Source organism: Aplidium turbinatum, chromosome 9 (assembly GCF_918807975.1).
Source record: "Aplidium turbinatum chromosome 9, kaAplTurb1.1, whole genome shotgun sequence".
NCBI lineage: Eukaryota > Metazoa > Chordata > Ascidiacea > Aplousobranchia > Polyclinidae > Aplidium > Aplidium turbinatum.
The window spans coordinates 4,495,163-4,567,251 of NC_137480.1; the positions used below are offsets into that span (position 1 = coordinate 4,495,163).

The window sequence follows — 72,089 nt, forward strand, 5'->3', positions numbered from 1 at the left end:
AAATAGGGGTACCTTATATTCGGGGGGCATGTACATGGGGGTTAGGGGGATCGTATGTCGAATTTTCATAAATATTCTCGATTTTGATACTGCTCCACAAATTTTTAGCAGCGTACGGTATGAATCGACAATTAACACACCCCCCTATTTTAAGAAGGATTAGGTTTTTTATGATAGTAACCTACTCAGACAGCCAAACCTGTCATTTTTACATTGATTCAACGTCTGAAGACGTCTACAAACGTTGAATCAATGTAAAAATGACAAATTTTGCTGTCTGGGTAGGCTACAATGTTTTTAAAATATTTAATACATCTTTGGTTGCATTTCTGTCGTTTATCCAACGTTTGATAAAACAACGTCATTTGATTCCCTGGACAACACAGTGACGTGGTTTTAGTTACATCACTTGTTGCTGACTCATTATAGCATTTTCCACACCGCATGTGCCACATAGTTTTATTTTGTGTTTTTTACCTGATTTATAAACTACAACAATGTGTTGTCTTTCTATTGAAGATATTTCAAAGCTTTTTTGCTTTAAATTAATCGACAATTTCGATAGGTCTATCGACATTCACAAGAATTTGAGTTTATTTAATTACGGTAATAATAACTTAAAAATAACATTTATACAGCGTCACATTCATATTGTAAACCAGGCTATGCTCCTGGGCGCTGTAGGCTACATGACGACGGTGATGAAATTATTCTTTCAGCCATAATGTTCAGTGAAATATAATGTCTTCAAGTGAGTTTTGATAACAACAACAACTGGGAAAGTAGGCCACCGCAGTTGCCATATTGCGTCTTATATAAAGGTTTTCCTAAGAACAATTTATTGATATTGAGAACGTAAAGCTCTGGCAGGTTTATAGTTTGAAGGAAAACACTATACCCACAGCATGTTTCTCAAAGTCAAAGTTTATAAATTTTACAGTTTTAAGTAGGGAAGGTGAATTGTGTAAGGTACAATTCAAGTAGGCTACATGTCCTAACTTGCTTTTGCCTTATTCAGAAAATTAGCATCATTGGTGTTATTTCAGTCCAGGGACTTATAACTTCTGAAAATTAATTAAAAAAACATTTCAGTACGAGACATATTAACATATTTATGCTTTTTGCTAAAAGCTGTTTGCAAAATGAATTTATGTAATTCGGTATCGTAGCATACTAGGCCTACTTAGCACTAGGCATAGGCTACTAACGACATCATACATTAGGCTATTCCCCTGGAACTTTGTTAAGTTCAATTTCAGTTTGTTTTTTTTAAGTATTTTCGCGTCCGCCTAGAAATTCAGCCAACTTCACAATAATTTAACGACTGGCAAAGCACTAAGCACATCTAAACCATGTAGAGGTAGGCTAAAAATAATGAAGTGAAATAGTTTCACCTACAAAATCCTCAACCAGGCCTAACGTAGCCTACCATTACTTCTCAACTCAACGTACTAGTAGCTAGAGGACTAAAAAGGTAAAGGTGGTCCCATACCATACTTGATTCAAGTGTTGGGGATAAGAAGATAAGGTTCTCATTGTACTAAGCTTTCAGCACTATGGAGAGTAGGGTGGCCAGTTCCTTTCTCTCAGCCGCCTTTACTTCAGCAACTCCGCCCACCCAATTTACTACACCCTGGGTAGAGGTGAGCGGTGTTTTCAACAACCAGCTTAGCCGGGAGTCAAACCAGGTTTGCATAATTGGAAAGCCAACGCCTTATGCGTAGCGCCATCCCACCGCCAGATGACTAGAGGTGTGCAAAAAGTAACAGTTCGTTAAAAATTAGCAAATATTTCCCTAATGGCTATTAACTGGTAGGCTAAGCCATTTGCAAAGTAGCCTAACAGTTAAAAATAACCTTATCTTTAAGCTGTGTCATATTTCGTTTTCGTAAAAAATAAACGCACCAGAAATTTAATTTGCATTACGACCTGTTTGTGACAAACTTCTTTATTTGAACTGGTTGCCAGAAAATTTAACTTTATTAGCAGGTGAAAATATAATTTTCTACAAATATAATTGTAAAACATTTTTAAATATACGTAGTACATTTTAAATTTTGAGGTCCCCAAAATCTTGAGGCCCTAAGGTTCAGCCTTTCCAGTCTAGTCATTTTAAGTCCGGCACTGAGGCTACCTTAAAATTAGATTTTATGTAGGCTAAGCAGTAAGCATGTCTTTAGGAGCGTATAACCAACAAGAAATTTTTTATAAGAGGGCAAAAAGTATCATAACCCTTGTTAGTGAGCCTGGTGATGTGTTGCCAAGGGCGACACATTAATATGGTAGTCTGGGGGTCCTCTCATAAAATTTGAAAAAAGTAACTTAAAATTACGCATTCTCAGATTAGAGCAATCAAGTACTTCCAGTATAAATCAATAGTAAGACTCTGTTAAATGATACAGTAGCATAAGGTGAAAAGTTTATTTAAGTTCCATAAAACCAAAACAACTGTAAAAAAAAATCGAGTGGGCCTATAATGGTTGGTTTAATAGTAAGCTTCAGTTTGTCATATCGTTCACAACAAATACAACACTGTCACAAATTTTCTATCTCTTACCAGGAAAGAGACTTGGAAAAGATTAATAACGTAGTTTAATGGAATATCACCGAAAAGTAGTCAATTAAATGGTTGAATAGTTCTACTAGTGAGATGATAAATGAAAATTCTTGAAGGATTTTAACGAACAGCTCAACACTTCCAGCAAATATTCAAAGTAACAATGGACAGCAATAGGTTCCAACGCTTGTAACTCTTAATCGACTTTAACGTGATTCACTCACAGCTTCTCATATGATTCTAATTTCGATTACAATTTATAATAGCACCAACTCTCATCTACTCGTATTCAATAACTTCAACTCTCAATCAACAGTAATCTCTGCATCTAATACCAACTACAACTCAACAACTACAATCTACAATAACAATAATTTTTACTCAAATTACACTACTATTTATAACAGGTTTGTTGGTCTAGCTAGTAACTTCGAGAAGGTACGATAATGTTACATCATAAGAACTCATAGTTCTGGTCAAGTTTTACTACACGTACTTTATGACACTACATGACGTACTTTTACTACACGTACTTTATGACACGATCTTTATGACGTCAAAACAACCAACACCTAGCAATTGTGAGAAGCAAGCTGGAGAAGCTTCCAGACCTGCACGTACGGAGAAGCTTCCAGAAATACGTCACATAATAAAGATATCGCAATCAAAGGTCACCACGGTAGGTACTTTAACATAGGACAGTTTTCTGTGCGAACCAGCTACCACCATTGCGCCGCGGCGCATTGGTTAAGAAAGATAGGACAATTTTCCTTATAAACTCAATTGATTACAGTCATTAAGATCCTACTTGCACTCAGTTCAGTTTCAGAAGAAAAAAGAACATTAGCAGAGGGTGGGAATCGAACCCACGTAATCGAAATGACTATTCCCTTGCCCTAACCTCAACCCATTAGGCTACGCTGCTTGTGACGATACAATTCGATTTAATTTTCTTTTTATCAAAAATCTTTCTAGTAGATTGGTCAGAATATCACGTGCTGAGTCGCATGACTGAAATCAGCTGATTAGCAAGGAAAACTGCCCTATGTGGTAGCCACTTTACCAAGTCGAAATTCTGCCACTAAACTTGACTAGAATGAAACCGCCAACCAATCATAAGCTACGGTTTAAGTGACGTAAAAAAATGGCGAAAAGAAGATGATAGAAAGCAAATTAAGTGATGGATTTTTTGTCAGCTGGTTGGCTTAGGGCTTAGGGTTAGGGCTAGAAGTAGTCATTTCATTGACGCGGGTTCGATTCCCACCACTGTTATTGCTCTTTTTCTTCTGTAATTACCATATAAAGTTCAAAACAAGCATTAACTCTCTGGATGAGTGCTAGAAGGGTCACAATTGGACGGTAGCCTCGTATAACATGTTCTGATTGGTTGGCGGTTGCACTGTAGTCATTCGCAATGGCAGAATTTCGACTTGTTAAAGTGGCTACCGTCCTATGTCAAAGTGTCACCACAGGACAGTAACCGAGAAAACACATCGCATAAGAATTTCACAATTAAAACAGTACGCTTGGTCAAGACATAATGTAGCCTGTAAGACTTCGCATATTGATTGTGACAAACACTAGGCACTGATATATCTAATTTTTTAGTTGGCAACTCTGATTTTCGGGCCACTTATAAAATGTGCCTACAGGCCAGCAGACTCTTAATCCGGTACCTGCCTAACATGGCATAGACTTTCAGCAGGCTAGCACTTCAAAAATCTATCTGAAGTGTTTTTACTTTTGCTTCACATAATGTATTTTCAAGGTAGATGCATTTCACGTTATAACAGTGATTCCCTAATCTTTTCTATTCGCTTCCCATTCGGATGTAATGTTTCATACAATGTTTCGGACGTTTCAAGACCTCGTGTGATCAGAAAATTTCAAAAATACACAAAAGGCGAGAAAGTTTAACGAACATCAGCACAGGGCTCCATGACAAAAAAATTGTTTGTCATCAGACTAAATTTAATTTCGCTGTTTAGCTATCGCATCACTAGAAAACTCATGATTAGGCTGCACTATACTACAGCTACCATCAGAGGAGTAGCCTACGCAAAATTTTCTCAAGGGGAAGCAATTCGAAATTTTTTTCGAATCGAAACGAAAAAACACTCCTTTGCCAATAATAACCAGTAAATCATGTTGTGTAAGATTAATTTAGCATAGGCCTATTCAGCTTGCCTTAACGATAATTTTTTTAGTTTGAAGCAACTAGTCTACTCAACTGGATTGAAAACAAAAAAAATGTGATGTAGCCTATAACACTTTTGACGTCGCTTATAATGTTTTACGTGGACAACTTAGTGAGCTTACTTAACCCAATGAGCCACCCGTAGGTTATTGACTTTAGCCTACAGTCGGCAGCAGTGGCCGAGTGGTTAACGCGTTGGGCTCGCAGTCGAGAGCCTGCATGTTTGACTCCAGCCACCCGCACTTGCTGTTGTTCCTCTGGGCAAGAAACTTTACGATAATTGCCTCTACCCAGTGGGTAGTACCAAATTTAAGTCATAAGTAGAGTAGACCAGGGCTTACCAAACTTTTTTGCTCGCGACCCCTTTTAATCTCCCAAAACTTTTCGCGACCCTTCACGGTTAAAATGATAAATAGTGCGAAATATAGCCTAGATTTGTGATATTGATGAAGAGGTTTTCAAATGAAAACTTAAAACAAGCTAACGGTACTCAAAGACTGTTAGGACTTTACAGTTTACACGCAGCTTACTGGAAACAAAATAAAAAATCAAACACATTTAATGGTGGTATGGCTCAATTGGCTAATGCTGGTCCCAAGGCGGTTTCAATGTTGCTTAGGTTTGATGGTATCTGCTCATCAACGTTAAAAACTCTAACTCGCACAAATTGTCGTCGTAAGCTCCAGCTTGTGTCCGAGCATTGGTTTTATTTCCAGTCGGGTGTGGCTTTGGAGGCCTACTCTACAGTGGAAAAGACGTGTCACATTGTATGATCTTTGTAATTGCGCCATTGGTGAGACGATCCTCTCAACGAGTACCCAGCATTTGCCTCAGTTTCCTCTGCTGGAAATTTTCAAGAAAAAGTCAAAACAAAGGACAGGGGTGCGGTTAGGCCTGCTGCTGAATCAGGTCATGGTAGCCTACATATTCCGCTCCAACGTTAAGCCAAAAAATGTGAAGGTTTTTTTGCATAAAATTTATAAATTTCTACAAAATTTAAACTTTAAATCAGAAGATAGATTAGTAATTTCTTTTTGAGAGACGTGCTCGGTAGGTTAGCTAGGCTACTTTGTTTTTGCGTTGCAAATACGTTTTGGAGTCAATATAATTTGGTATTGTCCGATTCTGGAAAAAAATACTTCCAAATGAATCAATGAATCAAATGAAAAAAAACATTTCAAATGAATCATTTTCAACTTCTTGTTTCCAGACGTATAATGTGTTGATGAACGCTTTAATTTTAGATTTCAATGTAAAACAAATGTAAAAACATAGATGTTTTCTCCATATAGGGACAAATTAAGTTCGTTCAGTTAAGAAAATCTGATAAATAGCTTAATTTTACGAACCAGATGTCATTGCGAAAATGGTGGGCAAAGTCTGCAATTTTTTTCGTTGGAAAAATCACGACTTTAATTTTCAACACTAATAACCTTTTTAGCTTCAACTTTTGAAAGCCATCTTACTTCACATTGCAATAAAAGGGTTTTGAATTTCGATTCCGTTTTACCACACCAATTTGCGAAAATACGCGTACTGGGTGCGTTACTCTCAACGTGTTTGGTTACAATTAATAACTTGCACAGAAGTGTTAATATGCAGTACTTTGAGTAAAATTGGCACACTCTTTGCGACCCCTGAATTTCGTTACGCGACCCCTTGCCGCGACCCAGGGGCGCCGGAAGCGGGGGGCAGGGGGGGCGAATGCCCCCCCTGCCCTCAAATTTTCTGCAGATGGAGGGGCAGGGGGGGCAATGGTGCCCTTTTAAAGTCATGTAAGCTACTGCACATTTTGCAATATAACAATTTCTGCTATTCGCTTTTAGCCTAATTATAATCTTTCATTTTTGCCTCAAAATAATATTTACGGCACAAAATTTTGCAACACAGTAGGGGAGACCCAGGAGAGTTGAGCCGATTTTTCAACTTTGGTAAATCTCTATCGAAATTTTTAGGTTACACAAATAATTTGTTTGGTAAACTGAAGGGTAACCATTCACCTTCATTCACAAAAAAGGAAATTAATCTAACATCATTGCATATATGTGTATTTTGTCGATGAAATAAAAAAGTCAGTTGGCTCAACTCTCCCGCCGATCGAGGAGAGTTGATCATAGTCTCAAGGTGAGTTGAGCCATTGCTTACCAAAACCATCTAAACACAAAAGATATAATACAAAATAAATTATCCAATATTATTCAGTACACAGTGTTACAATGTCACTTGTTAGATTTATTTTTTTCACTATTTAATTCAAAATGGTGGTGTTGCGGTAACATTATCCGCCATCAATGACGGGCCCCGATAGTTTTTTGGTCTCAAAAGTAGTTTACCCCATTTCAAATTGCAACCCAAGCGCTTTTTCAGCCGTTTGCGGTCACTCCAAGCGATAGGCTAGTGTAGAAGAGGAAGTGCCTCTTTGGAACTTGTTTGACAGCAAAATAATTGAATCAATAATGATAATCAATACTGTTATCATTAATATCCAATTATCATGACGTCACACACGTTTCAAAAGGGAAATTTTGAGTTCACAATTGCCCTCTGGCCCCCTGCTGTGAGCAAGTCTTTTGATCATTCACGATATTCTGGTCAATTGCAAGCTTTTAATAAATCTAATAACAAAAAACTGATTTTGATAATAAGTAAACCAATAGTATTGAGGAGAGTTGAGCCATTGCCTATTTAAACTATGTAAAAGCCATGGCTCAACTCTCCTAGACACCAATGGCTCAACTCTCCTTATGTCACCTTGTTCGGTAAAACTTGCGAGTTTTATTAAAACAGCGCTGCAAAGTTGATAATACTTATCATGATAAAAAGGCATCACATTGACAATATATTACACATCTTACAATGAAACTATCTGCCACTACTTTGTGGCTATAAGCTGAAAGACTTGTAACTCAGCAATCCACTTTTAGATTTGATTTTCACATTGTACTACTTCTACAAGCTATACTAGATATAACTACAAAATTGATTGAGTCAAAATGGCAGTAATGTTGCATATGTCACGCAGAGGAACCCAAATATTAGATTTCAATACTAGAAATTGCATTTTTTGGGGGTGGATCAACCCTCCTTGCGGCTCAACTCTCCTGGGTCTCTCCTAAAGGCCTCTCCTAAAGGCCTTAAAACTCGTTTTTTTTCGACAGCCATCGTGGCCTAACGGGAGCTCCTTCTCGGCGGCCAAATCTGCGTGCCTGGAGGCCAAAATACAAAATAAAAATAACGATAGCACAAGTAAATAGAATTAAACTTGCAACAATGCTAAAATGATCACTTAGGTTGTTGAAGTCTGGGCCTGGGCGACGTCCTACAATAGAATCGCTGCACCACGCAATAACTGCTTTATCGGGATTGTAATCCAGTACTATTCAAACGACACTCGCACGAGTGTCTCCAATGTGGCTGATTTTATAAAAGTTTGCTACTCCCCTAGAATTCTTTTTAGCAACGAAAAACAACGTTCGACATGTGTTGACGATGACGGCAAGGTAATAAAATAAGTATTTCAATGATTAAAACATTACATGTAGGCTTTAATTGCCCTTTATCAGAACTGACGATGCACTAGCAAGTGCGAAATATTTTTTCTGTTAAATCTACTGACATCTGATCCTGTTACCTTAGCAATTGAGGTTTTAGCTATTTCAATGATGTACATTACTAGAAGACATTACTAAAAGAAGCATAATTTTTGCAAAATATGATCAAAAAATGTCTTCCCATTGATGTCAACTAACTTTGTTCTCCTTTTTAACAACGATTCAATGTCCGACAACATCGAATCGACATAAAAACGACAATATTGCCAGCCGATGTAAATTAGCAATTCGGATTAAGACTTTGTTAAAATAAACGTCGGGAATTACAAACAAGACTTACAGCGCTGGCGATCGCAGATGGATATTCCATCAATAACAAATATTCCCCACACAATGCAACAGTGGCGATTATGACGCGCTGATCTAACTTTGCGTCACTCTTTGATACTGCATGTTTTCGACAGTTAATCCACGATCATTGTATTGCGAAATTAAATAATTGGCTAGGAGAAACCGGCGGCCAAACTTGGCCGATTGAGGAGGTAGCACCTGCGGTTCATTCAAGCACTACTTAGCGGCCATGGCCGCAGGCTGCTTTAAGGCTTGACAGTAGGTTACATCATTATAAAATAGCATGATGCCCTTCTTTGTATACCGGACACTTGTAGGCTATCATTATTCAATACATAGTGAGCTGATAGATTAGCATTATCGCTATGTCTTATCTTAAAACTTGAAAAAAAATTGGCCTTTTAGTAAACAAAAGTGCCCTTTTTTCGTAATCTTGCCCCCCCAGTCAAAAATCGTTCCGGCGCCCCTGCCGCGACCTCCAGTTTGGGAAGCCCTGGAGTAAACAACCGGAAACAGACATTGCAGTCGGCTGCAGCGTGGGTCAGGTGTAGCCTACGTCGGAAGGCGCTCAAGCCGGCTTTCCCGCAATGCAAGATAAAGATAACACAAAACAAAGCCTACCTCTAGAGACGTACGCAGGTTGTTGTTGCTGGGAGAGTAGATTTAGTGTTCGATTTAACCTGACATTTTTTTTCATCAAGAGTGCTGAACAAGGTTTAAAGTCATACTAAAGGAAAAACCTGACTTGGCGATTTTCCACGTTCTTTGTGTTTAACATGCTACCATAAAACGATATTGAAAAAAATTTGGCCCCATTGCGGTCTGATCACCATTTCGCGCGTGCTTTTGTCTGAGCTTTCAAAACGGGAATGGGCTTCAGCAGCGAAGCGTGCGATTATACAGTCTACGTCACCGGCGACTAGCAATCAGTTGATCGGGCAAAAGTTTTTACTGTGTGAGTTTCAAATGGCAGATCTTGTTCTTCAAACAGTAAATCAGCCTCTTTTACATAGATTTAACGTATTCAGGCCTTCAATCAATGTAAAAAAAACAAGTTTTTGAAGGCAAATTCCACAAAGGCATGTAAAACGATTTCAGCTAGGCAATTCAGAAGGCGTATTAGTAATCAGCATTTTTTACATGGATTCAACGTGTCCAGGCCTTGAATCAATGTGAAAATTCTTGGAACACAACACCTCTGAACTTTCCAATCAACGCGAGAAAAGGCTTTTGATATCGCTACAGCTACTGCTAGTCGCTGGTGACGTATTCTCAAGCAGTTTTTCCACTTCTTGGTCATTTTGCAAAAAATAAAAAATAAATGAAACACTGAACTTTGCGCCTTGCCAGCGCCATTGAAAACAATTTTTTTCCATTAATTTTTTATGAAATGTATTTTTGAGTGTTCAGTTTACCCATTTTAATGCTTAATTCCCGTTTGAAATTTTCATTTAGTAGGCCGGAAGCCGAGGCTGTTTGTTGGTGAAATATAAACTCTCACAGTCTTTGCGTATGTCACTGTACTTTTGGATTGAATTATTAGATATGTAAATATAAAAGCATGATGGTAGGGCTAAACGGATAAGCAAAAACTGTAATAGTGCGATTAACAGGTGGTCACAACGGTAAACCATAATCTCTTCATGGGAAATTTGTAACATAAATTTTCCGGATCCGTTCGTCTGCATGCAATGACCGAAAGAAACACTCTTCTGAAAACGTCTATTCAAGAATTGTATTTCTGTAAAAATAGCCTCAATGCTGTCGAAGAATGGGGGAAACACCGTGCCCACTAAAACTTGTCACTACAATACAAATTACTGAGATAAAGACGGAAATTTCGTGTAGTTGGTATAAGCACAAACAAAACCGTTTTAATATGCGACCAACTTTTCAAGCAACAATTTTAAGAATGAGAGAATAAATTGCAATATTCCAAACGCACGTAACCATCTTCTGTGACGTAATAATGTTAAGCATTATGAAGCTATTCAAGCACCTGTTCAATTTGGCTTACACCATATCTCGTAATTCAAGATTTAACGATGATGTAATGTTTCAACAGGTGTGACAAAGGTGATGCAATCTTTGCTTATTTCTAGCAAGTCCATGACGTAAGACCTCAGGTTCAGTAGACAACGGTTTTATGTGACGTTTGATTTGTACAGAGATTGTCCGTAACATAGCGGCCCCTAGTTATGACAGTCTAACATGACATAACTAAAAAAGAATTTAAGGACAATCGTGAGCCAATGAATAAAAACACACGATACACAAATTGTTTGAATCCCTCACGTTTAAGTTAATACGCAACTACAAAGGGCATGCAAAGAATGAACAACAATAAGAATAATATGCGACAATACATGAAACTGGTACCATAGGTACACGCTATATACAATGGTTGCGATAATAACCGACTGTTCTGGGCTCAGACAAAGGTCGACCACCGCAGACAGAACTAGGCTCAAACCCTAACATTGAAGCAGTGGCGCCGGCAGAGGGGGGAGAAAATGGGGCAGCTGCCTCTCAATGTTTTGGGCATCATCTTTTTTATTTTTTTATATTACAGTATTACATATTGTTATTATTTTTTTAATATTTGGATCCCAACCTGAAGTCAACTTTAGATGCAAGGGGAGGGGGGGGGTAAAAGTTTTCTGTTTTATTTTAACTTTGCTCTTCTTATTGCTGCTGTTATTCTTATGATTTTGTGTTTCTATTCACGTACTTCGCCTGCTGCCTGTCACGTAACAATTTGTTACCGGCTGTTCAGCAGATTTGCTCTTACTTGGTTCTTGTGTGGTGGCAGTGCATACAGCAGTGGGTCATTCAATGTTTCAAGGATATAATGTAGATTAACTCAACGAAGTCTACTAAAGTAATATAGTAAGTAACCAGTGGTTTGATGACTATCTCACCACATTTTACTTTCCCTGTCGAGTTTTCAACAGCATGGTATGTTATAGTCCTGTTAATATTAGTTAAAGTTTATGCTATAAAAACTGCAATTATGCTCCACCGGTGTTAAATGATTTTTTATTCTTAATGTTTCTTTATCCTATCCACGAAGATTTCATGCGCAATATAATGACGATAAAGTTTAAAACACAAAATGAGCGAACAATTATATTATATGCCTATTAAGATGCAAAAAATGCAATATGACGAAATAATGCAACTAAAGTCAACATGTTCCTACGTTTATTAGACGTTAAAATACGTTTCACTTGTAGTAAAATTCTTTTCTCATTCTTTTATTTCTGAGGATATTGCGTTGCTTATTGCCTTTAAATTCAAAGACTTGCGTCCCCGCGAGCAAGGTTGTGCATTTTTTACATCGATTCAACGCCCTACAACGTTGAATCGATGTAAAATCAGCAGATTTAGCTGGCTGGGGTTAGCGTTTTAATTGATTATTTTTAGTTTCAGTGAAGCTTGATTTTACGTCTAATAAACGTAGAAACATGATGACTTTAACTGTATTGTTCCGTCATACTGCATTTTTGGCAGAATAATTGTTTTTCTTTTATATGTCCGAACCATTATGTCTTTAAACTCCAATAAATTAATCAAAAGATCTGAAAATAAGATTTTGTTTAAGTTTGATTTTTTTCACGTGGATACTTCGGCCATTGTGTCCGAAGTATCCCCGACCACGTGACTACAGGTAAATAAAAAAAATATGGCTACCTGATTAACTGCTGATCAAAATCATCACTTGCTTATCTGAGTATAGCTTTCTAACTACAACCTCAATCAATAAAAAGTTTGTTTTGGTTAACTGCAACGGAATTATGACCTTACACGTACAACTTAAAAATCTTGATATCACTGATAAAATTACTTTTTCGGCCTCAACTTTCTAAGAAAACCAGACATACTTGCAAACTTTATCATGATTTGTAATGGAGCCACAAAGCTTTGGTAAACGTGATTTAACAATACTCTACTGTGACCAGGGCCGCTGAGAGAGCTTTTCACTAGGGCTATGAAAAGTCATGTCGGGCCCCCCTCTCACTTCGGGCCCCTTTGTCTTTGGGAAAACGCGTGATGTTTGCTTAGGCTATTGCACACCATACAACATTTTACTGCAGAATTGGATATCTGTGCACAATAATAGGATCAGGCTGCAATAAAACTATTATTTAGTGTTTTGTGTTGTGCAATGTGCATATCATGTGATCTGTCCTCGCCAATTTGTATAGGCTATCCTGCATTGAATTCGTGTGTCAGTTGTTGATAGTGCTGTTGAGAGGTGTCGCTTGTACAGCTTTAATGTAAATTCTTCAAATTCATTCATTTATTTCTCTTACATGCGGGCTCGGATTTAGGGAAGGGCAAAGGGTGCAGGTGCCTCGGGCCCCCCAACTTTTAAAGGGTCTCCCTACGTGGAAAAAGTGTGATTTTTTGTTTTTTTTTCTTTCAGCTTTTGAAGTTTCTGCAAAATGCTGTGCAGTGCTGGATTAATGCTACTGTAGACGTAGAGGTGGTTTTTCGCGCCATAGGCACGAAAAAATTTTTTGCACGTGGGCCCCCAGATCTAAAACTGCCCCGGGCCCCCATCATGTAGCTTACATGTAGCCTATAATTATTCCTGATGAGGACACTATGTGTTGTCGAAAAACGTTGGATTTAGTAGTTTTTTTGTGTGTGTTCAATTAATAAAAAATGTTAAATCCGCTAATGTTAGCCTACTGAGTGTTATATGTATCTGGTACAAAAAGTCAAGCTCTCTACCAAGGCTCAAACAAATATCTTGTTAATGCATAATCAAATTTATCATCTGACCAACAACCTTTCTGCATTAACTTTTGCATTCACCACATGTCTAGCAGAGGTGAACGAAGTCACTTGTTTTTTTGACTCCGGTTCCGCTCCGATTCCGAAAGTATTGACTCCTGCACCAACTCCGAAATTCATTTTGAAGTGAAATAAGCGTGAAACTACCTTTCAAATAATTTAAAAAAAAAAAACTCCAAAACTTTTTTCTCAACCCTGCTTTTGCTACCCAATGCCCCCCTCTCCCGAACAGGAGAGTAGGCTATAAAGCAACTTTTATGGTTTAATTTTGGGTGCTTTTAATAGAACATTTTTGCACGTAAAGCATTAAATCACCACTTGGGGCCCCTGATTTGCGCGCAATGCACTCAAATATTTTTCCGGGCACTTTTGCTAAATTACGGGCCCCCCAGGACTAAAGAATAGTAACTTTTATGCTTGAATTTAGTTGTTTAGAATGGCTTTAACCAACATTTTCGCGCATAAAGTATAAAATCACAATTTCGGGCCCCCCAACAATCACAGGCCTGGGCCCTCAAGGGTACGCCGTACCCTCCGTACCCCCCTCTCATAGGCCCTGACTGTGACGTCAAATACCTTATCCGAGGTATCCCCGCGTCCAAACTATTCCCGGTCTCCACTACTTTCATTTGGCATGCTAGCGAGGGTAAGGGGTGGCATAGTAAATATATTTTCTATTGAATTTAGCTGGTGACGATTACAAGTGTTATAATAGCAAGGTGGCATAGTATCAAAGTTTGACTGTAATCGGTTTGGTTGCAAGTTTCGGTCTTTTCTAGCTGACGTCAACTTCTTCTTCGAATATCTCCGTGTGATGAAGCCTATCTTCCAGGCTTTAGACATTCTCCAGGGCGAGTCCAAGGCGTATTACGGAGTCTTGCTTCTAACCATTACAATTTGCAAGTACAGTGATCTTGTGACTTGTGAGGAGTTGAAAGTGAAAGTCTTTGAAGGAGGGGAAAAAACGATTCAGCAAGTGCTTCAACGATATGAAATGCGTTGTGGCATCATGTCTTCATCCCTCCTTCAAGACGTCGTGGCTACAATTTCTGCACTACGTTTCCACGGATGATGCTCACGCACTGCGAGAAAAAGTCAAGGCAGATGTAATTCGACTGTTGCGGCAGACATCAAGCCAGGTTGATACTGAAAAGAGTGACACCAGTCACAACTCCGAGGATGAATTTTTTGGTGTGTTGGCGCCATCCCGTGAAACGTCGGTGCAGAAGGAAGCAGCAATTGTGGATGCCTTTTTTTCGGACAGGAGCACGTAGGCTACTTGAGCTTTTCGAATACCGAGTTAAAACATCTGTTCATTAAATACAACACCCCCATGCCTTCCAGTGCTGCGGTGGAGAGACTTTTCTCTGTTGGAAAATATGTGCTTAAGCGAAAGCCGGCAGGACTTAATGACTCTCATTTTGAAATGCTCGTGCTTTTGAAAGATGCGTAACAATAAATTTCCTTTAGAATGTGTTTCTATACAGACGTTAAAATGACAGAGTAAACGAATAATAACATTCGTTTTCAAGGTCATTTTTGCGTCACTATAGTCTATAGTATAGAGACTTGAAGATTGTTTCCTAGTGTCATTTTAGACAAAAGTAGCAAAAGAAGTAGCGGTAGCGCGCTACTTTGGTCCGAGTAGCGGGTAGCGCGCTACTTTTGTAAATTGGTAGCAGGTAGCGATAGCGCGCGCTATTTTGGCCCAAGTAGTGGTAGCGGGTAGCGCGCTACTTTAAAAGTAGCGGGTGTCCACCTCTGCTCGTAGAATAACTATTGCCTTCGCGGTGAAGCTCAACAATGGTGCTAAAAAGTTTATGTGCATTATTAGATGAGTACAATTAGGGTTGAAAGTAACGACTAGTTGTCACTATTCGATAGCGATATTCGTTGCTTTCTGAATAGCCTATCGAATGCTTATACTCATTCCTTTTAAAAATAAATAACTTATCGAACGCGCGCTATCCACTGCTTTTTATGCAAGCAACGAAATCATTATTCGTTTTTCACTAATCGATATTTATGGGATGGAGAACTGCTGAATCATTTTTTGTTGTTCACTTACTTCGTCGTCAAATGACTTTACGAGATTTAGTTTTCGGATTACTATCCGACTTAGTCCCCTTCCGGTTTTCGAACTATAAAGGATTAAGTGTTGCCAACCTTGTGGTTTTCCCGCAAGTTTGGGCTTTTTTTTTTCGAGTTGCTTGTTTTTTGGCCACTCAATTTTTAGTAATTGCTTGCTTTTCATAAGTGTCTATAGGATAGCGGAAAGTCATTGCTTTTTTAGGCACTATCGAATAGTAAAATAGTCCTTGCTTTTTGACTAACGACTTCCAACCCTGAGTACAATGCTTCATTGGAACATATAGCCTTATCTTGTTATTTCTAGTTAGTGACTAAGGCTAGTTTTAAAATTGTAACATTCACACTAACATGAAAACGAGTCTACCTATAACACAAAAAACAAAAAGTCAATGAACTGTAATTAAGTTTAGCTTATTTATCTTATTAGGGTATTTCTGAGTTTCGGATAATAATGTGTTGTTTGCTACACAATTACTTAACTTAATTAACTTACTTATTATGAGTTTCGATCAATGGATCGCAACATTTTTTTAGTGCAAAGAAATGTTTCGTTGCCGAAAAAGGTTGAAAAACACTTGCTTTTCTTGGTAGCCTTTCTGGTTTAATTAGAGAAACGTGAAATCGTGAGCAGGCTGCTGAATAGTGGCAAACCAACGAGAGTAGGCTAACGGTTGTCTATCTTTGTGTTATATAACAACATAAACAGCAAACCCATGTTCAGTTTCAAACTCAGTAAATCAAAAAAAACGCAAAATAAAAGTAAACAAGCTTTCGAGACTGCTGCTTCAGGCTCTAGTCTATAACATCATCTAGGCTACGTCATAAAATGGCGACCGAATCATCACAATCTGCTTAGCTTAGTGACGTCAAACAGTTTCGAGTCGATGAGGAAAACAAACAAGTGCGAAACAAGGAAGAAATGGGACTTATTTCATTCTATTTCAGACAACACAAATTGCATTAGAAATTTTCCATTGTTTTCAAGCGTAGCCTAAGTCTGGTGTTTGCCTTTTCGATGTCGCTTAAACGCTCTCAACAAAAGCCTCGACCACGCAAAATAGACCAAAAGATGGAGTAATCAGTCACTTATATATTTTACATTGCGTTATTACACTGCAAATTGCACGTATCACAACACACAGCACCGGCACATAACTTGGAGCAGCGAAGCACTTCGAGATAACTGGTCTCAATTCTGCCATATCGTTAAGTGTCGTGCAACAAGACACAACGGCGTGCGCTCGAGCGGTGTCAAACCAACGTCCATTCGAGTGTCGTGCTCTCACCATTTGGCCACGCAATCGACAAGGTTTCAACTTCCAAGGTCTTTAAATTAAAGCTGCAAGCACTGCACATTTGCAGTAAAAGATGGTCGCAGTTGTTCTCAACCTTTTTGTCTTGACGACCCTTTTTATTGCCGTCAAAGCGGTCGCGGACCCAAAAAAAATTATCTGAAATTTTAGCATCTTGCGTCTCCGAACGGAAAACAAATATTTCCTCAGTTCCGAAACGACGCACTTAAAAGAATTTGCTAAAACTCGTGACGCACTTTTGAGGATTGATAACATTGACGAAGTTATGTTATAAACTTATAAGCTATATGTTAGCAGACAGGATCAAAAATCAGTAATCTATAGGCTATTCTGACATAGCTTAATGTTTTTATGTAATTTTTTTTTTAAATTAATAGACTGTAATTAGTAATTAATTAATTCTTTAGGTTTACAATGAATTTCTCTCTTTTTTCATTGGTACCGCGCCAAAATTATCCTCCCAACGGCCCTGAGTGCACGAATAGAAAGAAGTGCACAGGGGTTCACCAAAACAGCTACATGTGCTTGCGCATGACAGGACTTTTTAAGCAATTAAGCATCTACTTCGTCTGCCGTTAATTAGTCTATATGAGCTGAAATCATCCAATGTTTCATCAGAAAAAATCCATACAAAAGCCAGTGTGCTGATAAAGCAGGTCAATAGTAACATTAATCATAACTTATAAAGGTGCAAATAGGCTATTGCATCATCAATTTTGCAGGGTGCACGAAAGAAAACAAAGTTGATGCGTTCACGTAACATTGAACCAATGTTGAAAAAGCTTGCAAGCAGTGAAAAATCTGTTTGTTCCACCATGGGTCTGTGGTGATCTAGGCCATCACAAGGATTTGATTTTAACCGTGTGGAATAGATCAAGTACCGGTAGCCTACCCTACATCAATGTTCAAAAAATTAAAAAAAAATGCTGAGGCTAGTGCCCGATTTGCCTTACATGGAACTTTTAATGACTAACCTAACTTGTTGATACACGTTGAACTCATTCAACATATAGCAACCAAACTGGTGTAGGCTCATCGGCACAATTTATTTTAAAAAAAAACACAATTTTGATATACAGTATGGATCACTGCACACGAATGACAAAAACGTTCACACAACACAACGACCACAAAGTGAGAAAGATTTTCAAATTTCAATGTAACAATGATTCATGGCTTACTGTACCTGATAGTGCAGAAAAGATTTGTAATAAGCATACATAGAGAAACAGTCATAACTAGAAATCGATTCACAATCGAATTTTACAAATGAACACGATTGACAAAAATACACATTAATATTAGGCTTCAATAAAATGGTTGAAACGCTTGGTCAATCCAGGGGTCAATCTAATCTAAAAACAAAAGAGCCCAAAATGTAGATAGGCTACTGAGCTCATGCACAGAAAACATTTCGAAAAACTAGACAGTTTCATTTTTAGTGCTACTCAATAAAATTTCATCTTCAATTGAAATTTGACTGATAGTCTAGTTTTCCGAACGTTTTCTGAACAAGAGTTTACTAATATTTGCATTCCAGGCTCCTTATTTTTTATTATTTGAACAAACTTATCAACTGTAAAATTTAGTCTTACGTTATCATAATGGCAACAAGTAGAAAGAGTCAATTCAATGATATCGGGGGTGCCCAAAGTGCGGCCAGCGGGATCAATATCTGCGGTCTTAGCCTAGCTTCATAATCTACATAAGTTAATATCAAAGGATAAAGAAAACTTAGTTGTTATGGACAGATTTCCTATAACTTTTTTTGGATTTTTGTAGTTGAAGCGACATGAATTCCAAAACTTATAGGCTAGCGTAGTCCAATACACTGCAAAGGCATTTTTTAGCGTGCAAGACCAACAAATCAAACCAACTTTCAGAAAATAAATATCATTTCTACAGTAGCTAAAAATTTCGTTTTTCTTTTGATTTGTGCAAATTTCAAATTTTTGGCTACTTTTGAGCTTGTTTCCACTTGTAAATGCATTGGGCTACTTTTTAGTTGCAATTGGGCTGGAAATCAGAGATATCTAAAGAAGGGGATACGAAGGCTTTTATTACGTCTGACAATAGAAGGGCTTTTGTTTATCGTAAATAATCTGTGTTTATCGTAAAATGGCAATTGGCACCGATAGTAGTTCAATAAATTTTGTTATGATAACTTGCATTGCCCTATTAGCATCAGGCCTGGATATTCACAGCATGCTCATGGTTGTTTGTTAATGCAACTACCCATATACTTGCTTTACATCTAGCCTACTGCGAAGGCTTTGTTCAAAAAAACAGCTTACTGATAACTTTTCAACTGTCTTTGTAAGCAAGTATTCTTTAAATATGCTCTACGTAACATTTGCTAACTGTCTCCTGTAGCTCACTGTACCAGCTGCACTACAAAACTTTCTACGATTTTAAAAAGAACCACATGCTTAAAGCACTACAAACTACCGCCCTGGTAGTGTCACGAGAATAAGACAATCGCTGCGAGCCTTCATATCCCCTTCTCTAGATATCCCTGCTGGAAATATAAAAAGTATCTGGTGATCTTGCCACTAATAGCTTGAGAGAAAACATAGCACATTACCTGACATCAATTTTTGAAGTGTAATCTTGTTAAACAGCAAAAAAAATGTAAACAATATAACCTATTTTTGGTAGGAAAGCGGTTTGCTTAAGCAGGGTAATGGTCCTACAAAGCAAGATAAATTGTACAAAAAACCTATTTAGAATTGAAACCAGCGAAAAATTGTCGGATTAAACGGGGTTGACTATAACCTAAAACGTTTATAACATACCCTTTTAAACGTTTAAATTATACTCTGTTACACAACCTTAAAGCTTAGGCCGAATTTCAGGGGGGAAATGAGTGCAAAATTTAATGCAGCTCGCCAAAACTCGCGAATAGCGAAATGCAACCGGTGGCTACAAAACTTTAGGCACCCATGATTTAAATCATCACTCCCAGCCTCATAGTGCTTCGATACCCGTCTAATTGCCAGTAAAAGCAATGAACAATACACCAGGCACTGTACTGTACTTAATTCAAAGCGTGGCACGTATTTTCTGGTTTGTTCAAGCAAAAAAAAATACTATAAACGTGCAATGTGTACTGAAGACCACTAGAAATTCGAAACAAAATTAGATTGACCAGCTGGTCAGAAACAAAAATTTTGAAAAATGAAAGTAATTATTATCAACACACCACCGCAGAAAGTTGCTTCATCAACATCACATCCAAACATTGCAATGTACTCAATCGGAACGACGGAAACCTTTTACCAAAACCTTATAAATCATTATTGTCTCGACATGCAGGCTTCAAGCTTACTTAAACACAGTTAGAAAAGTTATTGCAATCTAATTTAGTCTCGAATTTCTAGTGGTCTTCAAGACTTCAGTGCTTCGAATTTATGTTTATTGTTGGAAGTTTTTACGTAATTTAACGTCGAAAGTAACCACACATCACTAGCCAATCTTTAAAACATTGTGTTCTATTTCTCTTGCCTTCAATCGACGACCAAGATCTGTTGGTCGTCACCGCTTCGAAGTTTTATGTTTATTGTTGAAAGTTTTTACGTAATTTAACGTGGAAAGTAACTGCTCACACATCATTGGCCAATTTTTAAAATATTGCGTGTTTTATTTTTTCTTGCCTTTAATCGCACTGCAGTATATAACCTGGTGAAATTTTATTTTGTATGTTATTCGTTCTAAGGATGCGCATTGTCATGGTGCGCGAAACGTCAGTGAAGCAATAAACCATCTTGTTTGTTGTTAATTTTACTTTCAATTTCATCAGATGAACGTAGTAACTAGTGCTAGAAACAATAAAATTAGACAATCGTTGTCGTCAGCAACGAGAATTTTATACTGTTGCAGTTACACCAATGCCGTTGACACACAACATATTAAGCCCAATACATGTTTTTACAAGTTTTAAAGTATGGCATAATTGTAGCTTCTTTTCTAACTTCACTAGAATATTCTTTTGTTCAGTCATATATTGCACTACCTATGTCAGGACTCAGGACGGTTATTTCTAGGAAAACGATAAATAATACCAACATTAAATCACAGACTGTTGACGCAACAGCAATGTACATCTTTTTAACTGTACCCTGGTAAATTATGGTACACAATAAAGAGTAGAATCAAAAAGAAAAAAGAGGCACGTTAGAAATCAGATCACACCCACATTCCCACAAAAGGTAACACGATGAGGATACAGCACGAACTGTACGAAATAACCAACGTTTGAACTGAGATTGGAACTTGTATGCAAATTGTATTTTTTGTATTTGATTGGTCGCTTTGTTTGTGATAATGAGAACTGAAAAGTAAACTCAACCAGTGAAAGCTAACCGTTTTACATCGCTTCAAGTTAAGTTGAAAAAAAAAATTCTCAAAACACCAATTTATTATCACGATTTTTAGCTGGCTATGATTAGAATTAACCGCTTAACTTTTCTACTTTTGCATGATCATATGTTAAGCGATCTCTTATGAAAGCAGTACAACAATAAAGACTATAATGTAAAGTTTAACTTTAAAGCAAGGTAGTAAAAACATGCAGTAAAATATCATGTCATTATAAAAGAAATCATGAAAGCATGCAACATTTGATACAAGCACCAAAAGCAACACCGTGGCGAATAGAAACGATACATTGTGGTTGTGTAATGTGGCCTATCAAGCTTAAAATAAGATCAAATGGAAAACATCCTATGTAAACTTGGTTAAATATAAACAAATAAATAAAACATTAACCACCAGTAAGTTGGTACGCTAGACTCAAAATCACATCATTTTTGAAAAAAGTTTACTTTTAATGTGCGTACTACAAATATGAGCATATCAAATATCTGAATCTTACATGTAAGCCATAACTCGAAAACAACAACTGCTGTACCACGGCGACCTTTATACACAGGCCATGCCAACATGCAGCTTATTTGACTGAAGGCCGATCTGTTAGAAGCCAAAATTGCTAGAATCAGTTGATTGTTTGAGTATTAGTTAACAGATACACTATTTGTGCACATGTGTAATTTTAAGCTACTTTTGTGGTGTTACTACCATACAAATAATGAACTAGATTTTGGCATTTGTGCTGGAAACCCAAAAAGCGTCTGGCAGCACCGTTAATAGGAAAAGATTTGTTATTTTTTAAAGTAAATTTAGGAGTTTTACAGTAATTTGAGTTCAGTGATGACACTTTAGCAATTTGGATTCTCAAAACTATCAGTTCAAAGGAATATAAAGTAACATTGGCCTTCAGTCAGGCCTCCAGTTCGCACGTTGTCAAGACCTGTGTAAGTGTGTATACAGATCGCTATGTTCTGTACCATATAATAAGCTAAGTTACTTCAGTAGCGAAGGTGAAGCTTAAAAGGTAAATTTATAAACGGAACTCAGTACAATAATCGAAAAAGGCAAGAAGGCTATAGTTTCAAAGCAATAAAAGTCGAAAAAATATGCTGAAAGTAGAACTTAGGTCTTTACAAGGCCTGAACCACAACTTCGACTTGATAGTTTTTTTGTAACACGGTTCGAGTGATTCATTGGGTTGAGTCATGTAAACCTCGCTTTCCAGTAGCAATACATTAATTCAACAGTCAACAATGTGAACTGTAAATTGTTTCTTCATATTACTCTAGCTTATCGAAAGTAACATAAAGATATAAGCTTAACATTACCAACTCTGCTTTAAGGAAGCGAACGTCAGTTTCCTCCGACAGTAAATAAGGAAGTTGCAACTCTCGTACAATTCCTGATTGTGTAAGCCAAACAGAATATCCTTATTCGTGTTATTTGCACTGTACGTTTCTGCATTGTGTTTTTGTTGTTTTATTGTTAAGCAATGTGAACACTGTTGCTATTAATTGCATCGATGAGGTCATGAGGGTTATTGACATAATCCACGGGCTCCAAGTATATTTCTGGATGATGTATTTCAGGAAAAGGTAAGCGTAGAGAAGGGTCTGTACTCCATTGTGACTCATTTTCAGCACAACCACTGTCAAAAGCAACAGAGTTTGGTTGAAGAATTGCAGCTACTTCCTTGTTCAAATCCTCTGACATCAAAGTTTCCGAAATGACGTCCGCAGGAAAAGAATCGTACCTCAAACTACATTCTTTTGAAGAAAAAGAAGCGTTTTGTGGGAACTCGTGCCAACAAAAATCAAGCAAGGTTTCATCTGATGGAGGGACAACATTCAGTGATCGTTGGATTATTTCATCATGATCTGACGTGAGAGACATATTTTGAAAATTTTTACTGCTGTCATTTAAGTCGTTAAAGTTGTTCATTAATTCACGCCGATTCGGAAACTGTTTCACAAAACATCCCATATCGTCAAGGGCGGCTTTCAAAAGTGGTCCTGCTTCATTTATATCTGGATTGTGATACGTGTCGTGACGTACTTTATTAACAAACGAAACCCCTCCGGGCGCATACACTTCCTGGTCAACAAGTCTAAAATATAATCCGTTGAAGTCACTTATTAGATTGAAAGTGCGAATAATATGACTGGAAATGTCTTTCACGGGTAGCCCTTCAATGTCACAGTATTCGAAGTAAGCAAAAAAGTATTTCCCTTCATTTTTCTTACTGAAAAAGTCACGATGGATATTCAGAACGATAGGAGTAAAGGTATCATCAATAGCGCTGTGTGAGGTGTCCCTGCTGTTCCATCGCTCTGTGGCCCCAGGTGACCATACCACAATAATTTTGTCAGCCTTTCTCATGGATTTTTCCATCCATTGTGTGCTATTTTCAGACACATTACTCTCATCCCACAACTCAAATATGACGTGAAAACCGAGATCTCTCTGCAGGTATGTCGCAAACTTCACAACTACATTTTTGTGTTTGGGGTGATCATTGACAAAAACGAAATAAACAACACGTGCTTTTGTACTGGGTGCAGCAGAATGGACGTTGACTTCACTCGCAGGTAGAAGAACCGCGTTGCAATCGGATTGTTGTTGTTTTATGGTTTCATAAGCTTGCTTTGTATCATCACGAGGGCCATTTTTATATGACCTTAAAAAATCAATAATATGACTTTATTTTTTGGAAAATATGACTTTAAATGACTTTATGTGAAAATCGTTTATTTTTACATACGAACAACGTCACTCACGGAACTAAAGAGTAAAACATACGCAACATAACAGTAATACACATCCATTTTTATTTTAAACCACTGTTGTAGTACAGTTTCATGTAGTGTGGAATGTTAGAGTCTTTGAAGTTACGATTTGGACGTAAAAATGACTTTAGTAAGGAAAATGAGCGCTCCACAGACGCTGATGTGGGTTGACACTTTTGCAGTTTTGCATAAAGCGCTGGTGAAATGTCTTGTCTTTGTAGCTCCATAATTTGTTTCACATCGTTTTTGTCCAATCGCTTCTTAATGTTATTTTTGAGCTCAAGCGAATCTTTTCCGAAATCAAGGGCATTTAGATCAGCCTGGGCCTCTTTGATGGTGTACGTACAACTTTCCATTTTGAGTATTAAGTTGACCTCAATGTGTGACCTCATAAAATATAGGTTTGTGACTGTAAGTGTTATGTTGGCTAATCCTACAGTTTGCCTTCGTTCAATCAGAAATTGCCTTACTTTCTTAGTGCTTAATTGCTTCACCGCTTAAATTGGTATTTTTTATTTAAAGTATACAACGGTATGACTTTATAACTCAAAAATATGACTATATAACTTAAAAAGCTGATATATGACCTAACAAGGAAAATATGACTTTATATGACTTCATAACTTTTTTACTATACCTCATAGGGATGAGGTTTTTGCGTTAAAATTGATTTCACGACTTACTGATGCATAGAAAAAAATATGACTTTAATGACTTTAAATGGCCCTAATCATCACATAAATCTTTCCTATCTTTGCGCATACGAAACAAGACCACGATCACTACAGTTACAATGACAGCTACCACTGAAACTATAATCATAAAGTAGATATTGAACGGGTCTTCAATCGGGCAAGACTTAAAAGTAAATTTGTCTGTAGCTACCCAACGGTCAGTGCTAGAACCCCGAACTTCAAGTGTATATGTCACTGTTTTATTAAAGCAGTGGTTCTTAACCTATGGGTAATTACCCACATGTGGGTAATTTTCAGGATAGCAGGTGGGCAATCAGCTGAACCAGAATATTTAGAATTATAGATGTAACAAACAATGTCACAGCTGTAAGTGGTAAAGTTGCTTTATTACTTATGCTTTTTTTTATGTTTTGAGTCCGTTCAAAACAACCAAACAAGCACAGTGATATTTTATCATTTTTAGAATTGTTTCGTCATAGTGATTTATTTTTCGCATCATTTTTGTTGCCGGTTTTATGTATTTCATTTTTGTGACATAATAATAAGATTTTTCTTGTATAATCAGTTCAGTTACAGTTGTTTTATGAGCAAGCTTGATGGCTGCGTTGCTGTTAGCAGTTGTTTGAAGTACCGTACAGTAGTTTATATAGCCAAGTGTACATTTAGAGTTAGTGTTGAGACGAGCGAGCTATATTCTTTGGGTCTGCTACTATTCGGCGAGTCCGATTCGGTGAGTTCCTAACCTCTAACCTTAACCCTAAAACGGCAATGATAATTAGGCTACGGTACCCGATGGTTTAAAAAAAAAAATTGAAAAAATCCCCCGTTAAGGGATCGGACTCACCGAAACGGGCCATTCCGATATTCTTTTGAAGATGAAAGCTTGGGAAAATTCTGGGGAATGATGGGAAAAGCATACCCAAAAGTTGTGCAAAATCACTAACATTGTTGACTATGTTCCCTTCCACTTATCTCTGTGAATCAGCATTTTCAAGTGTTGTTGCTTTGAAGTCAAAATTTCGAAACAAGCTGTTAGATCTGAAGTCAGATTTGTTTTGTGCAGTATCCAAAATCGCACCCAATATTGCATCGATTGTACACAAAAAAAGCGCAAATGTCTCACTGAAACTATTGATGCCGTTCTTTACGTTAAATGTTGTTTTTGTTGAATAACGCTGTTTTATATTTTTAATATAGTAAAATAGATAAAATTAGATTTTGGGTAATGGGACTTTGATCTGGACAGAAATGGGTAATAAGGGAAAAAAGGTTAAGAACCCCTGTATTAAAGAGTTGTGCGGGTATTAAGAAGACCATAGAAGAATTTGTAAAAGAGTTGGGACTATAGAAAAACTGAATGCAAGTCGCAGTCTCTTCATTTATCGGACAAAGATTAAATTTTGCAAAATCCCCATACTCTTTTGGTAGATTGTAAAAAAAAAGGTATTGAGCTATTTCCACAGTGCACAGCTGACACCTTCACTTGAAATTGTCTCCAAACTATGCAATCATGAACAAAATCCAGCTCTTTATGAGAACAATCCGGCACAGCAATGACAGCACGCAATGGCTTGTTTGAAGTGTATGACGAAACAGGAGTGACAGATGTAACAAATCCATCTCCGGGTGATACATGAGTAGAATTCGTACTACCATAGCAATCGTAATAAAACTCGGCTAAAACGTGGCTATAAAAGTCTAGCTCTGTATGCAAACAGAAAAAAACTTTTTAAAGTATTTTTCAGGCAACGATGCATCAAAAATCGATATTTCAAATCCGTGGATGTGTTGTAGAGATCTGTCATGGCTGAACTTAAAAGAAATATTTAGTACAATGATCGTGTAGTTATCAGAAGGATGTGTTAACAAGTTCCACTTTGTAAATACAAACTTAAATTCATTGAGAGGCCGTTCAGTTTGTTGTTGCTGCATTGTTTGTTTTTCACCGAGCATGAAATTGAATTGTTGGTTCCTTTCATGTTCACCACCCCTGGAGTCCTGGTACAGTGGTGTTGCAAGTTCTTCTGCATTGTAATGAATCTGATAAGACATGAAGAGCAGCGGAAGCAAAGAAAGGATACACCACAAAAAACAGGACGGCACAGGCTCGCATGTCTGAAAATGAAGCTACATGTAAAAAAACGTGAATAAAATTTATAACTATCTACAAATAAAGAGTCCAATTCCAAAACCACTTAGGCGCCACTGTTACCAAAATTGAGTTTAGAGTGTCATTAGGTAAAGTATTACCATAGGTACCTACTATCAAATTCTTTCTTTCCAAAATCTTTTCTATCTGCTTCAAATTCGACACTAAAAATTGCGTTTGTTTCCAAAACCACTTATAAATGCGACATCACACTTTGTTTCCAAAACCATTTGTATCCACAATTAACCAATCATATTAAGCCATTGTATCACGTGACATATCGCTGATTGTTTTGTCATCGTTTCGTGATAAGCAGCAGTGTTGCCATTTGGCAAATTTCACTACCAAATTTGAAAAATTTGGCAGAATTTTACGTTGTTTGGCAGTAAAATTTTGAGTTGGCAGAATTTTGGCAAACATTTTTGGTGAGTTGGCAGTCAGTCTCTTTTCAGTTTGGCAAAATTTGAAATGTGTTTGGTAGTTTGAAGCATCTACTATCTGGCAACACTGATAAGCAGTGTTGTAGGCTTGCAGCCTACTGTTCAGTTACCAACCGTGCTTAGTAGCCTATTTGAGCTTTATAGCTGTGTTTTTTTGCTTTGTTTAAAATGGATTTGGATGGTGGTAATGAATTAGTGGTGGTCAGCTTGGAAAAATGGTTTCAAAAATTGGTTTCTTTCATTCTGGCAATTTTTATTCTCCAGTTTATTTCCAAAACCACTTATATCCACATTTCTAATTTTATAAAAAGGAAATTCTAAGCCCTCCAATATTCGTTAGATCTGGGCAAACGTCATGTCTCAATTCAGTAGGTAGTATACATCGTTAGAAATCAAAAGCGCATTACATTTACAAAGCGAAACTGTCATAAACGTTTTTCGTGGTTTTCTCAAAATCATCAAAAGTGGATGTAAGTGGTTTTGGAAATAAGCTCTTCCATTATTAATATCATTGAATTTTCCGGTGCAGTAAAATTTTCTATTACTGTAACTGCAAAAAAGAGAATTTTGTAATGACCGTATGACAATATTAAAAATTTTTGAAAGTGAAAAAGTAAACCAAGTTGGTGAAAACTTATGCTTTTATATCTGTTTAACTCAAAAAGTACAATTTAAAAAATTTCTATAAGCCTACAGCAATTTTGACACTTCAAATGTGACTACAGTTCGCTTTCAAATCTTCTCCATAATGAAAACCAATTAATACATTACACAGTACCTTAAATATATTTGCAACCAGTAACTTTGTTTTACATTTTGCATCCAGGTCTTCATCAAAGTAAAGTATCACACCTAAAGCGTATGAACCAAACTAATCCATGTTATCTGGAAAACAGTTTTGCAACGTTAAATTACAATAAAAATGCATAATAATCAATTCGAATGAAAAATACATAACTAAAAATTTCATCAGTTGCAATATGGAGTTCATTTTGGTAAAGGTTTCAAGACAATGTTCATAATGCAAGAAATCGAGTATTCTGCCAAGTAATGTTTGAGTAAAAGGTAGTTGGAAGGTCATGATCTTAAAATAAGAAACTAACACTGCTGCTTCAAATAAAAAAATACAAATCCGCCGTTACACTTAAAAGTTTCGATTTACGATAAACCATCCCGTAACATAGCCTACCACCCGTTTAATAGATCGGAACACATATTAAACGTCACATCAACTAGAATTCACTAAGACGTAGGCTAACAATCACGAAATTTTTAGTAAGACAAGAAATTTACAACTCTATTAAACGACATACAGTAGTCCAACTAAGCTATTGAAGAGTTCAAAAATTAGAATTCCCTGGGTTTTGAAGATAGAATATTGAATTGCAGCAGACGACCAAACAATGTTGCTGTCTACAATAATTTGCCTGTAGGCTACCAATAACACAATTGATTAAATGTTAAGATTTTACTGGCCCGGCGTACTTTTCAACTCACAAAAAAGTTTCAGCCGTTATAATCCATAAGCCGACATAACAAAAACTACACAATCTCACAACTTTGTATCAAATTTTTATCCATAAATTATTGGCATGGATACAATAACAAGTGTGATTGTACAGAAATTGAACTTTATGCACAATATTAATACGTAATAAGTGCTGAAGTAACAGAAACAACGCAACGTGTGCATTGTTTACGTCTCACAACCATTGTTACTGGCTTGACATGCACATTGCACAATGCTTAATGACAACAAATGCACGGTATTCAAAATGACTAAGATGGGATCAAACAATATGAACTTAGAATATGAACATGCGGATGACAAAATTCTTTACATATATATATACTGTATATTCGTATTTAAAAAATTATTTGGAAATCAAACTGTTATTTGGAGTTTCACCAATTCAAAAGACAAGAATCACAGTACCCCAACAGTACACACTACCTATCAACCACTACTTCGAAAAAAAAACATGGATAAGCTGCGCAGGAATTCTTTGTATTATATATACATAAATAAAATACATAAAATTGTGGAGCGAATACTAGAAAAGAGGTTGAGAAGATTGGTGAAATTAAATGATATGCAGTTTGGATTTATGCCAGGAAAAGGTACAGTGGATGCTCTGTTTATATTGAGAAGAATGCAGGAGGAATACCGAGAGAAGCAGAGAAAACTATATATGTGTTTCGTCGACTTAGAAAAGGCATTTGACAGAGTACCAAGGAAAGTGATGGAGTGGGCAATGAGGAAAAGAGGTATACCGGAGGTAATAGTGAGAGCTGTGATGTCTATGTATGAGGATGCAAGAACAAAAGTGAGAGTTGGATCAAATTATTCAAACGAGTTTTTTGTGAAGGTTGGTGTACACCAAGGATCAGTTTTGTCACCTCTGATATTTGCTATTGTGGTTGACGTTGTAACTGAAGGAGTGAGGGAGGGCTTATTGAGTGAAATTTTGTATGCAGACGACCTGGTCTTGACAAGTAATAGTATGGAGGGACTGGAGAGAAAGTTTGAGAAATGGAAAGAAGCATTTGAAACTAAGGGTATGAAGGTGAATCTTGAAAAAACAAAAGTGATGGTGAGTGGAGCAGAAGGAACAGTTGTTGAGAGCAAAGTAGATCCCTGTGGAATATGTGGCAAGAGAGTGATGAGAAATTCAATGCAATGCAAGGAATGTGGAAAGTGGGTACATGCAAGATGTGCTAATGTCAAGAGAGCCGCAACAAGATTGGCGAAGTGTTTTGTTTGTGGGAAATGCAGTAAAGGAAGGAATGAAGTGGAAGGCCATGATGATGAGTTCTGCCATGGCATCGAAACAGTGACAGACTTCTGTTATCTGGGTGATCGGATAAATGGAAGTGGTGGATGTGAAGCAGCGGTGACAACAAGGGCAAGATTGGGCTGGGCAAAGTTCAGGGAATGTGGGGAAATGTTGTATGGCAGAAAATTCTCACTAAGGATGAAAGGGAAAGTATATCGGAGCTGTGTGCGGCCTGCAATGCTATATGGTAGCGAGACATGGATATTGAGAGAGAGTGAACTGGCAATCCTGAGAAGAACGGAAAGGTCAATGGTGAGAGCAATGTGTGGGGTGAAAACGAGAAGGGAAAAAAGGACTGAAGAATTGTTGGATATGCTAGAGATGAGAGAGACCATAGACCAACTGGCAAGGGCAAATGGAGTAAGATGGTGTGGACATGTGATAAGGAGGGAGGAAGGAAGTTTTCTTAGAAAGGCACTAGATCTAAAGGTGGATGGGAAGAGGAAACGCGGTCGTCCAAGAAGAACGTGGAAACAACAAGTGAAGGATGAATTTAAAAAAGTCGGACTGAAGGAGGAAGATGCAAGGGACAGGGTGAAATGGAGAAAAGGGATTAAAACAATTGCTGCGCGGAAACAATCGGCCACCCCCACTAGTGGGGAACAAACCGACGATGGATTATGATGATGATGATGAAATTAATTAGATAAAAATCTTACCAGTAATAAAATAAGTTACATAAGTAACTTAATAAAGTACCAGTAATCTTGTTTTTTTCAAGGACAACAACTATGAGCCTCACCTACACAAAACATCAGCAATTTGGCATTACGAGCAATTGGAAATTGCTAAAAACTGGCTTTTTAATGCAAAGTATTATGTTGGTAACAGCCAACTTGAAATTAGTAACAAATCTGTAAACAACTAAATTTCATCGAAAAATGTCCGTTCAAATCATTTGCGACACACTTTATCAACCCCTGTTGTTATAAAACGGCATTATAATCTACATTTATTAACAAACTGATCACAAATTGGGCTAGTAACTTAATAAATGAATACTACTATATGTACAAGCAGTCATTGAAAGGCAATATACTAGGCTAGCAGACATTTGAGGACAAGTTGTTGATAGCCGCAAGGCAATCCATAGCATCTGACACCATGTCTACGGGAGCAAGTTGCAAAGATAGTTGATTTTTTGTGTATGCATTATTTTGTTGTAAATCTAGTTTAAATTGGGGATCTTTACTCATGAATGAGGCCTTGGGCATTGAGGAATGTTTCACAAGCTTGTCTAAAAGTTCTCCTGGATGTTCAGCATTCGAGACTAATGGTGAAGTGTTTGTTGAAAACCCACTATCATAATCTGAATCATACCCAGAGTGCTCATTCTGCTCAATCAACAAGTGAGTATCCAAAAGCACTGCTTTACGTTGCACAGGATCCAATTTATGACATGAATAGATTACAGTGTCTGGCATTTCTTGTTCTACTGGCTTGTGGGATGTAGATGGTTTCTTACCATCTTGATAATTTGGATTTTTTGCACAAGTAACAAAGCTGTCAAAGCCAGAATCTTGAACAAATGCACTACAGCCATCATGCAGTTTTTTAACAAAGACGTCAGATGAGTCAGAGAGTAACAATTCAGCTACTGCAGCTGTATCTCTCTCACACGTATTTGATAGTTCTGATGCCATTGTATTCACATTAATTCCGTTTTGTTGCTTTTGATTGAATTCCAACAAAGACGACTGCATTTGATAGCCAGAACAAGAAAAATCACTTACAGAACTTTTTGGTCTATTAAAATCATTTGGATGTTTTGGTGCCATGTTCGATGGGACCATGGCATTTGAAATTTTTTCATTTACGATAGCACGAGTATTAATTTTAGCATGTGGATGTTTCAACACAGAAGATGTGCTAATGGGTTTTGGTGGTATCAAGTCTAAGCGAGTTGTCAATATTTCTGTGTCAGCAACAATGCGTGGAAGATCAAGCACAGATATTGTTTTGTGTTGCTCCAAATACCATTCCGGATTTTCTTTAACGTAAACACACATTTCACAAATTGACTTCTCAAGAGTTGGGCCAAATTTATTGATGTTGGGATCAAAGTAATGGTCAAATGCAATCTCATCTCTCCTCATTATCGCACCAGGCAAGTACATTTCAATTTCTTTTAGCCGAAAATACAATTCTTCAAATTGTTTCATGAGCTTAAAATGAAAAACTGGTGATTCTTTGAAAACAATTGGAATGTCATCTACCGTGCAATAGTCAAAATATCCGAAGTAGTATTTTCTAATATTTCTATCTCTAAAAATATCTTTCTTGATGCGCTTCAAAACAGGTGTAAACAAATCTTGCTCTACGGAGTCTAAACCATTGTATCTTTTCCATCTTCTACAGGCTCCAGGAGACCAAATGACTATGACCTTATCAGCTTTTGTCAAACTGTCTTCCATCCATGTTGCCGGGTCTGCATATATTTCTTCTGTTTGGAACAATTCTGATGTCACATTAAACTCCAAATCTCCATGAAGAAAGTTAGCAAAATCTAAAACTATTTTTTGATGTTTTGGATGATCATCGACAAAAATAATGAAAACATCAACGTGTTGCCTCCATTTTTCTTCAATTTCACCAAGTATTTTTGCAAATTTTGTCTCTTGTGCTTTGTTATGTTTAATTTTATTGTGATTGCCTTCATCTTTTCTAATCCATAGCCTGATTTGCATAACATCCCATTTCAAGCAACATCCAGCGACAAAAATTACCAAAATGATAAAAGCCAACAATGGCAAAAGAATAACAACTCCAAGAGAAGGTGAACTGTCACCAGAAGGAATGCATTCAGTAAAGTTGAACATTTTTGTTCTTTGAAAGTCTATCTTTGTTGATACCACCGCTATAGAATAATTTTCATGAAGGCTATAATTTTCTGGCAGTACTGCAACAACTTTTGCTTGGGACGATTCAAAAGCTATTTTTTGAGCAGCATAAGGTGTTGCATCTGGATATTTCAATGAGTTTAGCAACGCATAACCTTTTCCGAAAAATGAAGGAAGATTATAGTAAAATTCTACAGAACGATTTTCGCAAGAAATATTCCCCAAAGACAAAACAAACTGATCTCTTTGCTTGCATTCATAAACATCTTTAAACCTTAAATCATCACACGATGGAATGGATATTTCTATCTTCAAAGCATTATCTGGTACCTTACCATGAGAATAAGGAAGGCTTTGAATCAATATAGAAACTGGTTCACTTTTGGAAACAATCGATGGAGCAAACTGTAATTTTGAAGATAATCCAAAACAATCATAGAAAAAAGTGGATAAGACATGCTGTTTGTAGTTGAGGGTTTTATTAAAGCAGAAATATATAGACCTATTATAACCTTGGTAAGAAAAACTTTTTGGGCCATGGACAGAGATTGCATATCCATGTAAATATTTAATAGATGTAACCTGAGTTGGATGCCAAGAAAAGTTTAAGGCTATTTTCTTAAATCCTCTGTGTTTGAAATCATCGACTAGATACCATTCTGGATCTTTTGGGATCCGTTTGGGAGCCGCTGCAAATGGAGGAGGCTTGTCCTGCTCTTCAAAGCCATTGCAAATTCGAGACTGAATGGTGCATGGAACAAGATGATACTTGTTTAATTCTTTAACCGCATTCTTGCTAGTGATGGAACAATCCTGTCTACATTGTTGTTGGCAATTAATCAGATGACAGCATGTAAAAAGAAGCACAATATAAAAGTAACATTTCATTTTAAGCATATTCACATTAATAGTAAATATACAAATATCTGCAACACAATCATAACAGGCTATGAGTTGCAAACATACTATTACTGGTACTATTAATAATCACACAGATCTTGGTGCAAGCAGGGATGCCAGCGACAAATTTCCAATAAACTTAGATTGTGTGCTAAAAAAATCCAGATGAGGCAAAAAAAACCCAGGTCCAGAAAATATGTAGTAAAGCAGTTAAAAACAACTGCGTGTGCTTTCAGCACCATTTTAAATCATTACACAGAAGCCTCAGAAAGCTACAAATAGTAACACGTATAATCATATATATAATTATACAATATACATGCTTATGTTGGTATGGTAGTTAATATATGTGTAATATAACTATATACAAAAACAAGAGCTTGGTAGGCCTATAGCCTATGGGCTCACAGCAAAGATTTTCGTTCAAAATTGCCTTTATGGTAAAGCGTCCAGCTAGCAAGGTTCAGTGTGTGTTTCACCAAAATTTCTAAAACTGACTGGATGTATGAGTGCATACTGTATTATATAGTAGGGTGTTACATTTTTGTACAACCCAGAGCAAAATCGTTCAATATATCATTTATTTGATGGGTTTTTGCACAAAAACTAGTCAGCACAAAAAATAAATTAAAAATATTTATATTTTGAGGTTCCACGCTCTATGGGTAATATTGGATAAAATCTAAAAAATTCAAAAAAATGCAGGATTTTTATGCCTGCTATTTCTTGGATTTATTCATGTGTATTAACTTTTTTTTCAGCAAATGGGCTCTAAAAACAATAGTTTATAAAATCAAGTTGTTGTGTACTTATCTGGCAACCTAGAATATGAAATGATATCTTCACGCGTCACTAGAAATCGGACTAAAATCTTGGATTGCATTGGTTATCCAACTGAGTTACCGCAGCTTCAACTTCCTACTAATGGTGATGTAGCAAGAGCTTTCTTTTGGTTAAGAAATAAAATAATGCTTGATCAAAATACTGAAAAAATTCCTACATTTGTTGAAGTAAAGACATTGTTAGTACAAAATATCATTCAGTTGTGGGGAAAAGCTGGTCTGCCACATGTTAACATTGATCGTGTAACTCAAATGACGAAAGACCTTTTTGATCAGGTGAAAAAACTTCAAGCTAAGCCATTATCTCATCTAAACTCCCCAGCATATTTAATGAAAGTAGCTGCATTTCAGAGTAAACTTGAGAACTTATTTGATGTGAGTTCCTGTAGGTGCAAAATAACAGTTGAGCAGCAATGGCACAAGAAAACAGTATGCAAATGTGATTTTGAAAGGCGCATTCCAGTGCTAGAACCAGGGTTTTTAACTGACCTGAGAAATAGGAGAATACAAGTGATTGGTGGTTTAGATATTCAGGAAACTGAAGCAAATATGAGAAGAATTAGCAAATACAGCTGTAGAAACCATACACCAGAACCATGTAGAGTTCTTTATGGACAATCAATACAGGGAAGCAGTTCAGCAATTGATGAAACCGAGTCTAATGGGTAGTGATGATAATTATGAAATGGAAAGTGCACAAATCCAAGTTGAAGAAGATGAGGCTGGGCCATCTAATCGTACAAAAAGGTTAAGTGTTGTTAGCACAGATAACTGTATTATGGCGGATAAAAAACTGGCTTCAAATCGTTTATCATCATCACTATTGAACTCAGCTGCTGAAATATCTGGACATCCAGAAGCAAAACGATCCCATGTTACAGTTTATCGGCATAAGTTGGCACTGAGGAACACGTTGCTTGGTGAAGTAGAAGAAAAAATGATTAATGCTGTATACTATCAGCTATGCTTTGATGGAAAGCGAATATTCAACAGAGAAAGACTTGTATGTTTGGCCAATTTCACTGATGAAGAAATTTTCATAGCTCTTAAAACTTTTAGAAGAAATGAGAGCGTTACCGGGGAAGCTTGCTTTTTGGCAATAAAGGAGTTGATCCAACCCAGCTTTTTCAAGAAGATTCTATGTGTTATGACAGATACAACATCTCTTAACACAGGACACAGGCGTGGAATTTGTGCAAGAATTTCACAGCATGTTAATAAAGAGTATGAGCATGATGTGCTGTTATAGGAATGCTTATTTCACATAGTCGAATTGTATTTGGGAGATGTTATTAAAGCTCTTGATGGCGATACAACATCACCGGAGTTATTGCAGCATGGATCGGTTTTTAACTTTATTTCGAAGATTTCAAAACATTTATCTTCTGGCTAATAATTTGACCACCCCTAATTTAAAACCAACTACAAAAAGTCAACAGATTTTATCTGACTTTTTGGAAGCTGAGTCCACTAAACCTGCTTGCAAGAAATCAATTCGAGATGATCAAGCAGTTTTACTAGCATTGGCTTGCAATACATTCAGACAAGTTCCAAGTTCTTTCCAAAAATATTTATTTTACAAGCAGGAGACAGTGGGACATGCAAGATGGCTAACAACTGCAAATGGGTATTTGCGCATTTTATCATTTTGTCCATTTCAGTTGAATTCCTCACAACATGTTGTTCTGAACCAAATTTCCCAATTTATTGTTGATGTCTACACTCTAATGTTTTGTTCCATTTTTAAAAGACCCAGTGCGGTTGAAGGACCAGCCTTAATGCTTCTGGCAAGAGAATGGTCAGCTAGACCCCTCAAAGCTTTCTTTGATATCACCAGTAAATGTTCTCCTTGTATTTCATTGGGTGACGGAGGAATATGGCAAAGTTTCAAAAATAACCAAATGCCAAATGAAAGACTGATTGGGAATGTTAAGAAATCCTTAGAGGAAAAGAAAATCAAGGATAGCAATGATGACATGAGTGACAAAAAACTGAAAAAGATTGATACAGCGATCAGAGGATATGTTACTTGCATGACCACCAGTCTCGAATATCTGTAGGACACTTGATTTTTTTGTAATATTTCGTATATTTAAAATATACAGATACACTAGTGAATTGTAGAAGATGAGAGTTTGATATTATTTAGTAATACAGTGCATGTATTCAAGGGCGTTGATAGGACGTGGGCAAGGGGGGGTCTTGGCCCCCCCCTAGAATAATCAATATGATTGTGAAACGTACTATTTCAATAAGAAATGCCCCAAATTTTCCACTTAGCCATGACCAGAGGTGTAAAGTAATGAAAGTAATTCTACTTATGTAGATTACATAAGTGGCGCCCCCCTAAAAAATGTCAAAATTACAAAAAACGCCCCCCCCCCCCTTAAAAAAAATTCTGCCGACGTCTTTGCATGTATTAGCCCATGTCTATGTTTCTTACCAGGACAGATTCGATAACATTACTCATACTGTTACTGTGTTGTTCATATGATAAAATCGCCAATATTGGGTGAATCGTTAACGCAAGTGTGGAACCTCAAAATATTATTTTAAGTGAAAAATATTTTGACATAGTTTGTTTGAGTGCATTTCCCACCAAACAAACACTATATTGTAGTAGGTTTGAAAAAATGTAACACCCTATTATATAGGCTAGCCATTAAGGTTAGTTTTGACTTTTGAACTAAACTGTTTGCTGTGTGAGTTGTAGATTGCGGCTGAGGAGAATCATCATGCCTACTTACTGCTTACAGTTTGGTGTAAAACTACGATAACTTGGTTCTTAGCAATAAACCCTGCTTAGCCTTTTTCATTTGAACATAATGTTGAAAAGAGAAACTCAAATTCACAATAAATAAATGTTCAGTAACACAAATAGTACACCAATTTTTAGTCAACCACATTTTCATAAAGTTGGATCATTTCTTCCTTCCTTCCATCCTGTACCTCACTGACTGCAGTAGCTGATGCAAAAAACATTACCGGTACCTTAACATTTTTGTGTCGGCTGCATAGTCGAGTGGTGAGAGCCCTGAAACAACAATCGAAAGGGCGCCGGTTCAACACCGCTCAGGAGCATGCGGCTGTGTCTTTGGCAGGACACTTAAAGACATGCCTGAAGGTGGACAACTGCACATGAAGATTGGCTTCCTTGCCTTCCCGTCCACTTAATCTAAATCTTCAACCACCGGGTGTAGCCTAAGCCTGGATACCACAAACAAACATCATTTTTGTGTTGCAGTGTGGACCATTTATCAAAGATCCCAGTGTCTTAATACCGTGCAAGCTCTGTACAAAGTTAAAAACCAAAAAAACCTAGATTTGCCTAAATTTGAAATAAAAAAACTTAAAACCCAGATGTGGTCAAAAAAAAACAGATCTAGGTGGAAAAACCAAGCTCTGGCATCCTTGGGATGACTATTTTAGTCATCCCTTAGACTATTTAGATATTGGATAAAAAATAAAAATGAATCAGCAAAGAGGAAATACAAAGCATATTGCAATAAGCTGAATCATTTGAAACAATCACTGAAAAATCAACATTATAAAATATAAAAAAAAGTTTGAAGAAACAAAAAGTGACTCCAAGAAAACATGGAAGATCATTCATGAGATGATAGAGGAGAAAAGAAATTCGAATACTAAAAAGCTTCCTTCAACTATGACTATAAATGATAAAAGCTATAAAACAGATTCTATTGAATTCTTTATTTATTAAATAATTACTTCACAAATATTGGAACTTCAATGGCAGCTAAAATTCCAAATTCAAATGTAAATTTTGAATCATTCATGTTAAACAGAAAATGTTCTTCTTTTGGCTTTCCTGATATAAATGAGATAGAAGCATCTGATGCTATAAGGAGCCTCAAAGCAAATAAAGCTTCAGGCATTTTTGAAATACCTTTTAAATTTATCAAAATGGCTAATGTAATTATATGCCCTTTTCAACAAAAGTACTGAATAAATGTGTCTTGCAAGAAATCTTTCCTGATGTACTCAAAAAGAGTCTGATAATACCTGTACCAAAAGTTAGTTCACCTTTACACTTTACAGATTTGCGACCAATTTCTTTATTGCCAACTTTTGCCAAAATTTTAGAAAAAATTCTATATAAACGGATGATGAATTTTATTGACAAATATAATATTTTAACCCCAGCTCAACATGGTTTTCGTGAAAATGATTCAACAAGCTTAGCATTGACAAAAATTTAGGCAGTGGCTATTTGACCGGCGCCGGTCTTTGAATCTGAAACACTATTTGACCGTCATTACGTCATTGTCCAGTCACTTTTTTTCTTTTTCTCTTTCAAAGCAAAAGATGAGAAGCGCGCATATAAGTTCTGAATCCAACCATTTTATTCAACTCGTTACGTGGCGCGTGTGGTACGTCGCCGCTTCTTATTCTAGAGGGACTGAGTTCGATACTACCCAGAAGCGTTCTTTTTTTTAACTAAATTTTGACCCAAAGTGCATTTTGTTGAGAGCATAGATGTATTGCTTCGTTCGGCAAACACGGTCACATCAATCAATCATTTTATTTTTCATCATTAACGCGTCCGGGACGAAAAAGATACTAACTACAAAAATCGATACATATAGACCTCCCAGCACGTTAATGAACGGGAAGACGTGGCAAAACCTTGAAAAGTTTAAAACGTGCCTGAATTGAAAAATTATGTAGGCTATATACCGTATCAGTAGTTAGCACGGCCACAATCAGAAAATTACCCAGAGAAATTCTCAACTTCCAGCAAATTAAAAAAACTCTAACTTTATTACTCACATTTGAAAAGACATAAAAAATAATTAAAAACTGACTAAAAAATGCACTTCGTGTCAAAATTTAGTTAAAAAAATAAAAATAAAAAAAAAGAACGCTTCCAGGTAGTATCGAACTCAGTCCCTCTAGAGTCGGAGGCGGCGACGTATCGCATGCGCCACGTTACGAGTTGAGTGAGATGGTTGGATTTAGAACTTATATGCGCTTCTCGTCTTTTGCTTTGAAAGAGAAAAAGAAAAAAGTGACTCTATAGTGACGTCATGACCGGTCAAATAGTGTTTCAGATTCAAAGACCGGCGCCGGTCAAATAGCCACTGCCAAAAATTTATGATGATTTACTTTCTTAACTTGAATGATCATAAATACACATGCTCGGTTTTTGTTGATTTAAGTAAAGCTTTCGATACAGTTGATCATGGCATACTTTTAAAAATACTTCACCATTATGGCTTTCGTGGCAAGTTTTTAAACGTTTTAACATCTTATCTAACAAATAGAATGCAAAGTACCGGTACAAAAATTAACGGTAAGAATTCTAATTTCAATGTTGTTAAATGTGGTGTCCCACAGGGGTCAATCCTTGGTCCCTTGCTTTTTCTTCTTTATGTGAATGATCTTCCAAATGCATCTTCTTTTTCAACTACACTTTTTGCTGATGACTCAAACTTTCATATGTCAGATAAATGCCTGTCATCTCTCCAAAAAAATGTCAATAGAGAAATAGAAAAAATTGATGTGTGGATGAAATCCAATAAACTTTCATTAAATTATAGTAAAACTACTTATATCATCCTCTGCAACAAAAAAAGTGCAGCAGAAAATTTTAGTCTGTCCATCAGTGGCCGATCCATCGAAAGGAAGAAATGTATAAACTATCTAGGTGTAACTTTGGATGAGCAATTGACATGGGATAGTCATATTGTTAATCTTAGAAAGCAGCTTGCAAAGGTCTGCGGCATAGCATTTAAGCTGAGATACATTGCCCCTTTAACAGTATTACGGGCTTTATATTATGCTTTGTTTCAATCCAAGATCCAATACTCGATTATAAATTGGGGAAGAGCAAACTCTACATTGCTTGCTCCGCTACAAGTGTTACAAAACAAGTTCATTCGATCCTGCTTATTTTTGCCAAGGTCAACAAATACAACTGTTCTTTATCACTAATTTAATGTGCTCAGAATTGACGATATTATTAAATTAGAAACTGCAAAATTTATGTACAAATATGTGCACAAAATGCTGCCCCGGGCCTTTGCTGGCTGCTTTGTTTTTGTAAATGAAATTCACCATCATAAAACCCGTCAGAACCAAAAAATGGTTTATATTTGCCTTGTCAAACGTCAAACTCTGGTTAAGAAGATGCTATGTTTTAATGGAATTTTTTGAAACACGAAATGTTTTTCATCACCCACTCTTTAATTCTGAAGATATATTTTTTGGTGGTAATCCACTTCTAGCTACTTGCGTCTACCTTACAAAACAATTTATTTCAGGCGAAAACTCCATCAACTTTAGAAAGACGGAAGAAAAGCGTCACATAGGGGAAGCATTTTCGAGGAAGAGGAAGAATTCTTAATGCGTAACTGCGCAGTTGGGGAAATTCGTGGATAATAAGTTTTTTTCAATTGCACGTTTATTTCGTAATAAATTTGCTTCCATTTGACATGGTTAGCTCCTGCATACCTACTGATTATTTTCACATAGTTTCATTTGAAAAAAAGAACAAACCTTGGCGTAATGGATCCCGAAAACGATGTTGGTCGGTAGGAAAACATGCATAAATTTCCTCGGATCCGCAATTTTCCTAATTTTTATTTATTTAGTGAAAAAATATCAATCCAAAGATTTTAAAGACTTGAGAACACAATAGCAGAGATAACATTACTCATCAATTGATTGATTGAATCTTTATCCTCGGAGTGGGAAAGCTTCTTGCAGAGCTTAAACCTGGGAGTTTCGCATACTTGCAGAGGCTTTGAATCACTGGCGTACCCCCAGTCACCGAGCTTGACCATGTGAAGTTACCGATTGTTGAAGTCTTGTTGCTGGGAAATTATTCCAACCATTAGATGCCGCTGAATGGAGAGCAGTCGTTAACGTGCGTTGTTCAAGTGCACACCCCGAGAGTCGAACCAGCGCAGCTTGATCTTGAAGTTTCTTCGTTTCAGAAGTCACGCGCTAACCAACTGAGCTATCAGGGCGGATCTTGTGTTGCTCAGGGAAGAAGGTCCGAGTAGATTAAGTAAACACCCAAGAAAATGGTCACCGTACATAACTGAATGTAATGGAACGAAGGATTTATTGAGGAAATCTTTATCCTTTGATTAATAAAGCTTCTTTGAGATCTTAATACTGACAGTTTCACATAGTCTACTAACAGTGGCTTTCAACCGCTGACGCAGGCCTGTCACCGAGATTGACAAAATGAAATTTCCGATTGTTAAATTGTTGTTGCCGCGGAGTTATTCAATTAATTAGGTGCACCGTGCACATAATGGAAAGCTGTCCTTGAAGTGCGTTGCTCAAACTCACACCCAGAGAGTCGAACCAGCACCGCTTGATCTTCAAGCTTTTTCGTTCCAGAAGTCACGCGCTAACCAACTGAGCTATCGGGCGCTAACCAACTGAGCTATTACACAACGCAACAGTGGAATAGAGAAATTTATTAAAGAAATTAAACTCAACAACACAGCATAATATGAACTACACAGCGACATTGCCATTTGTTGCCTTTTAAGAGGCAGCATGGACGCAACAGATATTACGTCACATGCTGCAAAAATGGAGATGTCCGGATTTAAATGATCCGGGACATTTATGAAAATTCCCGGGCTAGTTGCCACGTCCTTAACGCAGCAGTGGACCTCGAGCTTGGACAATGGTCCTCCTTGATCTTCAAGGAAGCGCCTGCATATCCTGCCAATGTAAAAGGTTTCTTCTTTTCTTTAGCCCCATACTAGCCTGTAAATATAATATATGTATCTACATATTTAAATAAGTTTCTACACTCTCTAATGCATATATCTGAATTATATCTGCATCCTAGGCAAAGACTACTCTTCATTACACTTCCTCACTTTTTCTATGACCTGATCAAAACGGATATATAGTCCGGAAGAACAGCTCATACGACAAATGCGGGGTTCACACTGAGCTTGTCTAGCATTTAGCATATAGCGGGTGGGCGTGTTTTCATGTCTGGCGTGTTTCGGCTTTATGATTTGCGCTGACATGTTCACATTGGTTTCCATAGAAATAAGACGTTAAGCGTGTGGAAGCCATTGAGTGAGTAAGCTTGTTCATATATCCGTTGACAAACTTTCAAAGTTATAACAAAGCCCGACATTGCATTTAAATCCGCTCGGATGCTTCGTCAACAAGAAAATTTGGTATTTTTTTTTTGAAAAGTAGCCTATGCAAGACTACTTGCAAATAACAATGAAGTTTTTCTTCTGGCATAGACCTGGGCTACTTTAAAAAAAGTTTGTTTATTGTTCTTTACAAGTAGGCCTACTTCACTTCCTGGCTGATTAACCAACAAAACAAACTGAAGACGGTAGCCTACGGTATTTTTAATAAATTTTTCACAAAACATTTAGATGGTTGGTGCACCCATATTTCAAAGAAGGGATGACCTGGGTCCTGGGAGAACAAAATTTTGTGACATAATGGAGGAATGCTTCCATCGTTACCGTAGTTTAGAATGAGTAGTAGTAGGTACCTTAGATGATCTGCTTTCTTGACAAAACGTGTCAGCTCCGCTTTGTCGCTTCTACCCTTTTTTGGACCTCTGCTATGTTTGCCATATATTAACTTATGTGGTCAGAATAAAAACAAATTGCAAGCGCAGGTTACTTTTATTTCAGCGATGTTAGAAAATACAATTGGTGGACCAAGTGGACCATTTGTGAAATTTCATTTGGAATCTTGTGTTAACTTCCCCGCTTCTCTTACAACTTTTATGGTTTGCCCTTAACCAAGACGGTCTTGCCTTAACATATCTCCGCATCACAACTTTCCAAAAAGTACAGGCTGTGGCTGACATCAGATGCTCTGCAAACATCAACAGTCATGTAAGACTGGCAATATAGGCTACAGCTACACGCGTCGGGCTCTTAATTCTTTGCTCTAAAAACTACCAAACCAAGCACGGATGTACCAAAGCAAGCAACTACGGTGTACCAGTATATTGTATTATTGTAATAAGGCTTCGAAGTTGAGGAAAACGAAAATTGACGATAACTACAACGTAAAAAAAAGAAAAATCAAGCCGCAGATAGTGTAGCTACATTCGTATCTACAATGGGCAAATAGGCCTAGCATAAGGCTTAGGCATATGATGAAACCAAGACTTGAACATACACTGCAATATTGAATCCTTTGAAAAAGAACCTACACCAATCATCTTAAACTTACTCTACTCTAACGACTAGAAATATTCATAATAATGATAAGTGATATCAATCATACCAGTGGCAGTAAACGTTCTAAGTCTAAACACTGATTGAACCAAGTAACACAACGAACGATTACTATAGCAAGAAATAATCTAATCTGGTATAAGCATGAAAATGACGGTACAGTGCATATATGTAAGTCCACACATCATTGTGAATGCACAGTCCACACATTTGCAGACAATAAGCACTTTATCAGCCACACATATCAAAGTAAACTAGATATACAAATTCAAATAATTGCAAACAATATACAGAACAACATATGTAATGTAACCAGGGCTGTGGAATCGGAGGAATTTTGGCGTGTCCGGAATGGAGTAATTTAAAAGGCTCACTCCGACTTGATACAAAATAACGAAAAACAAAATTTTTGTTTAGACTCTTTTTAAAAGAATATAATTTCTTGTCAGGGATATCTATAACTACGGGATTGGAAACTCTATCCAGTGCTATACATCAGTAGGGTCATCACATTACTACGACTACAGAAAGATTAACAAAATACAATACCGACTGAAAGATATACAAAATTCGATTTTACAATAATAATACGAAATGTACACTCACATTAAAATTTAATTGATTTATAAAAGTGCATTTACGCTGCTAGAAAAAAAAACGATGAATCCAAAAAATGAATAAATGCAATGAGTCCAAAAACCGCCTACTGTTGTTCTTTAGCATTTTGCGTACTGCAAATCGGATCAGAAGTAAATGAGGAGTGTTCAGCAATCAGTGAAATGTGCTATTGTATCATCAACTTGTTCACAGACCAATCCAATACGAAACCAATACGTTTACGATGTTATCAGAACTAAAACCAATAGCTAGTCATTCTGGAAAGTTTTTAAGCATCAAACAAAATACAACATGACTGCACTAATGGAACACAAACAAATAAACAAACCATGCAGGCAAGCGTATAATTCTTACAATTTACAGCAGGTGAATTGATTGTTACACTTTTAGTTGTTCGTTTAGCCTACCACTTGCTGCCCTTTGAGGTCAATTTATGTGATTATTTATCACAGCAGCGCACAAAGAAAAGTGACCCTACTGGTGTATAAAATGGTTTTCAGTTCCACAGAGTTTCAAATCCCGTAGTTATAGATATCCCTGTTTCTTGTTCGCCGTATTTGGGTCTAAAACTTCACCCGAAAATAGAAGTGCTTGTTTTTGTTAAATTTGTAAAAGTCGCTGTATCAATTTCGATCATAACTTTGATGAAATTAAATTTTACAAAAATGGAAAACGATAAAAATTATAAAAAAAATGGAAACTCTGAAGCCGGAGTTGGCTAGTTATAAAACGAGGAGTCGCATATTTTTCGCAAGACTCCACAGCCCTCCCAGACAGCCACTTTATCTGGTCCAAATCTTTACCAATTTGGGTACGATTTCGGTCAAATAGAGTGGCTGTCTGGGTTGCATATAATAGCTTCTTTACGATGTTCAAATAATCTCAAATGAACTGAATAACGTCAGTGCAAACCATATTGTCTAAGCCAAGGCTTACTTCAAATTACTACAATACATACAATACAATTTTAGTGCCAAACTCCCCTCCAATCTTTTATCACTTTTCAAACCAGTCACGTTGCAATTTGCAACAAACTGATGGCAAGCAGGGTGATCATTTGATCAAGAAGAAAAACACAATTAATTTGATTTTCACGTGCGCTCACATATCGTGACAGATTATGTAGCGTTCTAAACTAATCATTATAAGTTACTCGTAAACGATTAAAACAAAAAAGACGATATTTATGCAACAGTTACAAAGCATAAAAAGACGTATAGTATGAGTAAAACAGAGTATGGTTAACAGTCGTTGAACATTTATAAAATAGCGATTTTCATTTGTTGGCAATGCAGCAAAGTGAGCGCATTTGCCGCAAAATATCCAGTTCATTAGACAAACAGTTACATGTATATTGTATACACACCTAAACACTTAACCGACCCAACAAAGAGAAATTTCTCAGGCTCAAGCGAGTGTGATTCAAGAAAGTTTGAAATGTTGAGAAAATAACACCCAAAAGATTTTTTACAATTACAAACAATGCCATGTCTGGAGGCATAACCGATTAACCGACACAGTAGTTTAGAAGATATTTGTTTGGGACCATGTAAACTGGGGGAAGAGTAACAAATATCACCTGCAAACTTTATGTGATTAACACAAATATTAAAAAATCCGACAAGACAAGTTAAATCACACTTATGTGCTTTTCTGTTGAATGGTGCATACATACTAAACACTGTGTTACATGCACATATCAGAGGCGTGTTTGTCAAATTCAAAGTTTGGCGTGGTTAATCAATTGACCAAACCATGCTTCTTCATCTGTATTGTATGTAGCAGTAGACAGTGCTGTCCCTATTGCTGACGAGTTTTCTTTTAACATGGAGAGCAAACATTCCTGAAAAAAAAATATAAGTTATGATGCAGGCCGCATAAAAAAGAACCACAAAAAAGTACTGAAGTTCCTTGATTTATGTCAAAAACCTTCAACACTTAAATAACAATATATAAATAACACGCTTGGTCGACCTTGGATGTAAACGTTTGTACAGTATATACATAGGCGCCGGGTTTTGAAAATTGCCGGGGGGGCAAACTTTCTAGCCGACTGATTGCTTACATTCAAAATGCTGATGTTTGTTTGTCAGCATTGATGTTTGTTTGCGTCTATCTGCCATTGTTAATGTAGGCTCAGGTCTCGAAATTCACGGCGGACATCGGACATGTCCGCCGTGACAGCATGTGATGTCCGCGGGAAGTACCATCTAGATCGGTCATGTTTGTCCGCCGAGAAATAACACAGCAACTAGCGATACAAATCGCCATTGCATAGCACGAACGATTGTTGCGATAATATGATTTCCAGCGCATTCTAGCGCGCATCTAGAAAATGTGAATCCTGTATCCCTTAGCTTCCATTCAAGGAGGAAAACTTTCGATTTTTGCATTGCTTCAACGATTGATGACATTGAATCAGCGTAACAAAGGTGAATTCTTCGCTAAGAATCGAAAGGAGTACAGGTACTTCTACACTAATCACGCAAAATTTAGTTTAAATTTTACATCACAATGTCTGGCTTTGATCTCCGAGTAATAGTTATACGGCAAGGTTGGTTACAAAATTAGATTATACGAGTAGGCTATTACAGCAAGATGCAACAAAATTTGTTAACACTTAGAAGGTTGGGCTCCTGGAGTCTTGCTCAGTTTGGGGGGGGGGGCTGTCGATTCTTCTTATGCTTTAGGAGTGATATCTCTGTTATTTTTTAAGTTTGGGAATTACAGTAAGAAAGAAAAGACCCAAGGAAAATTCACTTTCGCTCACATGACACGCAAAAATAAACTTAAAGTAAAAAGCCTGTGAAACTTTGCACAGCAGAAAATAGTAGCGTTGGTGTAGAAACTTTCCGACTCCTGCCCAGAGCATTGTGACGCAATAAGCCACACGACCTCGTTCGGTGGAAGTTGATCAGTTATGTGACGTATTGACCAGCTACACCGCGCTTTGACTCTTCAAGCGCAAGTCGTTGGTATGATGAAAGCTTTTCAGAGTAACTTTACTGAATTTTTAAAAAGCCTTCTAAAACCGTAGTTATAGTTTTGAAATGGCGAAGAATTATTATCAAGATAAAGTGATTAAGCATGACGATCGACGGCTAAAACTGGTGTGTCCGCAATGAGACTTAACTTGTCCGCCGAGATAGCTGCTCAGACCGGACACGTTTGTCCGCCGTCAACAAAAACGAATTTCGAGGCCTGTAGGCTACTTCGAATTATATGCTGGTCACTTTGAACTTTAGCTCTTAATACGCGTAGATACTAAACTGAGCAAACAGCAAACCGCACCTCTTTATTGACACTCCCAAGAAAAAACAAAGCGGAAGAAATCAAGAAAAACGTTTTTCAATCATTGTTACTACGCTTCAACGGCACCATGCTGGCGTTTATCAGCTACCATACTTCTGTTTCTTTTGTTATCTGAGGAGCAGCGCTCTTGTTGCAACAAGTAGATCTTTTAATTGAGATCGATCCGCAATGAAAGTCAAACTTACGCAAATCTGAACTTAGAAACATTTGATTTAGGATTTTTTTAAATAATTTGCGGGGGGGCAGCCACCCCGAGCTAAATTCACGGGGGGGCGCCGCCCCCCCGGAGTCGGCGCCTATGAGTATATATGTATACCTAATTATGTATACCTAATACAATTAATTTTATGTATATTATGTATACCTGTATACCTAATACAGTATATATGTATACCTACCTAAGTAACCTAACAGTATACCTAATTTGAAGATATTTAATATTTTTAATATCAAGGACAAGAGACACAATTAGCTCGACATCTGTTATAGTTCTTACAATGCAATGCTTTTTCATGTCCTGATGTTACTTGGATTATCCGCTTATCAGACAAGACAAAAATTTTCTTTTTCTTACTTGTATTTTATTTTTGTGTGAACTTTTTGGTCTTTCTTAAATACCCCCAGCAGGACTCTCACATCATCACCTTGCATTTTCTGATTCTAGGTAATAATTACCCCTCAGTGAAGTCTTCAAAGGAATTTATGCTTTAAGACAGAAAGTCATTACAAATTTATGCTTTCACAGTCTCACTGAACTTGTCATCCAGGTCTTTCAGTTCTACAGCTGCAAATAAAATAAGCATTTGTAATTAACTTTTACTAATTTTAAGCATGAAATTTCTTAATTTTAGCAGATGAATCTCCACAATAATTAATATATTTAGTAACAAGAAGAGATTCTATTTGAATAAGGACATTCTGATGATCCTCCTTTAGGTAAAACAGGCTGTCAAGGGTTTAGATAGTAATAACTATATTTGATTTATATTTGGTAACATAACATGTATATATAAAGGAAAAGTTTTGTTTTGAAGGTAACCAACAGCTCCACCACAATCAGATTTTGCATTCATATAGCTCATGCGCTTGCACTTAAGAGTAATTGTCATTGCATATATTCAGCTTCACAGTGACATTGTTGAAACAATACTATAAAGTCACTCACTAAGTATAACCACACTCTCTACTTCATACTTTGTGAAGATTCTTCCATTAAAAGCAAGAAATTGAAAGCATTTCCAACAAAGCTGTTGTGATCTTTCTTGTGCAAGTTTTGTGAAAAATATCCATTTAAAAGACTTATCTGCACAGGACTTACACAAACAACTTTTCAATTTCTGTAATTTTAGGTATGGTATTAATTATTTTCTCCCATATCATCATTTTAGAAACTAAAATCCTCACTCACAACATAGTTGTAGTATCTGTGAGCTTACAGTAACAGTACTTATTCGAAGTGATTATATTTACAGTACTAGTGTTACCAGATAAGAAATTTTTCCATAATTTAGTAAAGTTTAAAGTGGTTGAAGACAAAACCATGGATTACCATGGTTGCAATCAAAAAGCATTGTTTTGTAAAAAGTGTTGCCAAGGATAGGTTTAAGCTAAGAGTTTTGCCCAAGATTTCAAAATCTCATAAATCACAAGTTTTTGTCTTCAGCTACTTTAAACTTTACTAAATTATGGAAAAATTTCTTATCTGGTAACACTAGTGCTGTAAATATAGCCACGCCTTTACTTCGTATTGCTAATTTCAATCCATGTGTTTATTCATCATCAACATCCCTGATCATCAAATACATAAATAAAACAACACAAAGTTTGTTTAGATAGCTCAGTTGCTACCCTGTAAATAAGCATTACGTACAGTCGTACACCTGAGATTAGTATGATGACACAAAAGTAGTAAAACACACAGTGAAAAACCAAAACATTACAGTTTACAAAAATATGAACAACACATGTTTTCACACTAGAACTAGATTTCTCTTCAGCTCACTGACATCAGCAACAGCAGAAACGTTTTTTTACCATGTCAGCAACGTTTTCTACCTACCGTAAGTTGTTTTGTTATCAATCATTATTTAATATTTTTTAAGTCAGAATATAAATTAATAATTACCCGGATGGCCTATATCTTTTTTCATTTCTTTCCGTAGCTTTTTCTTCAACTTCCTACCGGTAGCTCCTATCTTTGTATCTACCGTATTATGCTTTTCATCGTACAGGGCAGCAACATTTTAAGTTCTACCAGTTTTTTATTTAATTGTATATGTTTTATTTTTTAATTGAAGCAATATTAACTGCAATATAAAAAAATTAATACCACTTGATCATGTACCATTGACATAGCCTAGTCTATGTCATGACTTAGGTTTGTTTGTTAAAGTAGGTACCATACTAAATTTTACTTTTAAATCATAGACCTAGCCTATATCGAATACCGGTACATTGTGTTATACCGGTACGGTACTGCCCTGTATTGTAGCAGGCCAAGTCAAATATAACCACTCGGCCTTCATAGATTTAGGGCTAATAAAACAGCATAGCCTACGTACAATACTGTAGCCTACATATTCTAATTCAGTATAATGCATCTAAACCTGAACTACGCTTTCATTTATTTGCCAATTATATACCGTATAAAGTTGTAAACTGTATTAGCCTTATTGATCTTTTTGCAATGAGGTTGTTTGGAAAAAAAAGGTTAACTTACGGTATCTTTGATTAGTTTTAAAACAAAAACAATCTGGTTTTTCTGTAAATTTGGAATTATTTGTCAACTATTTAGTCTCACTCTCACTTAAGTATTCTAGTGAGATCTGACCCTGGTTTATGTTACAGCAATATTATAGGCCTAGTATTTTTTCCTAGGCTTTGATCTTTAAATGCCAGTATGTTAAATCAATTACATCTTGCTGCTGGCTAGAATTTGAACTGACTGCTGATAATAATGTGTTACAAAATATCTACAGAGCCAAAACTGCTGACAAACTATAGCCTAGCCCTAAGCGAGTACAATCAGCCGACCTCTTCCAAACCTCGACTCGAAAGTCGAACAGATCGAGTTCTCAACTTCTCATGTCAAGCGCGAAAGGGAAAAGTTGAAATAATTCAACTTCTGTTTTCACGCTTGAAATCGAGATCTCCAAACCGGTGGCGCGATTCGGTCACGCTTCACGCTCTCAGTGTGAACACTTTTTTTTCAGTGTGAACCATCGTTTTTTTGACACGCTTTATGATTTGCGCTTATGCTTGTCAGTGTGAACCCCGCAAAAGAAGAAAACGGATATGACAAAAGAAGGGTTGCCAGGTTCACTTGTGGAAAAAATGCCAAACAACTAAAAAAAAAATGCCAAATGACCTAAAAATAATGCCAAATAGGCAAAACGGAGCAAAATCGAAGGTTTCTTCATTAATAAATAATGGAATTGGTAAAAAATGGGTAAAACTGCAACAAAGCTCAGCCTACACTTGCTGCTATTGCACAACCTAGCTATCTTCATTCTTGAGAGTACCGTATTCTTCAAAAAAAGAATTTTGAAAAAATGCCAAACAAGATTTGTTTCATGCCAAACAACATAAAAAAATTCCAAATTTATGAAATTTGGCATTAAAAATGCCAACCTGGCATCCCTGGAAAAAAGCATGGCCGCTATTACGCAGTGGTAAAATTACTCGAAACACGAAACTTACTATCGCCTTCTAGTGGTTGCTGTATTGAACGTTTATTTGTCACAGGGCGCTAGAGTATTCTTTTCCGATTTTATAAATGTTTCAATGGCAATTCTAAGTTCACCAGAAGAGATTTAACAGCAAAGTTAGTGCAGACGGTCAGAAAGCTTTCAATTTATTAGGGGAAAGGTTTTGGGACTAGGTCAAACATTTGCTGATTGTTAAAGTCTGAAAAGCGGTTTTGGCCTAATTTTTAGTGCAAAAATAGGGATAGCAATCTTCTTGCCTGTGCCATTTCAGTTTTTCAGTTTGAACAAATATTAGCCTGTGGTCACAGCGGTAAACCATAATTTCTTCGTGGGAAAATTGTAACTTAAAGTTCCCGGATCCTTTCGTCTGCATATAATGACCGAAGAAACACACACTTGAACTTCTTTTCAAACAGTGTATTTCTGTAAAAATTAGCCCACGGCTACCAAAAACGAGGGGGTGCAACGCGTACACCACTTAAACTGTCACTACACAACAGATTACTTGGATAAAAGACGGAACTTTTGTCCAGCTAGCAAGCACTAAGCCAACAGTTAAATGTGCGGCCAACTTTCAAACAATCATTTTACGAATGACCAGAATAGATATCAATATCTCAAATTCACGTAGAAAGTAACTGTGACGCAATAAATGAAAGACAATTATGAAGTCATTCCAACAGGTGTTTAAGCTGATGTAATATTTCCTGTTTAAACAGGCCCAAACAGGTCCAAACAGGTCTTATGAACGATGGTGCAATTTTGGCACATGCTTTAGGAATTTCCATGACGTAATATTCAGTAGACTTGAACGGTTTTTATATGACGTTTGATTTGGTGAAAATTGTCGGGAACAGCCTGTTTATTTTGAAATTTGTGTTTCGGGTTATTTTACCAAAAATTCGTGTTTAGGGGAATCACTATACTATACTTTACTTTAATGATCGCAATTCGAAGTCCATTTTCCAAGTGTTCGTCTGTCAGAAACGATCAATAGGGAGATTTCATGACGCCCGTTTTAGAAAAAAATGTTCGCACAAATACGTTGAGCCAAAAAGTGCCATTTTTGGAGCCATGGATATTTCAAATGTGGAAAGGCATCTTAGTTGAAATGCTTTCGGTAAAAATCGCCAAGATTCATTTCTAAATACTTTGCTTTCAAATCCGTTTTCTCTTGAAGATCAATCAGTTCAAGTTATATCTTCTGGTGCTTTGTTAATGTCTGTGTTGAATGGCGAAGCGAATATACCAAACAAATGTTCATGAGATTTGAAGTCCTTGAAACGAGTCAAAAATTCATACAACAATTTTTCAAGTTGGTCAGCAAATTCAGTTTTCTTCTCAGGATGCATTCCATAGTCTCTTAAAGTTGGAAAGTGGAAAAGATTTCCTGTCTGTACGTGAGCTTTCCAAAGTCGTACTTTGTTCATAATGCCTTTTATGTGACCATACATTTTTACGTTCCAAATAATTAAATACAATGGATTAGCGGTGGCCGGTGGGAGACTTCTAAAATGGTTAACAGAAGGTGCGAAATCTACAATAATTCACTCCACAATGAATTGTTCATACGTACCAGACTAAACTAAATTATAAACACGTTTTGCGGGCCGCACACAATTCAAAATTGGCACATCTTCGCGGGCCACATAATTTTTCTTTGCGGGCCACATTTGGCCCGCAGGCCGCACGTTGCACACCCCTGCTCTACACAATGTTTTTTTTATGTTGCCCTGTGTTATTCCATTGTTAATGTATTGTTAATTCCATTGTTAATTTTTGCAAATTAAAGTGCTGGTATAGTGCTGTATATTATATACCGTATATGTTAATGTTCTTAATTTTGGGTCTTTTGTTTAAATGTTTGGGTGGCAGCTGACTTTGGTGACCTTTTGGTCTTTCGCTGCCATCCTTGTTGTGCGTGCGAATTATTTGTGTTTATTGTGTTTTTGCTTTTTGTGTCTTTCTTTTAAATGTTTGGGTGGCAGCTGACTTTGGTGACCTTTTGGTCTTTCGCTGCCATCCTTGTTGTGCGTGCGAATTATTTGTGTTTATTGTGTTTTTGCTTTTTGTGTCTTTCTTTTTCGCCAATAAAACAAAAAATAAACTGAAACTGAACTGGGTGCAAGTCAGTGCTTCCACATCTGACAATTGAAAAATCCTCTTCAGTTTCCTTTTTTGTCTTGAAAAATCCCTTTTTCTTCTCAGTCGGAAATCCTTCAAAATTTCCTTCATAGACGAGGTTATTTTTGACGTTTTAAGTTGAAAAAGGTGCTAATACAACTTTAAAGTTATTATAATCTCAGTTAAAGCTATTTTAATCTCGACTTTTTTCAGTAGCACCGGTAGCCTATGCCGAAGCAACATTGTTTTATTAGAACAGTAGGCTGCACAAAAGCAGCAAATATTTTACAATAACATGGTTTACTTCCTTTGTTCACTGTCCAGCCAAAAAACTGCTTGTCAGTTAGCCATTTCTGGGACATTTACCACCTGGAGTTCTGGACATCATTTACCAATTATCACTCTCATCTTTCCCACCCGGACTCCTAACCTATCCCTAACACCGAAAATATACAGGTGGTAAATGTCCAGTAATGAATTAGGTCTATCCATCCATTTACAAATTTATTTTTGTGTACCGTATAGTTAAGTTTTTCTTGATGCGCTAACTTAACACTATAGGCTAGGCTATCTCTTTTTTCTCCTTGTCAGTAATGTCTTCACAATCTGAGACTGATGAAAAAGTTCAGGATACTAGGCCTATTCATGATACTGACTCAGCCTGACTGTGTAGCCTACATTATGTTGTATACACAGCCTAGCTAGCTCTATTATTATGACACCGTAATAGGTTAGCATAGGCTACAACTAACTTTTCTAAACGGGAAGGATACCACTAACTTAGCCTAAACTTATTATACCTAACAGTACGTCGAAGCTCAGTGAACTTTGTCATTGCTACTCAAGTTCAACTGTAAATCAACGGATTACCTAATTTTAACTAAAGGAATTGAGAACTAACTCACTCACTGCACTCACGTCCGATTCTCAAAATGGCAAAAAATGGAAATCAAGCGATAGAAAGGCGAGAATGGGAAAGAGAGTGAGAGGGGCTGAGGTGGTTCCGGATGGCGATTGGCGAATGACAACAGAAACCAGCTGATCACCGTTATTTCAGTCGTTTTTAGAACTTTTGAAAGGGAATATTAATAAAATTTTCTTTAAAATTGCTAAAAACAACAATTCCCTTTTTATGACAAAATTTCCTTGTAAAATTGTTAAAAATCCTTAAAAAATCCTTCCTGTCTTCATTTCCTTTTTTTATCATTCTAAGCGTTGAAAAATCCCGATTTCGGCATAAAATCCTTCAAAGTGGAAGCACTGGTGCACCAGCGTTGCCAGATGGGGAAATAATATACCAAATCAATCAATCAATCAATGTTTTATTTGTCAGTAACAGGAACATAGGTACATGTTTGAAATATGCAATATACACAGTACAAAAGTTACACAAGTTCCCATATCGACAGGGAGACAACGAGACGACCATACGGTCTACTAGTCAATTGCCACCGTACGGAAATTACGATTTTGCCATTTCAAATAAGCTTACAAGAGAAAAATAATAATTGAAACGTTCCCGCGCTTCAACAACAGCATACGCACAAAAAAAAAAAAACATATTGATGATAACGTAGGCCAAAACACAAAATTCCATGAAGCAAGCAGAGAATAATAAAGTTTCCGAAGCAACTGACAAGTTGGTTTCCATAACATATCACTTACGATGCACTGTAGCTTTGTAAAATTAACGTTTTGATCTCTTTTTTGAAACAATGAAATGATAAGTTTTTTAGCCTGCTTGGAACCTCTGACCAGAGCATTGGTCCCAATACCTGCATGGACTTCTTGCCAAATTCTGTGTTTGATCTGTTTATAAAATAATTGTTGCCTGTTTGATATCTTGTGTTATGCTGATGAATAGATGAAGCATTTGTAAATAAATCACAATACGTAGACGGATACTCATTCATATGAACTTTGTACATATGTTTTTTTATTTCAATGTTATGTATGTCTTTTAGTTTCAAGATGTTCATTTTGAAAAATAAAAAATTAGTGTGAGCATAGTAATTTTGTTTCGTAATTATTCTTATAACCTTTTTTTGTAATTTTATTAATGGATCCAGTGCACTGTTACAGGCCTTTCCCCAGCTTGAAATACAATATTGCAAATGACAGTAAATCAAAGCGTGATACACATCTTTTGAAGTGTCTGTGTTGACATAATTTCTGAGTTTAAGCAACGCCCATGAACTTTTTGCTACTTTTTCGCAAATTTTATCTATGTGATATTTCCATGTTAATTTGTTATCTATGTAAACGCCAAGGTATTTTATTTGATCTTTTTGTTGAATGCTTGTGTTACCAATGTTAATGTTAAAATTTTTTATGTGTTTTTTATTTGTTATTAGCATGTATTCAGTTTTTGAGAAATTTAATGATAATCTATTAAGCTTCAACCAGTTGTAAACTTTTTGCATTTCGGCATTCACATTGTTCTGCAAATTTATTTCACATTTGTCGCTCATCGTAAGATTGGTGTCGTCAGCAAATAGTTTAACATTCATGTTTGTTGAATTTGGTAAGTCATTTATGTACAGTAAGAAAAGAAGGGGTCCCAATGTCGATCCTTGGGGCACACCGCAGGTAACCTGTCTTGAGTTTGAAGAGATTTCATTGACGACCGTGTGCTGTAGACGATTGCTGATATAGCTTTTTAACAATTGTAATGGAAGGCCCCGAAAACCGTATGTTTGCAGTTTCTGTATGAGAATAGTGTGATCAACTGTGTCGAAGGCTTTAGCTAAATCAAGAAATACAGAGCAAGTTGTATCTTTATTATCTAGGTTAGTTAAGATGTTATCACAAACGTTTGACACAGCTAACGAAGTGGAATATTGTGGTCTAAATCCATACTGATGTGGTGTGATCAGGTATTTTTTTGTTAGATAATTGTACATTTGTTCATACAGGCATTTTTCGAATATTTTGGTGAAGGGGGCAATAGTGATATGGGCCTATAGTTGGAACAATTTTTCCTGGAGCCACTTTTGAAGATTGGGGTAACTTGAGCGACCTTTAGTACATCAAGATATACACCTTTATCGATACACTCATTGAATAAGTTGGTGAGGAAAGGGGCGATTATTGGTGAGGATAGTTTGACAAATCTTATAGGTATTCCATCATGTCCTGTACTTTTAGAGACAGAAAGATTATTAAGATGTTTTAATACTTCTTCTTGATTGACAGGTTTTAGGAAAAAGAAGAATGGGACACTTTGCAATTTCAATAATGAGCCAGGAGACGGTAGAGGGATTTTAGATGCCATGGAAGGACCAATTTCTGTGAAATAATCATTAAAACAGTTACTTATTTGTGCAGGGTCAGATATTTTTTCATTGTCAGTGCTGTCAGTGCTTTTTTTCATTGTCAGTGCTTTCATTGTCATTATTGAAATTGCAAAGTGTCCCATTCTTCTTTTTCCTAAAACCTGTCAATCAAGAAGAAGTATTAAAACATCTTAATAATCTTTCTGTCTCTAAAAGTACAGGACATGATGGAATACCTATAAGATTTGTCAAACTATCCTCACCAATAATCGCCCCTTTCCTCACCAACTTATTCAATGAGTGTATCGATAAAGGTGTATATCCTGATGTACTAAAGGTCGCTCAAGTTACCCCAATCTTCAAAAGTGGCTCCAGGAAAAATTGTTCCAACTATAGGCCCATATCACTATTGCCCCCTTCACCAAAATATTCGAAAAATGCCTGTATGAACAAATGTACAATTATCTAACAAAAAAATACCTGATCACACCACATCAGTATGGATTTAGACCACAATATTCCACTTCGTTAGCTGTGTCAAACGTTTGTGATAACATCTTAACTAACCTAGATAATAAAGATACAACTTGCTCTGTATTTCTTGATTTAGCTAAAGCCTTCGACACAGTTGATCACACTATTCTCATACAGAAACTGCAAACATACGGTTTTCGGGGCCTTCCATTACAATTGTTAAAAAGCTATATCAGCAATCGTCTACAGCACACGGTCGTCAATGAAATCTCTTCAAACTCAAGACAGGTTACCTGCGGTGTGCCCCAAGGATCGACATTGGGACCCCTTCTTTTCTTACTGTACATAAATGACTTACCAAATTCAACAAACATGAATGTTAAACTATTTGCTGACGACACCAATCTTACGATGAGCGACAAATGTGAAATAAATTTGCAGAACAATGTGAATGCCGAAATGCAAAAAGTTTACAACTGGTTGAAGCTTAATAGATTATCATTAAATTTCTCAAAAACTGAATACATGCTAATAACAAATAAAAAACACATAAAAAATTTTAACATTAACATTGGTAACACAAGCATTCAACAAAAAGATCAAATAAAATACCTTGGCGTTTACATAGATAACAAATTAACATGGAAATATCACATAGATAAAATTTGCGAAAAAGTAGCAAAAAGTTCATGGGCGTTGCTTAAACTCAGAAATTATGTCAACACAGACACTTCAAAAGATGTGTATCACGCTTTGATTTACTGTCATTTGCAATATTGTATTTCAAGCTGGGGAAAGGCCTGTGACAGTGCACTGGATCCATTAATAAAATTACAAAAAAAGGTTATAAGAATAATTACGAAACAAAATTACTATGCTCACACTAATTTTTTATTTTTCAAAATGAACATCTTGAAACTAAAAGACATACATAACATTGAAATAAAAAAACATATGTACAAAGTTCATGTGAATGAGTATCCGTCTACGTATTGTGATTTATTTACAAATGCTTCATCTATTCATCAGCATAACACAAGATATCAAACAGGCAACAATTATTTTATAAACAGATCAAACACAGAATTTGGCAAGAAGTCCATGCAGGTATTGGGACCGGTAGCCACTTTAACAAGTCGAAATTCTGCCACTAAACTTGACTAGAATGAAACCGCCAACCAATCATAAGCTACGGTTTAAGTGACGTAAAAAATGGCGAAAAGAAGATGATAGAAAGCAAATTAAGTGATGGATTTTTTGTCAGCTGGTTGGCTTAGAGGTTAGGGTTAGGGCTAGAAAGTAGTCATTTCATTGACGCGGGTTCGATTCCCACCACTGCTATTGCTCTTTTTCTTCTGTAATTACCAAATAAAGTTCAAAACAAGCATTAACTCTCTGGATGAGTGCTAGAAGAGTCACAATTGGACGGTAGCCTCTTATAACATGTTCTGATTGGTTGGCGGTTGCATTGTAGTCATTCGCAGTGGCAGAATTTCGACTTGTTAAAGTGGCTACCATTGGGACCAATGCTCTGGTCAGAGGTTCCAAGCAGGCTAAAAAACTTATCATTTCATTGTTTCAAAAAAGAGATCAAAACGTTAATTTTACAAAGCTACAGTGCATCGTAAGTGATATGTTATGGAAACCAACTTGTCAGTTGCTTCGGAAACTTTATTATTCTCTGCTTGCTTCATGGAATTTTGTGTTTTGGCCTACGTTATCATCAATATGTTTTGTTTTTTTTGTGCGTATGCTGTTGTTGAAGCGCGGGAACGTTTCAATTATTATTTTTCTCTTGTAAGCTTATTTGAAATGGCAAAATCGTAATTTCCGTACGGTGGCAATTGACTAGTAGACCGTATGGTCGTCTCGTTGTCTCCCTGTCGATATGGGAACTTGTGTAACTTTTGTACTGTGTATATTGCATATTTCAAACATGTACCTATGTTCCTGTTACTGACAAATAAAACATTGATTGATTGATTGATTTGGTATATTATTTCCCCATCTGGCAACGCTGGTGCACCAGTGCTTCCACTTTGAAGGATTTTATGCCGAAATCGGGATTTTTCAACGCTTAGAATGATAAAAAAAGGAAATGAAGACAGGAAGGATTTTTTAAGGATTTTTAACAATTTTACAAGGAAATTTTGTCATAAAAAGGGAATTGTTGTTTTTAGCAATTTTAAAGAAAATTTTATTAATATTCCCTTTCAAAAGTTCTAAAAACGACTGAAATAACGGTGATCAGCTGGTTTCTGTTGTCATTCGCCAATCGCCATCCGGAACCACCTCAGCCCCTCTCACTCTCTTTCCCATTCTCGCCTTTCTATCGCTTGATTTCCATTTTTTGCCATTTTGAGAATCGGACGTGAGTGCAGTGAGTGAGTTAGTTCTCAATTCCTTTAGTTAAAATTAGGTAATCCGTTGATTTACAGTTGAACTTGAGTAGCAATGACAAAGTTCACTGAGCTTCGACGTACTGTTAGGTATAATAAGTTTAGGCTAAGTTAGTGGTATCCTTCCCGTTTAGAAAAGTTAGTTGTAGCCTATGCTAACCTATTACGGTGTCATAATAATAGAGCTAGCTAGGCTGTGTATACAACATAATGTAGGCTACACAGTCAGGCTGAGTCAGTATCATGAATAGGCCTAGTATCCTGAACTTTTTCATCAGTCTCAGATTGTGAAGACATTACTGACAAGGAGAAAAAAGAGATAGCCTAGCCTATAGTGTTAAGTTAGCGCATCAAGAAAAACTTAACTATACGGTACACAAAAATAAATTTGTAAATGGATGGATAGACCTAATTCATTACTGGACATTTACCACCTGTATATTTTCGGTGTTAGGGATAGGTTAGGAGTCCGGGTGGGAAAGATGAGAGTGATAATTGGTAAATGATGTCCAGAACTCCAGGTGGTAAATGTCCCAGAAATGGCTAACTGACAAGCAGTTTTTTGGCTGGACAGTGAACAAAGGAAGTAAACCATGTTATTGTAAAATATTTGCTGCTTTTGTGCAGCCTACTGTTCTAATAAAACAATGTTGCTTCGGCATAGGCTACCGGTGCTACTGAAAAAAGTCGAGATTAAAATAGCTTTAACTGAGATTATAATAACTTTAAAGTTGTATTAGCACCTTTTTCAACTTAAAACGTCAAAAATAACCTCGTCTATGAAGGAAATTTTGAAGGATTTCCGACTGAGAAGAAAAAGGGATTTTTCAAGACAAAAAAGGAAACTGAAGAGGATTTTTCAATTGTCAGATGTGGAAGCACTGACTTGCACCCAGTTCAGTTTCAGTTTATTTTTTGTTTTATTGGCGAAAAAGAAAGACACAAAAAGCAAAAACACAATAAACACAAATAATTCGCACGCACAACAAGGATGGCAGCGAAAGACCAAAAGGTCACCAAAGTCAGCTGCCACCCAAACATTTAAAAGAAAGACACAAAAAGCAAAAACACAATAAACACAAATAATTCGCACGCACAACAAGGATGGCAGCGAAAGACCAAAAGGTCACCAAAGTCAGCTGCCACCCAAACATTTAAACAAAAGACCCAAAATTAAGAACATTAACATATACGGTATATAATATACAGCACTATACCAGCACTTTAATTTGCAAAAATTAACAATGGAATTAACAATACATTAACAATGGAATAACACAGGGCAACATAAAAAAAACATTGTGTAGAGCAGGGGTGTGCAACGTGCGGCCTGCGGGCCAAATGTGGCCCGCAAAGAAAAATTATGTGGCCCGCGAAGATGTGCCAATTTTGAATTGTGTGCGGCCCGCAAAACGTGTTTATAATTTAGTTTAGTCTGGTACGTATGAACAATTCATTGTGGAGTGAATTATTGTAGATTTCGCACCTTCTGTTAACCATTTTAGAAGTCTCCCACCGGCCACCGCTAATCCATTGTATTTAATTATTTGGAACGTAAAAATGTATGGTCACATAAAAGGCATTATGAACAAAGTACGACTTTGGAAAGCTCACGTACAGACAGGAAATCTTTTCCACTTTCCAACTTTAAGAGACTATGGAATGCATCCTGAGAAGAAAACTGAATTTGCTGACCAACTTGAAAAATTGTTGTATGAATTTTTGACTCGTTTCAAGGACTTCAAATCTCATGAACATTTGTTTGGTATATTCGCTTCGCCATTCAACACAGACATTAACAAAGCACCAGAAGATATAACTTGAACTGATTGATCTTCAAGAGAAAACGGATTTGAAAGCAAAGTATTTAGAAATGAATCTTGGCGATTTTTACCGAAAGCATTTCAACTAAGATGCCTTTCCACATTTGAAATATCCATGGCTCCAAAAATGGCACTTTTTGGCTCAACGTATTTGTGCGAACATTTTTTTCTAAAACGGGCGTCATGAAATCTCCCTATTGATCGTTTCTGACAGACGAACACTTGGAAAATGGACTTCGAATTGCGATCATTAAAGTAAAGTATAGTATAGTGATTCCCCTAAACACGAATTTTTGGTAAAATAACCCGAAACACAAATTTCAAAATAAACAGGCTGTTCCCGACAATTTTCACCAAATCAAACGTCATATAAAAACCGTTCAAGTCTACTGAATATTACGTCATGGAAATTCCTAAAGCATGTGCCAAAATTGCACCATCGTTCATAAGACCTGTTTGGACCTGTTTGGGCCTGTTTAAACAGGAAATATTACATCAGCTTAAACACCTGTTGGAATGACTTCATAATTGTCTTTCATTTATTGCGTCACAGTTACTTTCTACGTGAATTTGAGATATTGATATCTATTCTGGTCATTCGTAAAATGATTGTTTGAAAGTTGGCCGCACATTTAACTGTTGGCTTAGTGCTTGCTAGCTGGACAAAAGTTCCGTCTTTTATCCAAGTAATCTATTGTGTAGTGACAGTTTAAGTGGTGTACGCGTTGCACCCCCTCGTTTTTGGTAGCCGTGGGCTAATTTTTACAGAAATACACTGTTTGAAAAGAAGTTCAAGTGTGTGTTTCTTCGGTCATTATATGCAGACGAAAGGATCCGGGAACTTTAAGTTACAATTTTCCCACGAAGAAATTATGGTTTACCGCTGTGACCACAGGCTAATATTTGTTCAAACTGAAAAACTGAAATGGCACAGGCAAGAAGATTGCTATCCCTATTTTTGCACTAAAAATTAGGCCAAAACCGCTTTTCAGACTTTAACAATCAGCAAATGTTTGACCTAGTCCCAAAACCTTTCCCCTAATAAATTGAAAGCTTTCTGACCGTCTGCACTAACTTTGCTGTTAAATCTCTTCTGGTGAACTTAGAATTGCCATTGAAACATTTATAAAATCGGAAAAGAATACTCTAGCGCCCTGTGACAAATAAACGTTCAATACAGCAACCACTAGAAGGCGATAGTAAGTTTCGTGTTTCGAGTAATTTTACCACTGCGTAATAGCGGCCATGCTTTTTTCCAGGGATGCCAGGTTGGCATTTTTAATGCCAAATTTCATAAATTTGGAATTTTTTTATGTTGTTTGGCATGAAACAAATCTTGTTTGGCATTTTTTCAAAATTCTTTTTTTGAAGAATACGGTACTCTCAAGAATGAAGATAGCTAGGTTGTGCAATAGCAGCAAGTGTAGGCTGAGCTTTGTTGCAGTTTTACCCATTTTTTACCAATTCCATTATTTATTAATGAAGAAACCTTCGATTTTGCTCCGTTTTGCCTATTTGGCATTATTTTTAGGTCATTTGGCATTTTTTTTTTAGTTGTTTGGCATTTTTTCCACAAGTGAACCTGGCAACCCTTCTTTTGTCATATCCGTTTTCTTCTTTTGCGGGGTTCACACTGACAAGCATAAGCGCAAATCATAAAGCGTGTCAAAAAAACGATGGTTCACACTGAAAAAAAAGTGTTCACACTGAGAGCGTGAAGCGTGACCGAATCGCGCCACCGGTTTGGAGATCTCGATTTCAAGCGTGAAAACAGAAGTTGAATTATTTCAACTTTTCCCTTTCGCGCTTGACATGAGAAGTTGAGAACTCGATCTGTTCGACTTTCGAGTCGAGGTTTGGAAGAGGTCGGCTGATTGTACTCGCTTAGGGCTAGGCTATAGTTTGTCAGCAGTTTTGGCTCTGTAGATATTTTGTAACACATTATTATCAGCAGTCAGTTCAAATTCTAGCCAGCAGCAAGATGTAATTGATTTAACATACTGGCATTTAAAGATCAAAGCCTAGGAAAAAATACTAGGCCTATAATATTGCTGTAACATAAACCAGGGTCAGATCTCACTAGAATACTTAAGTGAGAGTGAGACTAAATAGTTGACAAATAATTCCAAATTTACAGAAAAACCAGATTGTTTTTGTTTTAAAACTAATCAAAGATACCGTAAGTTAACCTTTTTTTTCCAAACAACCTCATTGCAAAAAGATCAATAAGGCTAATACAGTTTACAACTTTATACGGTATATAATTGGCAAATAAATGAAAGCGTAGTTCAGGTTTAGATGCATTATACTGAATTAGAATATGTAGGCTACAGTATTGTACGTAGGCTATGCTGTTTTATTAGCCCTAAATCTATGAAGGCCGAGTGGTTATATTTGACTTGGCCTGCTACAATACAGGGCAGTACCGTACCGGTATAACACAATGTACCGGTATTCGATATAGGCTAGGTCTATGATTTAAAAGTAAAATTTAGTATGGTACCTACTTTAACAAACAAACCTAAGTCATGACATAGACTAGGCTATGTCAATGGTACATGATCAAGTGGTATTAATTTTTTTATATTGCAGTTAATATTGCTTCAATTAAAAAATAATACATATACAATTAAATAAAAAACTGGTAGAACTTAAAATGTTGCTGCCCTGTACGATGAAAAGCATAATACGGTAGATACAAAGATAGGAGCTACCGGTAGGAAGTTGAAGAAAAAGCTACGGAAAGAAATGAAAAAAGATATAGGCCATCCGGGTAATTATTAATTTATATTCTGACTTAAAAAATATTAAATAATGATTGATAACAAAACAACTTACGGTAGGTAGAAAACGTTGCTGACATGGTAAAAAAACGTTTCTGCTGTTGCTGATGTCAGTGAGCTGAAGAGAAATCTAGTTCTAGTGTGAAAACATGTGTTGTTCATATTTTTGTAAACTGTAATGTTTTGGTTTTTCACTGTGTGTTTTACTACTTTTGTGTCATCATACTAATCTCAGGTGTACGACTGTACGTAATGCTTATTTACAGGGTAGCAACTGAGCTATCTAAACAAACTTTGTGTTGTTTTATTTATGTATTTGATGATCAGGGATGTTGATGATGAATAAACACATGGATTGAAATTAGCAATACGAAGTAAAGGCGTGGCTATATTTACAGCACTAGTGTTACCAGATAAGAAATTTTTCCATAATTTAGTAAAGTTTAAAGTAGCTGAAGACAAAAACTTGTGATTTATGAGATTTTGAAATCTTGGGCAAAACTCTTAGCTTAAACCTATCCTTGGCAACACTTTTTACAAAACAATGCTTTTTGATTGCAACCATGGTAATCCATGGTTTTGTCTTCAACCACTTTAAACTTTACTAAATTATGGAAAAATTTCTTATCTGGTAACACTAGTACTGTAAATATAATCACTTCGAATAAGTACTGTTACTGTAAGCTCACAGATACTACAACTATGTTGTGAGTGAGGATTTTAGTTTCTAAAATGATGATATGGGAGAAAATAATTAATACCATACCTAAAATTACAGAAATTGAAAAGTTGTTTGTGTAAGTCCTGTGCAGATAAGTCTTTTAAATGGATATTTTTCACAAAACTTGCACAAGAAAGATCACAACAGCTTTGTTGGAAATGCTTTCAATTTCTTGCTTTTAATGGAAGAATCTTCACAAAGTATGAAGTAGAGAGTGTGGTTATACTTAGTGAGTGACTTTATAGTATTGTTTCAACAATGTCACTGTGAAGCTGAATATATGCAATGACAATTACTCTTAAGTGCAAGCGCATGAGCTATATGAATGCAAAATCTGATTGTGGTGGAGCTGTTGGTTACCTTCAAAACAAAACTTTTCCTTTATATATACATGTTATGTTACCAAATATAAATCAAATATAGTTATTACTATCTAAACCCTTGACAGCCTGTTTTACCTAAAGGAGGATCATCAGAATGTCCTTATTCAAATAGAATCTCTTCTTGTTACTAAATATATTAATTATTGTGGAGATTCATCTGCTAAAATTAAGAAATTTCATGCTTAAAATTAGTAAAAGTTAATTACAAATGCTTATTTTATTTGCAGCTGTAGAACTGAAAGACCTGGATGACAAGTTCAGTGAGACTGTGAAAGCATAAATTTGTAATGACTTTCTGTCTTAAAGCATAAATTCCTTTGAAGACTTCACTGAGGGGTAATTATTACCTAGAATCAGAAAATGCAAGGTGATGATGTGAGAGTCCTGCTGGGGGTATTTAAGAAAGACCAAAAAGTTCACACAAAAATAAAATACAAGTAAGAAAAAGAAAATTTTTGTCTTGTCTGATAAGCGGATAATCCAAGTAACATCAGGACATGAAAAAGCATTGCATTGTAAGAACTATAACAGATGTCGAGCTAATTGTGTCTCTTGTCCTTGATATTAAAAATATTAAATATCTTCAAATTAGGTATACTGTTAGGTTACTTAGGTAGGTATACATATATACTGTATTAGGTATACAGGTATACATAATATACATAAAATTAATTGTATTAGGTATACATAATTAGGTATACATATATACTGTACAAACGTTTACATCCAAGGTCGACCAAGCGTGTTATTTATATATTGTTATTTAAGTGTTGAAGGTTTTTGACATAAATCAAGGAACTTCAGTACTTTTTTGTGGTTCTTTTTTATGCGGCCTGCATCATAACTTATATTTTTTTTTCAGGAATGTTTGCTCTCCATGTTAAAAGAAAACTCGTCAGCAATAGGGACAGCACTGTCTACTGCTACATACAATACAGATGAAGAAGCATGGTTTGGTCAATTGATTAACCACGCCAAACTTTGAATTTGACAAACACGCCTCTGATATGTGCATGTAACACTGTGTTTAGTATGTATGCACCATTCAACAGAAAAGCACATAAGTGTGATTTAACTTGTCTTGTCGGATTTTTTAATATTTGTGTTAATCACATAAAGTTTGCAGGTGATATTTGTTACTCTTCCCCCAGTTTACATGGTCCCAAACAAATATCTTCTAAACTACTGTGTCGGTTAATCGGTTATGCCTCCAGACATGGCATTGTTTGTAATTGTAAAAAATCTTTTGGGTGTTATTTTCTCAACATTTCAAACTTTCTTGAATCACACTCGCTTGAGCCTGAGAAATTTCTCTTTGTTGGGTCGGTTAAGTGTTTAGGTGTGTATACAATATACATGTAACTGTTTGTCTAATGAACTGGATATTTTGCGGCAAATGCGCTCACTTTGCTGCATTGCCAACAAATGAAAATCGCTATTTTATAAATGTTCAACGACTGTTAACCATACTCTGTTTTACTCATACTATACGTCTTTTTATGCTTTGTAACTGTTGCATAAATATCGTCTTTTTTGTTTTAATCGTTTACGAGTAACTTATAATGATTAGTTTAGAACGCTACATAATCTGTCACGATATGTGAGCGCACGTGAAAATCAAATTAATTGTGTTTTTCTTCTTGATCAAATGATCACCCTGCTTGCCATCAGTTTGTTGCAAATTGCAACGTGACTGGTTTGAAAAGTGATAAAAGATTGGAGGGGAGTTTGGCACTAAAATTGTATTGTATGTATTGTAGTAATTTGAAGTAAGCCTTGGCTTAGACAATATGGTTTGCACTGACGTTATTCAGTTCATTTGAGATTATTTGAACATCGTAAAGAAGCTATTATATGCAACCCAGACAGCCACTCTATTTGACCGAAATCGTACCCAAATTGGTAAAGATTTGGACCAGATAAAGTGGCTGTCTGGGAGGGCTGTGGAGTCTTGCGAAAAATATGCGACTCCTCGTTTTATAACTAGCCAACTCCGGCTTCAGAGTTTCCATTTTTTTTATAATTTTTATCGTTTTCCATTTTTGTAAAATTTAATTTCATCAAAGTTATGATCGAAATTGATACAGCGACTTTTACAAATTTAACAAAAACAAGCACTTCTATTTTCGGGTGAAGTTTTAGACCCAAATACGGCGAACAAGAAACAGGGATATCTATAACTACGGGATTTGAAACTCTGTGGAACTGAAAACCATTTTATACACCAGTAGGGTCACTTTTCTTTGTGCGCTGCTGTGATAAATAATCACATAAATTGACCTCAAAGGGCAGCAAGTGGTAGGCTAAACGAACAACTAAAAGTGTAACAATCAATTCACCTGCTGTAAATTGTAAGAATTATACGCTTGCCTGCATGGTTTGTTTATTTGTTTGTGTTCCATTAGTGCAGTCATGTTGTATTTTGTTTGATGCTTAAAAACTTTCCAGAATGACTAGCTATTGGTTTTAGTTCTGATAACATCGTAAACGTATTGGTTTCGTATTGGATTGGTCTGTGAACAAGTTGATGATACAATAGCACATTTCACTGATTGCTGAACACTCCTCATTTACTTCTGATCCGATTTGCAGTACGCAAAATGCTAAAGAACAACAGTAGGCGGTTTTTGGACTCATTGCATTTATTCATTTTTTGGATTCATCGTTTTTTTTTCTAGCAGCGTAAATGCACTTTTATAAATCAATTAAATTTTAATGTGAGTGTACATTTCGTATTATTATTGTAAAATCGAATTTTGTATATCTTTCAGTCGGTATTGTATTTTGTTAATCTTTCTGTAGTCGTAGTAATGTGATGACCCTACTGATGTATAGCACTGGATAGAGTTTCCAATCCCGTAGTTATAGATATCCCTGACAAGAAATTATATTCTTTTAAAAAGAGTCTAAACAAAAATTTTGTTTTTCGTTATTTTGTATCAAGTCGGAGTGAGCCTTTTAAATTACTCCATTCCGGACACGCCAAAATTCCTCCGATTCCACAGCCCTGGTTACATTACATATGTTGTTCTGTATATTGTTTGCAATTATTTGAATTTGTATATCTAGTTTACTTTGATATGTGTGGCTGATAAAGTGCTTATTGTCTGCAAATGTGTGGACTGTGCATTCACAATGATGTGTGGACTTACATATATGCACTGTACCGTCATTTTCATGCTTATACCAGATTAGATTATTTCTTGCTATAGTAATCGTTCGTTGTGTTACTTGGTTCAATCAGTGTTTAGACTTAGAACGTTTACTGCCACTGGTATGATTGATATCACTTATCATTATTATGAATATTTCTAGTCGTTAGAGTAGAGTAAGTTTAAGATGATTGGTGTAGGTTCTTTTTCAAAGGATTCAATATTGCAGTGTATGTTCAAGTCTTGGTTTCATCATATGCCTAAGCCTTATGCTAGGCCTATTTGCCCATTGTAGATACGAATGTAGCTACACTATCTGCGGCTTGATTTTTCTTTTTTTTACGTTGTAGTTATCGTCAATTTTCGTTTTCCTCAACTTCGAAGCCTTATTACAATAATACAATATACTGGTACACCGTAGTTGCTTGCTTTGGTACATCCGTGCTTGGTTTGGTAGTTTTTAGAGCAAAGAATTAAGAGCCCGACGCGTGTAGCTGTAGCCTATATTGCCAGTCTTACATGACTGTTGATGTTTGCAGAGCATCTGATGTCAGCCACAGCCTGTACTTTTTGGAAAGTTGTGATGCGGAGATATGTTAAGGCAAGACCGTCTTGGTTAAGGGCAAACCATAAAAGTTGTAAGAGAAGCGGGGAAGTTAACACAAGATTCCAAATGAAATTTCACAAATGGTCCACTTGGTCCACCAATTGTATTTTCTAACATCGCTGAAATAAAAGTAACCTGCGCTTGCAATTTGTTTTTATTCTGACCACATAAGTTAATATATGGCAAACATAGCAGAGGTCCAAAAAAGGGTAGAAGCGACAAAGCGGAGCTGACACGTTTTGTCAAGAAAGCAGATCATCTAAGGTACCTACTACTACTCATTCTAAACTACGGTAACGATGGAAGCATTCCTCCATTATGTCACAAAATTTTGTTCTCCCAGGACCCAGGTCATCCCTTCTTTGAAATATGGGTGCACCAACCATCTAAATGTTTTGTGAAAAATTTATTAAAAATACCGTAGGCTACCGTCTTCAGTTTGTTTTGTTGGTTAATCAGCCAGGAAGTGAAGTAGGCCTACTTGTAAAGAACAATAAACAAACTTTTTTTAAAGTAGCCCAGGTCTATGCCAGAAGAAAAACTTCATTGTTATTTGCAAGTAGTCTTGCATAGGCTACTTTTCAAAAAAAAAATACCAAATTTTCTTGTTGACGAAGCATCCGAGCGGATTTAAATGCAATGTCGGGCTTTGTTATAACTTTGAAAGTTTGTCAACGGATATATGAACAAGCTTACTCACTCAATGGCTTCCACACGCTTAACGTCTTATTTCTATGGAAACCAATGTGAACATGTCAGCGCAAATCATAAAGCCGAAACACGCCAGACATGAAAACACGCCCACCCGCTATATGCTAAATGCTAGACAAGCTCAGTGTGAACCCCGCATTTGTCGTATGAGCTGTTCTTCCGGACTATATATCCGTTTTGATCAGGTCATAGAAAAAGTGAGGAAGTGTAATGAAGAGTAGTCTTTGCCTAGGATGCAGATATAATTCAGATATATGCATTAGAGAGTGTAGAAACTTATTTAAATATGTAGATACATATATTATATTTACAGGCTAGTATGGGGCTAAAGAAAAGAAGAAACCTTTTACATTGGCAGGATATGCAGGCGCTTCCTTGAAGATCAAGGAGGACCATTGTCCAAGCTCGAGGTCCACTGCTGCGTTAAGGACGTGGCAACTAGCCCGGGAATTTTCATAAATGTCCCGGATCATTTAAATCCGGACATCTCCATTTTTGCAGCATGTGACGTAATATCTGTTGCGTCCATGCTGCCTCTTAAAAGGCAACAAATGGCAATGTCGCTGTGTAGTTCATATTATGCTGTGTTGTTGAGTTTAATTTCTTTAATAAATTTCTCTATTCCACTGTTGCGTTGTGTAATAGCTCAGTTGGTTAGCGCCCGATAGCTCAGTTGGTTAGCGCGTGACTTCTGGAACGAAAAAGCTTGAAGATCAAGCGGTGCTGGTTCGACTCTCTGGGTGTGAGTTTGAGCAACGCACTTCAAGGACAGCTTTCCATTATGTGCACGGTGCACCTAATTAATTGAATAACTCCGCGGCAACAACAATTTAACAATCGGAAATTTCATTTTGTCAATCTCGGTGACAGGCCTGCGTCAGCGGTTGAAAGCCACTGTTAGTAGACTATGTGAAACTGTCAGTATTAAGATCTCAAAGAAGCTTTATTAATCAAAGGATAAAGATTTCCTCAATAAATCCTTCGTTCCATTACATTCAGTTATGTACGGTGACCATTTTCTTGGGTGTTTACTTAATCTACTCGGACCTTCTTCCCTGAGCAACACAAGATCCGCCCTGATAGCTCAGTTGGTTAGCGCGTGACTTCTGAAACGAAGAAGCTTCAAGATCAAGCTGCGCTGGTTCGACTCTCGGGGTGTGCACTTGAACAACGCACGTTAACGACTGCTCTCCATTCAGCGGCATCTAATGGTTGGAATAATTTCCCAGCAACAAGACTTCAACAATCGGTAACTTCACATGGTCAAGCTCGGTGACTGGGGGTACGCCAGTGATTCAAAGCCTCTGCAAGTATGCGAAACTCCCAGGTTTAAGCTCTGCAAGAAGCTTTCCCACTCCGAGGATAAAGATTCAATCAATCAATTGATGAGTAATGTTATCTCTGCTATTGTGTTCTCAAGTCTTTAAAATCTTTGGATTGATATTTTTTCACTAAATAAATAAAAATTAGGAAAATTGCGGATCCGAGGAAATTTATGCATGTTTTCCTACCGACCAACATCGTTTTCGGGATCCATTACGCCAAGGTTTGTTCTTTTTTTCAAATGAAACTATGTGAAAATAATCAGTAGGTATGCAGGAGCTAACCATGTCAAATGGAAGCAAATTTATTACGAAATAAACGTGCAATTGAAAAAAACTTATTATCCACGAATTTCCCCAACTGCGCAGTTACGCATTAAGAATTCTTCCTCTTCCTCGAAAATGCTTCCCCTATGTGACGCTTTTCTTCCGTCTTTCTAAAGTTGATGGAGTTTTCGCCTGAAATAAATTGTTTTGTAAGGTAGACGCAAGTAGCTAGAAGTGGATTACCACCAAAAAATATATCTTCAGAATTAAAGAGTGGGTGATGAAAAACATTTCGTGTTTCAAAAAATTCCATTAAAACATAGCATCTTCTTAACCAGAGTTTGACGTTTGACAAGGCAAATATAAACCATTTTTTGGTTCTGACGGGTTTTATGATGGTGAATTTCATTTACAAAAACAAAGCAGCCAGCAAAGGCCCGGGGCAGCATTTTGTGCACATATTTGTACATAAATTTTGC

At 36.6% G+C, this 72,089-nt stretch overlaps 1 protein-coding gene and 2 long non-coding RNA genes across 3 annotated transcripts; 1 reads left to right on the forward strand and 2 right to left on the reverse strand.

The window, feature by feature from the left end:
• Nucleotides 1-17,890: 17,890 nt before the first annotated feature.
• On the reverse strand, nt 17,891-28,188 carry LOC145777558 (uncharacterized). The gene is made up of 2 exons (XM_082588972.1): nt 28,080-28,188; nt 17,891-26,827 (listed from the first exon to the last, which is right to left on the reverse strand). The coding sequence occupies exon 2, from the start codon at nt 23,620-23,622 to the stop codon at nt 22,717-22,719; it is 906 nt and encodes a 301-aa protein (XP_082445098.1). The 5' UTR covers nt 23,623-26,827; nt 28,080-28,188; the 3' UTR covers nt 17,891-22,716.
• Nucleotides 28,189-48,441: 20,253 nt separating this feature from the next.
• On the reverse strand, nt 48,442-50,213 carry LOC145777168 (uncharacterized). Its single transcript, XR_014290316.1, has 3 exons — nt 49,988-50,213; nt 49,057-49,199; nt 48,442-48,646 (listed from the first exon to the last, which is right to left on the reverse strand). It is a non-coding gene; the product is annotated as an uncharacterized LOC145777168 (long non-coding RNA).
• Nucleotides 50,214-64,339: 14,126 nt separating this feature from the next.
• Nucleotides 64,340-69,117, forward strand: LOC145777185 (uncharacterized). Its single transcript, XR_014290317.1, has 4 exons — nt 64,340-64,437; nt 65,226-65,368; nt 65,779-65,988; nt 66,414-69,117. It is a non-coding gene; the product is annotated as an uncharacterized LOC145777185 (long non-coding RNA).
• The last annotated feature ends 2,972 nt before the right edge of the window (nt 69,118-72,089 follow it).

What these genes read in the sequence shown, in the direction of transcription:
- LOC145777558 (XM_082588972.1), bottom strand. Translation starts at nt 23,622, where the DNA reads ATGGAAAAATCCATGAGAAAGGCTGACAAAATTATTGTGGTATGGTCA.